Source organism: Hemiscyllium ocellatum, chromosome 39 (genome assembly GCF_020745735.1).
Source record: "Hemiscyllium ocellatum isolate sHemOce1 chromosome 39, sHemOce1.pat.X.cur, whole genome shotgun sequence".
In the NCBI taxonomy this organism is placed as follows: domain Eukaryota; kingdom Metazoa; phylum Chordata; class Chondrichthyes; order Orectolobiformes; family Hemiscylliidae; genus Hemiscyllium; species Hemiscyllium ocellatum.
The window spans coordinates 566326-623954 of NC_083439.1; the positions used below are offsets into that span (position 1 = coordinate 566326).

The window sequence follows — 57629 nt, forward strand, 5'->3', positions numbered from 1 at the left end:
GGAATAACGTGATCAAGGATAGTCAGCATGGTTTTGTGAAGGGCAGATCGTGCCTCACAAACCTTATTGAGTTCTTTGAGCAGTTGACTAAGGAGGTGGACGAGGGTAAAGCAGTAGATGTTGTGTATATGGATTTTAGTAAGGCGTTCAATAAGGTACCCCATGGTAGGCTAATGCAAAAACTACGGAGGTATGGCATTGAGGGTGCATTAGAGGTTTGGATTAGAAATTGGCTGGCTGGAAGGAGACAGAGGGTAGTAGTTGATGGTATAGGTTCATCTTGGAGTGCAGTTACTAGTGGTGTACCTCAAGGATCTGTTTTGGGACCATTGCTTTTTGTTATCTTTATAAATGATCTAGAGGAGGGGCTTGAAAGCTGGGTGAGTAAGTTTGCGGATGACACAAAAGTCGGTGGAGTTGTGGATAGTGAGGAAGGATGTGGCAGGTTACAGTGGGATATAGACAAGTTGCAAAGCTGGGCAGAAAGGTGGCAAATGGAATTCAATGTAGCTAAGTGTGAAGTCATTCACTTTGGTAGGAGTAACAAGAAGATGGATTACTGGGCTAATGGTAGGCTACTTGGTAGTGTGGATGAGCAGAGGGATCTTGGTGTCCATGTACACAGATCTCTGAAAGTTGCCACCCAGGTAAATAGTGCTGTGAGGAAGGCATATGGTGTACTGGGCTTTATTGGCAGAGGAATTGAGTTCCGGAGTCCTGAGGTCATGTTGCAGTTGTATAAGACTCTGGTGCGGCCTCATCTGGAGTATTGTGTGCAGTTTTGGTCGCCATACTATAGGAAGGATGTGGAGGCATTGGAACGAGTGCAGAGGAGGTTTACCAGGATGTTGCCTGGTATGGTAGGAAAATCGTATGAGGAAAGACTGAGGCACTTGGGGCTGTTCTCATTGGAGAAAAGAAGGTTTAGGGGAGATTTGATAGAGGTGTACAAGATGATTAGGGGTTTAGATAGGGTAGACACTGAGAACCTTTTACCGCTAATGGAGTCAGCTGTTACAAGGGGACACAGCTTTAAATTAAGGGGTGGTAGGTATAGGACAGATGTTAGGGGTAGATTCTTTACACAGCGGGTTGTGAGTTCATGGAATGCCCTGCCCGTAGCAGTGGTGAACTCTCCCTCTTTATGGTCATTTAAGCGGGCATTGGATAGGCATTTGGAAGTTATTAGGCTAGTGTAGGTTAGGTAGGATTCGGTCGGCGCAACATTGAGGGCCGAAGGGCCTGTACTGCGCTGTATTTTTCTATGTTCTATGTTCTATTATCCAAATGTCTTTTAAAAGTTGTACAAATAATAATACAGCACAGGAACAAAGTCTTCAGCCCTCAAGCCTGGGCTGCCACATTTTGCCCTTCCATACTAAAGCTGTCGCCACTTACAAGATCTGTATCCCTCTATTCCCTTTCTGTTCATGTATTGTCCAGATGCTTCTTGAATACTGCTATTGTGTCTGCTTCCACCACCATCTCTGGCAGCACTTTCCAGGCACTCACCACCCTTTGTGAGAAAAACTTGCCTCATCATGTTTTCCTCCAAATCATTTATTTAGACCATGAACACCAGAGGTCCCAGCACTGATCCCAATGAAACACTACTAGTCACAACCCTCCATTCTGAAAATCATCCTTCCACCGCTATCCTCTATCTCTTATGACTAAGCCAGTTCTGTATCAATTTTGCCAGCTCACCCCAATATCATGAGATGTCACCTTTTCTACCAGTCTGCTATGAGGGACCTTGGCAAAGACAAGCCATGTAGTTACCATCAACTGCAAATCCCTCATTAATTATCTTCATCATCTTCTCAAAAAAACTTGATCAAGTTAATTAGGCATGACCTCTCTGGCACAAAAAACATTTTTCACTTCTCAGTCCATTTATTTCTAAATGCAATAGATCTTGTTCCTGAGAATCTTTTCCAATAATTTCCCTACCATTGATGTGAGGGTCACAGGCCTGTACTTTCCAGGATTATCCCTGCTACCCTTCTTAAACAATGGGACAAGATTGGTTATTCTCCAGTCCTCTGGGACCTCACCTGTGGCCAAAGAGGATATAAAGATGTTTATCAATGCTCCAGCAATTTGTTCTCTTGTCTCCCTCAATATTCTGGGATAGATCCCATCAGCACCCAGGGACTTATCTACCTTCATACTTTTTAAGATGCTTAACACCTCTTCCTTTTTAATAGCAACTTGGCTTAGAAACTCGACGTTCCCTTCCCTGAAATCATCCTCCACCAATTCCTTCTCTTTGGTGAATACCAGCATTAACTATTTGTTGTCCTCACCTACCTCTTCTGACAATTGTACCCAAATCCACCAATTCCTCAGGCAGTTCATTTCACAAACTACCCTCTGTGTAAAAACTTTTCCCCTCATGTCTAGCCTGAGATGTTGTGTAACTAATAGTTTGTCCATGATGCTAACACTGCTCCCAATTTGAGTGGCTTGTTTATCCTTTAGGGCTAGATTTGTTTTAGGTGAAAAATGTGAAGGGGGAGGGTGGGGATTAAATCAAAACAGAGTTGGAGGGGGAAATCAACCTCCACCCACCCAACCCCACAATGTGCCCACCTCTCCCTAAAGGCAGTGAGAGCATTTGTGGATACTGTGTGCTCTCTGTCCAAGGACAGCCCGGCTCGAACGTAGATGCGAAGAGGGGTCGGCAGGGACCCCTCTCCACGGCCTGCTGCCTGGACCTGTTTATAGCCTGCCTGGCTAGGCCCAGGAGCAGACCCATAAGGAGGCCCACCAGTCTGCCTGTACCCAACTGCACCAGGTCCCCAAAGATCAGGAACATGAGGCTGAAGTGCAACCAAAATCAGAGCAAAAGTCCTTCACGTAACTAAAAAGGGAAGGGCTAGGTTTTCTTTTCTTTTTTCCTTTTTTTTAGGAAACACCCGAGTGGCAAGTGACAAGCAGTGCCCTTAATCCCCGTTTATTTTTTATATTGTTTAAACCCCCCATACTACGGCCAAACTGTGGTAGTGCTTATTTTCCTCAGCACCCATGTTGTGTGTGTGCAGGTGTGAAACACAGTGAGAGACACCAGGTGTACGAATCTTTATTCAATTTCCACCACCAGGAAGAAAGGAAACACCCGAGTGGCCAGTGACAAGCAGTGCCCTTCACATCAAAGGGCAATGCTGTGTGATCAAACAGTGAAGGAGGGCAGGGATTAAATCAAAATAGAGTTGGAGGGTGAAATAATGCACTCCACTCCCTGCAGCGCCCACCTCTCCCTGAACAACTCCAGGGTGTTGATGGACACCGCGTGCTCCTTCTCCAAGGACACCCAGGCTCTAACGTAACCACAGAAGAGGGGCAGGCAGTCGGCCCTAACGACCCCCTCCACGGCCCGCTGCCTGGACCTGTTTATGGCCAGTTTGGCCAGGCCCAGGAGCAGACCCACGAGGAGGTCTTCAGACCTACCCTCCCTCCTCCGTACTGGGTGCCCGAAGATCAGGAGCGTGGGGCTGAAACCAAAAGCAGAGGAGGAGGTTTTTAAGAAAATCAAAAAGGGAGTGCAAATGCCAACACCCAACATACACGTCATCCACGGACTCCACAGCACCACAGAACAAGCAGTTGGGCTGGGAGTCCGTGAACCACCGCAATCTGCGGTTGAAGGGGACTGCTGCGTGCAGCACCCTCCTCCCCAGATCCCCGAGAGAAAGGGGGAGGGCTCCTGTGAAGAGAGCCCTCCACTGGGGATCCCCACTGCCCGGTGGCAAATGGGCACGCCAGGGCGTGTCCGGGCGGTGGATGAGGGAGAAGAGGTGTAGCAGCATTCAATACAGGGCACGCCTTTTTACGTCCTTGAAAGGGACGAAATTAAAATTCCAGAGGCGGCTCAGGTTGTGGGACACAGGCTCCCGCGGGAAGTACGGGACCTTGGGGCCAATGTGAAATTCCGTCCGGGCTGGGGTGAGGGCGGACGGGATCCCACTGCACACCTGAGCGTCCTCCAACTGGTGCACTACGTCGGGTCCGAGCACCGCCGTTTTAAGGCGTCGGATGGTGGTGGCCGTGTACCGGACGTCTACCGCTGCCCTGCTCGCTATGTCCTGTGGCAGCTTCCAGCCCAAGCCCCCGGCACCCAGCACATCCCCGACCCTGGTCACCCTCACTGCCACGGCCCTCCCCTCTGACAGCCACTCGAACCCGCGAGCACGGAGGTGCAGATTCCTGAGCAACGGCTCCCTGATGACAGCCGCTACTCCTGCCGGAGGGTATGCGCGGCGCAATTCAACCATGTTCCAGACAGTGATCAGGTCCTGGTAAAAGACAGGTAGTGTCTTGAGGGCAACCTCCAAACCGTCACGGTCGATGAACAGGAGCTGCGTGTCGTAGTTGGGGTTATGCACCTGGCAGAAAAAATACGTCACCAGGGCACACCACCTAGGAGGAGGCTCGACGTAAAGGTATCGCTGCAAGGTCTGAAGGCGGAACATCGCGACCTGGGTGCGGACACACACCAGCCACTGACCGCCCTCCTCAATGGGGAGACTCAGAACCTGCACAGCGACCCAGTGCATCTTTTTGTCCCAGAAGAAATCGACCAACGTTCTCTGGATGTCAGCGACAAAGTCAGAAGGAGGGACCAAAGTGACCAGCCGGTACCACAGCATGGCGGCCACCAGCTGGTTTATGACCAGCACTCGGCTCCTGTAAGATAGCATTCGGAGCAGTCCTGTCCAGCGGCCTAAGCAAGCCGAGACTTTGGCCTCCAGCTCCAGCCAGTTGGCCGGCCAGGATCCCTCGGTCGGGCTGAGGTAGACACCCAGGTAGAGGAGATGGGTGGTACTCCAGCTGAACCCCCGAAACTCCTCCGGCAGAGAGTCCACCTGCCACGGACCCACCAGTAGCCCAGAACATTTGAAACTGGCGGAGGACGCTGCCGAGTACACGGCCTGGCTCTCGCGCATCCTCCCCAGGTCAGCTGGGTCGGTGAAAGTCAGGAGCATGTCGTCGGCGTAGGCCGAAAGGACCACCCCCGTGCCCGTGCCGCGCAGAACCAGCCCCGACAACCTCCTCCGCAAGAGGCGCAGGAAAGGCTCCACGCACAGGGAATACAGCTGGCCGGACAGGGGGCAGCCTTGACGCACTCCTCTCCCGAAGCGAAGGGGCGTCGTCAGGGACCCGTTAACTTTAACCAGACACTCTGCGGCGGCGTACAAAAGTTGGATCCGGGCGACGAACTGCGTCCCGAACCCGAATGCCCGCAGAGTCCCGAGCAGGTACTCGTGATCGACCCTGTCGAACGCCTTCTCCTGGTCGAGAGACAGGAAGTCGCTCGGCAGACCAGCCCGTCGACAGAAATGGATCAGGTCCCGGACCAGGTGGACGTTGTCGTGTATCCTCCGGCCCGGGACCGTGTAGGACTGGTCCGGGTGAATCATGTGGGCCAGCACGGAAGCCAGGCGAGAAGACAACACCCTGGCGAAGATTTTGTAGTCCGTGCTGAGGAGGGAGACCGGACGCCAGTTCTTCAAAGAACGAAAGTCCCCCTTCTTTGGCAGCAGGACGATGACCGTCCTGCGCCAAGAAAGGGGCAGCTCTCCGGCATTTAGACACTCCCCCAGGACCTGTGCGTAGTCGCTCCCCAGGACGTCCCAGAACGCCCAGAAGAACTCCACAGTCAGCCCGTCCAGCCCCGGGGATTTGCCCCTCGAGAGCCGGTCGAGGGCGCCGGTCAGCTCCTCTAAGGTGACGGGAGCGTCGAGCCTTCCGGCGTCCTCCGGGCTGAGCTGCGGCAGGTCCTCCCACAGAACTCTGCGAGCATCCTCGCTGGACGGATCCGGAGAGAACAGGGCCGTGTAATAGGATCGGACGTGGGCCCTGATACCCTCTGGATCCGAGACGAGGGACCCGTCGTCGGCCAGCAGCACAAGGAGCTGCTGACGGGTGCCACGCCTTTTTTCCAGCAAATAGAAGGGGGAGCCACGGTCCAGCTCCTCCGCTCCGTCCTCCGCTCCCTCCTCCGCTCCCTCCTCCACTCCGTCCTCCACTCCCTCCTCCGCTCCGTCCTCCGCTCCCTCCTCCGCTCCCTCCTCCGCTCCCTCCTCCACTCCGTCCTCCACTCCGTCCTCCGCTCCCTCCTCCGCTCCCTCCTCCGCTCCCTCCTCCGCTCCGTCCTCCGCTCCCTCCTCCACTCCGTCCTCCACTCCGTCCTCCACTCCCTCCTCCTCCCGCGTCGCTCGCCTCCCCCGTGACAAATCCAGTCACAGCCCATGCCTCCCTGGCCCCGCTCCTGACCCCCTCTCCCATGACCCCCTGACCCCGCCCCCATGTCACGTTGGCCCCGCCCCTGACCCCCTCTCCCATGACCCCTTGACCCCGCCCCCATGTCACGTTGGCCCCGCCCCTGATCCCCGCTCCCATGCCTCCCTGGCCCCGCCCATGGCCTCACCCAATGCCTCCCTGGTCCTGCTCCTGACTCCGCCTCCATGCCTCACTGCCCCCCTTCTGACCCCCTCTCCCATGACCCCGCCCCCATGCCACGTAGGCCCCGCCCCTATGACCCTCTGACTCCGCCCCTATGACCCCCTGACCCCGCCCCGGCTCAGGGCTGCAGGGCGAGTAGCGGGCGGAGGTGCTGCCTGAGGGAGCGACCTTGTTCAGGTAAAGGCACAGCCTCACGGCCGGCCCTGATCCGGACTCGGGGTGAACTGTGGCCTTGAGCCTGAGCGGAGTTGGCGAGGCCCGGGCCGGGGAGGGGAGGGGGTGAAAGCAGGGAGTTGTTGGTGAGGCTCGGGGCGATGGGGTCATTTCGGGGTCAGTGTGGAGTCTCTCTCCAGAACATTCTGTGTGTATTACATTCCCATTGCCAGCGGCCGCAGGGTTTTGTTTTCTCAGAGTTTGTATGATTCTGGTTTTAAGAGGGAGGGGGCTGAGGGATTACCTCCAGGGTCAGTCCGGAGCGGGCAGAGGGTCAGGGGTGGGGGGCTGAGGGTCAGGGGTGTGGGGCAGTTGGTGGCGTGGTCAGGGGGTGGGGGTTAGCGGTGTGGGGGTGGGGGAGTTGGCAGTGTGGGGGTGGGGGAGTGTGGGGGTGGGGGAGTGTGGCGGTGTGGGGGTGGGGGAGTTTGGCGGTGAGGGTCAGGGGGGTTTGGCGGTGAGGGTCAGGGGTGTGGGGGGTTTGGCGGTGAGGGTCAGGGGTGTGGGGGGTTTGGTGGAGAGGGGATAGAAAGTGTTTGGATCAGGTGAGGTAGGAGGCGGTCAGGTTTGCTGTGCTCTCTGCTCTGGGTTGTGTTATCATGTTATGTGATGTTGAGTTTGTGCTGAGTCACAGGGTTTTACAACCAGGAAAGAGGACCTTCAGCCTGTCATCTCTGTACTGATCATCCAAGCCCCATTTATCGTCATGCCATTTTCCAGCACTCTAGCTAAAGCCTTGTGTGTGCCGTGTTTAATGACCCCTTTACTGTGTTCATCCTTATCTACTGTGTCAATAGATTGCCCCTCCCTCAGCCTTCTCTGCTCTAAGGAAAACAATCCATGTTTAACTAACCTCTTCATCACTGAATTGCTCCAATGTTGGTAACCTTCTCCTGATTCTCCTCTGCACCCTCCCTAGTGCAATTGCATTCTTCCTATTCTGTGGCAGCCAAAAGGTTTCTCTCAATTCCAGTTGTAGTCTAACTAGTGTCACATACAGTTTCATCAAAACCACCTTTTTCTTGCATTCAGTACCTTGACGAATAAAGACAAGTATCCAACTCAACCATGTTACCAAGCTGTCCTGCTGCTAAATAATTCTTTGTCTTGTTAGTCCTCCCAAAAAGCATCACTTCACACTTTTCAGGATTTCAGTCCATTTACTACTATTCAGTCTATCTCAGAGTCACAGAGATGCACAGCGTGGAAACAGACCCTTTGGTCCAACATGTCCATGCCGACCAGATATCCCAAGCCAATCTAACCCCACCTGTTAACACCCGGCCCATATCCCTCCAAACCCTTCCTATTCATATACCCATCCAAATGCCGTTTAAATGTTGCAATTGTATCAGCCTCCACCACATCCTCTGGCAGCTCATTCCATACACGTGCCACCCTCTGCATGAAAATGTTGCCCTTGCGTCTCTTTTGTATCTTTCCCTTCTCACCCTAAACTTATGCCCTCTAGTCCTGGACTTTCCTACCCCAGCGAAAAGGCTTTACCTATTTATCCTATCCATGCCCCTCATGAATTTATAAACCTCTATAAGGTCACCCCTCAGCCTCCGATGCTCCAGGGAAAACAGCCCTAGCCTATTCAACCTCTTCCCTATAGCAGAAATGCTCAAACTCTGGCAACATCCTTAAATCTTTTCCGAACCCTTTCATATTTCACAACATCCTTCTGATAGGAAGGAGACCAGAATTACATACAATATTCCAACAGTGGCCTAATCGATGTCCTGTACAGCCACAACATGACCTCCCAACTCCTGTACTCAACACTCTGACCAATAAAGGAAAGCATACCAAACACCGCCTTCACTGATCTATCTACCTGTGACTCTACTTGCAAGGAGCTGTGAACCTGCACTCCAAGGTCTTTGTTTAGCAACACTTCCCCAGGATCTTACCTTTAAGTGCATAAGTCCTGCTAAAATTTGCTTTCACAAAATGCAGCACCTCGTCTGACCGGCCTATCTATGTCATCCTGTAGTCTGAGACTTTTTGTCTTTGCTATTTACTATACCACCAATTTTTTTTGTCATCTGAGAACTTACTGGTAAACCTACATTCAGGTCTAGGTCATTAATGTACACAACAAACAGCAAAGGATCCAGCATCAAACACTGTGGTATACCACTAGACACAGGCTCCCAGTTGCAAAAGCATCCTTTAATCATCACCCCTCTTCCTGCCACACCAGTGATGGATCCAATTAGCCAAATTGCCCTGGATCCCATGAGTTCTTAGCTTCTTGCCAGTGTCTCACATATTAAAAGCCTTAGTGAAGTCCACGTAGGCTACATCCACTGCACCACCCTCATCTCCATAGCAAGTAACCTCAAAACAAAAATCAAATTTTAGATTTATCTTTACGAAACCATGCTGACTGTCTTACTATTAACCCATGACCTTCCAAGTGGTAATTAATTCTGTTCTCAGAATTTTCTTCCAAATATTTCCCGCTTATTATGTTAGTTCCTCTGGCCTGGAGTTTGCTATTTTACCCGTATCACCCTTCTTGAATAATGGCACTACATTAGCTATCCTCCAGTCTCTGGCACTTCTGTGTAGACTAACAGGAAGCTGGAAGAACAGTAAGTCAGGCAACATCAGGTGGTGGAGAAATCAATGTTTCACATCAAGACTGTTTCCTGATGAAGGGTCTCGACCTGAACAACTAACTTCTCCACCTCCTGGTGCTGCCTGGCTTGCTGTATTCTTTCAGTGTCCTGGTTGTCCACTTGTATTCTAGCATCTGGAGTTTTGCTTTTGTCTCTGGCACTCCTGTGGCCAGAGAGGATTTGAAAATTAATGTCAGAGCAGTTGCAGTTTCCTCCCTTGTTTCCCACAGCTGCTTCAGAAACATATCATCTGGGTCTGGGGATTCATTCACTTTCAACCTGCCAAAATCACTAATCCCTCCTCCCTCTCAATGATAATTTATTCAGATATGATGGCCCTTCTCCCTGATTTTTGGATCTATATCATCCTTTTCTACAGTGAATACAGATGTAAAGTACTAATTAAAAACCTCAATTATGTCTTACAGCTCCACACGCAGATTGCCACTTGGGTCTCTAAAAGGCCCAGCCTTGATTATTTTAGTCCCTAATATACTTACAAAATACACTTGGAGTTTTCTTAATGCTATCAGTGTATTTTCTGGCTCTTCTTTGCTCTCTTAATTTCTTTTTTAAACAACCCCTTGCCCTTTCTATTCTGTGCCTTCTGCTGTTTTGAGCCTTCACTGTCTACCACAAGCTTCCTTGTTTTTTCTTATTCAATGCTGTACATTCCTTGCCATTCCAGGGCCTCTCGGGAATTATTGGTTACCCCGTACCTTCACCTTTGTAGGAACATGGTGGCCCTGCATATTCGCTGTTTTCCTGTTGAATGATTCCCATTGCTCTGCTGTGGGTCTTTGTGCAAGATACTGCTCAGTCCACTTTGGCCAGATCCTGTCTTATTAAAATCAGCCTTTCCTCAGTTAGAACCATTATTTCTTTTTCTTTATCCATAATTACCTCAAATCGCATCAAGTTATGATCCTTGTCATCAGAATGTTCCCCCACTGACACATCTGTTACTTGCCTGGATTTTTTAACCAAAGATTAGCTTCAGCACCATTCCCCCTCTCGTAGGACTTTCGATGAAATTACTTTAAGAAAGCTTTCCTGGATACAGTTCTGCCCCCTCTAACTCTTTAACACTGTTTATCCCAGTTAATACTGGGAAAGTTGAAATATCTTACTTTTATAGCCCTATTATTTTTACACATAAGATTTACCTACAAATCTCTCTTTATATCCCTTTCTAACTGGGGGTCTATATTTCATCCCACAAATGTGATTGCCCCCTTACATATTGTTTTTAAATTCTACTGATGTGGCTTCAGTGGAGGAATCTTCTAAGATATCATCCCTCCTTACTGCAGTAATTGACTCCTTGGTCAATATTGAACACCACCTCCATAATGTTACACCCGTCCCTGTCTTGCCGAAAAATTCTAAACCCTGGAATATTGAGCTCCCAGTCCTGTCCCTTCCTCAACCATATCACCATGACTACAATGATATCACATCCCTTGTGTTAATCAGTACCCTCCACTCCCCTCCCTTCCTTACAAGACTCCTTGCATTAAAATGAATTCCATCCAACCTTGCCATGCTCCTTTGTGACTTGACTCTGTACTGCCTTCTGAATGTGCTTGCTGCTTCTGTTATATGTGACTGTGCATCAACCCCCACTATCTCCATTCCATATCCCATTCCCCTGTCAAATTGCTTTAAACCCCACTAACCTGCACTAGCAAGACACCCACACCCATCCACACCCACCCCAACCCACGTTTAGGTGCCACCCTTGGATCTGTACATGTCACTTATTTCCCAGAAACAAAACCAGTTATCCAGGAATCTAAAGCACTCCTTCCTGCTGCAACTCTTCAGCCATGCAGTAATCCTTTATATTTGTCTATTCTGATACTCATTAGCCCACAGCACTGGGACTAATGCAGAGATTAAATCCCTAAAGGTCCTGCTTTTTAATCTGCTACCTACATCCCTAGATCCCACATTTTTCTTAAGCTATGTTGTTGCCCTAATGTGAGCTATAATCTCTGGCTGTTTGCTCTGTCCCCTTCACAATGACCTGCAGCCATTCAGTGATGTTCTGGGCCCGGCCCTAGGAAAGTAATAAACTGTCCTGGAATCACATCTGCTACCATAGGAACACTGGTCTGTACCTCTCACTGGGTACCCCTTAATCCTACCTGCGCCAACTGTGCTGTGACTGCGCACTCACTGTTAAAGCGCACACGATCTATTCCTGAGTGAGATGTTCTCTAGGGCTTTCCTGTCTACATACTTGCTTCCCTTTTTACCCATGATGATCACCCATTCCCTTTTGATTACACTTTCTTAACCTGTGGCAGGTCCATGCTCTTCATATAACTCCTAGCATCCTGGGTGCACTGCTGTGCCTTCAACTGACACTCCAGCTTATTAAAGCTGCAGCACTTCCTGCAGAAATGGTCATCCAGGCTGCTGGCAGTGTTAAAGATTTTCCACATACTGTAGTCTGTGCAACAGCCAGGACTGAGCTCCCCTACCTTGTCTTAGTCTTAAACTTAGTTCAGTTACATTAGCTTTACGCTCCTTCCTTTATCCTAAATTAGCTTATTTATATTTCTTTACTATATTGGCACTGTCTCTCCGTTGTTTCTAGTGGCCCTTCTTTCAAAAACAATTTACAGACAACAGTGTAACCTCATGGTAGATGGTCTGACAGATGCTTTATCTCTGGGGCAAATGGGACATTGAGGTTGCAAAGAGACTGGTTTAACTTGAGACTGTTGCCAGAACATTTACAAGGATGTTGTCAGGACTCAAGGGTCTGAGTTATAGGTAGAGGTTGGACAAGCTAGGGCTTTTGTTTTCTTTAGAGCGTAGGATACTGAGAGGGGATCTTAAAGAAGTGTATAAGATCGTGAGAGGCATGGATAAAATGAATACACTTAGTCTTTCTCTAAGGGTTGGGGAATCGAGGATTAGACAGCATCAGTTTAAGGTTAGAGGGGAAAAAATAAAAGGGAACTGAGGGGTAACTTTTTTACAGTGGGTGGAATGCATATGAGGTGAGCTGCCAGTGGAAGTGGTTGAGGCAGGTACGTTAACAGTATTTAAAAGGCATTTGGACAATTATATGGATAGGAAGGATTTAGAAGGCTTTGGGCCAAGGGCAGGGAAATAGGGATAGCATGGATGGACATTTTGGTCGGCCTGGACCCGTTTGGGCCAAAAGGCTTGTCTCTGTGCTGTAGGGCTCTATGACAAGAGACGGATTTTGGAGTAGGAAGTGAAATTTGGTTCTAGTCTTCCTAAGGTTTATTAAGAGGAAATTTCGGCTCTTTGGATTGTGGATGCTCCATAAGCAACCTGCTGATTTGGACCTGGTGGAAGGAGGTGATCATCTCAAGCAGAGTAAGGTTAGTGTCTGTTTGAAAACCAACACTTCACCTTTGACAAAGTTCTTGAGGGACTGTGTATAGCTGATAAATAGGAAGGGTCAAGGATGCATCCCAAGGGGCATCATTGGTAATGGTGAGAAAGAGCACAAAGAGAAGTCATTGCAAGACATTCTGTGGCTACAATTAAACTGGACCTGAGTGAGAGCAGTCCCTGCCAATTGGACAACAGTGGCGAGGTGTTGCGTGGCGAGGTGTTGGAGGAGGATGGTGTTGTCAATCCTGTCGAAGGCAGATGGGTCGAGAAAGATGAGGAGAGAAAGTTTACTCTGTCGCAGTTGTGCAGAATATCATTAGTGACTTTAAGCGCATTCCTACTGCTGTGGAGCAGTTTAAATGTGAAATTCTGGGACCCCCCCCCCCCCAAAAAACAACCTTGTGTATTCTGATTCCCTGTTCCACCGAATTCAGACACGTCAATCCATGTGACTCTAGTGTTATTAATATTAATCCTTAACTTCATCAACTCTAGATTGGACTTGCTGTTGCTTCAGAACCAACCTGCACAAAGGAAGGGCATTTAAACAATAGCCTGATTACTACAAGGCCAAGTATAAAGCAACACAGAATAAGTACAGAGAATGGAGCAAAATACAGGGGCAGTGAACAGAGAGAAATAAATGGGCAGGAAAAAAAGAGACTCCTTGACATTTTGGTGCTCTCATTGACTGTACTAAAAGGGAGCTTGAAACAGGATTTGGTGACATGTTCTCCTAAATCTCCATTTGTTAGCAATGTCAAGGTGATGTGTGGCCTCGATTTGAGAATAATCAATTGGGTTCTGTTCTGTAGTTTAGGTGCAGCAGTTTATGCTGAGCTAGATCCTGGGAGATGTTTATCTAGTTCTAACAGTAAAGAGATCCTAATAACTATAGAAGCCACAAGGTCCATTAAAAATAAAACACTCAATTGTGTGCAGTAACATGGAGGAGTACTTGCAGAATGTTGCATAACCTGAGTCAGTCTGAGCAGTGACAGGAGCACCAACACAGTGAACCCGCGGGTGAACTTGAGGAGTGGGGTCAGTCAGAGTGACCCTGGGGGTGAACAGCAGGATAAATACCTGAGGAACGGGTTCAGTTTGGGGAGAGATAAAATACTTGTAGTCTGCTAGGAATAGAGAGGTGGGGCGAGAGAACTAAGTTTGGTGATGAGTTGCTAAGGTTGTGTAAGCTGTTCCTACATTATTGTCTGTAGGTGATAAAGTTGATTTAGTCAATAAGATTCTCAAAGGAACTAGAACCTGACCCAATGGAATACTCCTCCAGCAATATATCGAAAATCAGGGACACTTGCAGTGTTCACAGTGACTTTGTATACATGAAATGTGTTCAGCTGCAGTTCCTGATTTGTCACATGAAGTACTTGGAGTTGCAGATGGCCTCACTATGGAACACCCATGAGGCTAGAATAGTTGTGGATAGCTCTTTTAGTGAGCTGGTCACACCACCAGTAAGATAAGTGTGGGCAGGCAGTGCAGAAGTCCCCTTGGCCATTTCCCTCCTTAACAGGTATACTTGAGGTGGGAGGGTTTTGAGGGGGAATCTCTAGGGAAAGCAGCCAGGTCAGTGGTAGCACAACTGGCATTATTGTACAGCAAGTGGTAGTGATGGGGATTGTACAGTCAGGGGCATAGATAGTTATTTCTGTGCCTGCAAATGAGACTTCAGGATGAACCCAGGGTCAAGGATGTCTCTGAACAGGCACATGATATTCCAAAGAGGGAGGGTGAGCAGAGGGAGTTGTGGCCCATATGCTAAAGACTTGGCAGACAGAGAGATGAGGTCCTGCAAAGGGAGTTCAGGGAGGAAGTTGAAAAATAGGAGATGCCACCTGTAAGCGCTTGGCCCATATCCCTCCAAACCCTTCCTATTCATATACCCATCCAAATGCCTTTTCAGTATTGTGATTGTGCCAGCCTCGTCCCCATGTCTGGCAGCTCATTCTGTATATGCACCATCTTCTGTGTGAAAAAGCTGTCTCTTAGGTCCTTCTAAATCTTCCCCTTTCACCCTAAGCCTATGCCCTCTAATTCTGGACTCCCCCAACCCAGGGAAAAAAGCTAGTCTATTTACTTTATCCATGCCCCTCATGATTTTATAAACCTCTATAAGGTCACCCCTGACACTAAAGCCTCTGACACTCTGAAGACAGCCCCTGCCTATCCAGCCTCTCTGAATAGCTCAAACCCTCCAATCCTGGCAGCATCCTTGCTGACAATCCAGCTTTTAATCGGACTGTCTGGAGACTATGCCGAGCTGAACTGAAGAAACTTAACACAACACCTCCAAGCTAATTTCTGAAAATGAATCTGCAATGAGCAGGAATGTGTTGCTTGTCACTCACAGTGCTGTCTCCAGAGGATTGCCATGTGAGTAAAGATAGTGACAATTCAAACAGGCAGTTTGTAGAGTATGAGAACAGTACAGCATAGGGACCAGGCCTTTCGGCTCGCCGTGTCTGTGCTGACCATAATCCCATCTGCCTGCCAATGGTCTGTATCCTCTATTCTCTGCCTATTCATGTCTCTGTCTAAATGCCACTTAAATATTGCTACTTTATCTGCTTTATCACCTTCCCTGGCAGCATGTTGCAGGCATTTACCACCCCCTGTGTTTAAAACAAAACTTCCATCGCACACCTCCTTCTCACCTTGAACTGAGGCCCCCCCCCCCCCAATATGTGGTATTTCCATCCTGTGAACTAGACTCCGAATATCCACCCTATCCATGTCTCATAATTTAATAGACTTCCTTTTGATTGGAATCTCAAAGGGCTGAGGCTGGAAAAAACAGCAGAGCAGTTAAGTTTCCAGAGATTTGACCCTTGGCCATTTCTCTCTGAACTAACTCTCATAACCACCTTTACAAGCTCTTTCATAAATATGGCTTTGATTTCAGTTTTTGGTCACATCTCTGACAGTGGTTCAATATTCATCCTTTCATCCCTTTTACTCCAACTTTGCCTTGTGCCTTGGAACGTTTTCTATTCGAAAGGAACTATATCAATGCAAGTCATTGGGCAATGTGGAAAGAATATTATTCCATATCTGGCTGTTCTGCACTATATCTGGGAGTGTGTCAATGTTTCAGAAAAATGCAGCCATTTAAATTTCAGTGAGTCCCACCTTTAATCTCAATAACTGGCATAGGCACTGTCCATTCCTCTGAGCTAGGGGAAGGAGCCTACGTCCTGGAGCAATAGCCAGCATCAAGGTGTTAGCCAATGCTGCAGGTGAGGGTGTTATTCTCTTGCTGTGGAACGGCCACAGTTTGAAGGTTACCTAGATTCTGACTGCCTGACTTCTGAACCTGAATGCTCTCTGGATATTTGCAGGATGCACCAAGTACTCTGTGTACCTGGAGTTGGTACAATTAATTAGACTGAGTGGATCGGGAGGAAAGTGCAATTCTCACAGTGGGAGCAGTGTACCGTTTGAGTGTGGAATGGGTAAATGTGATGAGTATCATCCTGAAATTAATACAGAAATATTCGGTCTTAGGACTCACTGACACACACACACTGCTGCTTCGTATTCGTAATGTCTACCACTGCACATTTTGATGCTCAATCATTTCTAAATGGGTAAACAATAGTTGCAGGAGTAGGCTATTCTGCCCTTCGAGCCTGCACCACCATTCGATACGATCATGGCTGATCATCCTTAATCAGTATCCTGTTCCTGCCTTATCTCCATAATCCTTGATTCCACTATCCTTGAGAGCTCTATCCAACTCTTTTTTTTTAAATGAATCCAGAGACTGGGCCTCCACGGCCCTCTGGAGCAGAGCATTCCACACAGCCACCACTCTCTGGGTGAAGAAGTTTCTCCTCATCTCTGTCCTAAATGGTCTACCCCGTATTTTAAGCTGTTGTCTCTGCTTTGGCACTCACCCATCAGCGGAAACATGTTTCCTGCCTCCAGAGTGTCCAATCCTTTAATAATCTTATATGTCTCAATCATATCCCCTCTCAGTCTTCTAAACTCAAGGGTATACAAGCCCAGTCGCTCCAGTCTTTCAGCGTAAGGTAGTCCCGCCATTCCAGGAATTGACCTCGTGAACCTATGCTGCACATTCTCAATAGCCAGAATGTTTTTCCTCAAATTTGGAGACCAGAACTGCACACAATACTCCAGGTGTGGTCTCACCAGGGCCCTGTACAGCTGCAGAAGAACCTCTTTGCTTCTATACTCAATCCCCCTTGTTATGAAGGTCAGCATGCTATTAGCCTTCTTCACTACCTGCTGTACCTGCATGCTTACCTTCATTGACTGGTGTACAAGAACACCCAGATCTCTCTGTCCTGTCCCTTTACTTAAATTGATTCCATTGAGGTAGTAATCTGCCTTCCTGTTCTTGCCATTAAAGTGGATAACCATACATTTATCCACATTAAACTGCATCTGTTATGCATCTGACCACTCACCTAACTTGTCCAGGTCACTCTGTAATCTCCTAACATCCTCTTCACATTTCACCCTGTCACCCAGCTTAGTATCATCAGCAAATTTGCTAATGTTATTACTAATACCATCTTCTATATCATTAGCATATATTGTAAAAAGCTGAGGTCCCAGCACTGATCCCCACAGTACCACAGTATTTCACTGGTCACTGCCTGCCATTCCGAAATGGAGCTGTTTATCACTACTCTTCGTTTCCTATCAGCCAATCAACTTTCAATCCAAGTTAGTACTTTGCCCCCAATACCATGCACCCTAATTTTGCTCACTAACCTCCTATGTGGGACTTTATCAAAAGCTTTCTGAAAGTCCAGGTACACTACATCTACTGGATCTCCCTCATCCATCTTCAGAGTTACTTCCTCAAAGAAATTCCAGAAGATTAGTCAAGCATGATTTCCCCTTCATAAATCCATGCTGACTCTGACCTATCCTGTTACTACTATCCAGATGTATCGTAATTTCATCCTTTATAATAGACTCCAGCATCTTTCCCATTACTGAGGTCAGACTAACTGGTCTATAATTTCCTGTTTTCTCTCTCCCACCTTTCTTAAAATGTGGTACAACATTAGCCACCCTCCAATCCGCAGGAACTGATCCCGAATCTATCGAACTCTGGAAAATAAATCATCAACGCATCCACGATTTCTCGAGCCACCTCCTTCAGTACCCTGGGATGTAGACCATCAGGCCCCGGGGACTTATCAACCTTCAGACCAGCAGTCTCCTTAAACTCTTTCCAAAGTGGGAAAATGAGGACTGGGAAGCTTTTAAAGAACGACAAAGGATTACTAATAAGGAAATAAGCAGAGAAAAAATGAGGTACGAAGGTAAACTAGCCAAAAATATAAAGGAGAATAGTAAAAGCTTTTTTAGGTATGTGAAAGGCAAAAAAATGGTTAAGACTAAAATTGGGCCTTGAAGACGGAAACAGGGGAGTATATTACGGGGAACAAAGAAATGGCAGAAGAATTGAATTGGTACTTCAGATCTGTGTTCACTGGGGAAGAGAACCATTTGATCTGTTGGTTATAGAATCGCTTAGATTCGTCTATCACTTGCTGTCTGGTAGTTTCCCCAGCTTCACATCTCCTTTATGGATTCATCTGCTCTGACAAAACTTCCAGCAGTATCCATTGAACCAGGGCTAATCCCCTGGCTTGATGGTAGTTGCAGAGTGAAGGATATGCTGGGCAATGAGATTGCTTTGCTGCTGAGAGCCCACAGCACCTCATGGCTGCCCAGTCTTGAGTTGCTAGATCTGATTTGAACAGAAAATACTGCAAATGCACAGCAGGAAAGGCAGATCCTGGAGGGAGAGAAACGTTCATTAGAAAAGTTATTCACTTGACAAGTTTGGATGAGAGGTTATGGACTTGAAATGTTAAGATACCCACACGCACGTGCACACCCCCAACAGATCTCCAGCATCTGCCACAGTTTGATTGTCTGTTTTGCAGTCACTGTGTTTGTTAATGCTGCATCCTGCACTGTCACTGGTAAGCTTATGTACACTCACTGTGATTCATAATCATACCTTCAAGTTCTAGAATTGACAGCTTTTGGAACTCTGTGGTTGATAATCCAGTAAACAGATATTCAAACGGTTTTCCTTTGAGAGATTTGAAGTATGTTTGAGCAGCAAGTATAAGCTGGTAATATTCCTATAACTTTATTGTTTGTGTTCCATGTCTCCGTTTGTGAAAACATTTTGCTGGCCAAAAACCATAAAATTAAATTACTTCAAAAAATTGGTTCAACTTATTGTAAACAAGTTGCTTAGAAGTTCTAAAATACCATAGCAACCGATCTTACATTTGTACAAGAAGGACTGATTGCACCTGAATTGTAAAAGAACTAATACACTGGCAGAGAGATCTGCTAGAGCTGCTTGGGAGGATTGAAACTAGTAAGGTGGGGTGGGGTTGGTGGAGGGAAGGGCGTGTGCAGAGAAATAGTGAGGAAAGTGATCAGTCTGAGACTGCTACAGTTGGGAAAGGGAGCAAGTCAAACAGTCAGGCAGCAACAAAGCAGAGAACAAGGTAGGACTGATAAACTAAACTATTTATTTCAATGCAAGAGGCCTAACAGGGAAGGCAGATGTACTCAGGGCGTGATTAAGAACATGGGACTGGGATATTCTAGCAATTACAGAAACGTGGCTCAGGGATGTACAGGACTGGATTTTCGCTGCACTTTGGATGCTGCCTGAACTGCTGTGCTCTTCCAGCACCACTAATCCAGGACTGGCAGCTTAATGTTCCAGGATACAATTGCTACAGGAAGGATAGAAAGGGAGGCAAGAGAGGAGGGGGAGTGACATTTTTGATAAGGGATAGCATTACAGCTATGCTGAGGGAGGATATTCCTGGGAATACATCCAGGGAAGTTATTTGTGTAAACTGAGAAATAAGAAAAGGATGATCACCTTATTGGGTTTGTATTATAGACCGCAGAATAGTCAGCAGGAAACTGAGAAACAAACTTGTAAGGAGATTTCAGCTATCTGTAAGAATAATAGGGTGGCTATGGGAGGGGATTTTAACTTTCCAAACATAGACTGGGACTCTCATAGTGTTAAGACTTTAGATGGAGAGGAATTTTCTAAGTGTGTACAAGACAATTTTCTGATTCAGTATGTGGATGTACCTACTAGAGAAAGTGCAAAACTTGACTTACTCTTGGGAAATAAGGCAGGGCAGGTGACTGAGGTGTCAGTGGGGGAGCACTTTGGGGCCAGTGACCATAATTCTATTAGATTTAAAATAGTGATGGAAAAGGATAGACCAGATCTAAAAGTTGAAGCTCTAAATTGGAGAAGGCTAATTTTGATGGTGTTAGGCAAGAACTTTCAAAAGCTGACTGGAGGCAGATGTTCGCAGGTAAAGGGACAGCTGGAAAATGGGAAGCCTTCAGAAATGAGATAACAAGAATCCAGAGAAAGTATATTCCTGTCAGGGTGAAAAGAAAGGCTGGTAGATATCAGGAATGTTGGATGGCTAGAGAAGTTGGGGCTTTGGTTAAGAAAAAGAAGGAATCCTATGTCAGGTATAGACAGGATGGATCGAGTGAATCCTTAGAACAGTATAAAGGCAGTAGGAGTATACTTAAGGGGGAAATCAGGAGGGCAAAGAGCAGACATGAAGGGTTAAGGAGAATCCAAATGGTTTTTACAAATGCAATAAGGATAAAAGGGTAACTAGGGGAGATCCAAGATGGCGGGGACTCAGCAAGTCTGAGTTTACAGTGCTCTTCCCAAAACCTGGGTAAAGTGAGTTACTCACCCCCACCACACTTACCAAACCACCCAAAAAAATGTTCTAACCTTAATTAGCTGTTTACTATTATATTTAAGCAGTTTAATATTAAGTGGATAATGAGTAAACCAAAGGGATCCCGCAGCTCTCAGAAAACAAAGACCCCTCCCCCACCCTCCTCTCCTCCTCCGGCTGCAGCTGATGTAAAAACAGGCCTTGAAGAGATGATTGCCAGGCTGGAAACGACACTCGTCAATTTCATCGCAGAATCCAGACAGAGATGGAATGCATTCGAAGAAAAGCTGCAGAAACACAGCCAGGCTCTCGAGGAATTACAGGGCCGAGTGAAGGGGGCGGAGCTAAAGGCCACGACCTCCGAGGCTGCAGCACAAACAGCTGCAGAACAGGTGCGAGCTCTGGAGCAGAGAGTCCGGGCCTTTGAAATCTACATGGATGACCTGGATAATAGAAATCGGAGAAAGAATATCCGTCTTCTGGGCCTCCCTGAACAAGAAGAGAAGGGACAGTTAGCAGTATTTCTGGAGCGATGGTTGCCCCAGCTTTTAAACCTGGGGGCTGAAACTGATCGGGTAAGGGTGGAGTGGGCCTACCGGGTCGCAGTACGCGGATCTGGCCCAAACCAGCGCCCATGCCCGGTCCTGTTCCGGCTGCAGAGTTATAGGGAGAGGCAGATACTCCTGGATGCCTCCAGAAAGCTTGGAAAGGATCCTAAAGCCATGATCCATGAAGGATCCAAGATTATGTTATTTCAGGACTTCTCCCCGGCTTTGGCACGAAGGAGGAAGGCGTTTGATGAGGTGAAAAAATGTCTAAGGAACTTAAATATTCAATACACCTTACGCTACCCAGCGACGTTATGCTTTAACCACGAAGGATCCGAGTATAATTTTAGATCACCAGAAGAGGCTAAGGAACTTTTAGACTCGTTTAAATAAATCGTAAGAGACCATTAATGTTGGCTTGCCTCTTCCACACTCTGTGGGGAGAAGTGGATACTTTACTCTACTTTACTTTTGCTTCTGGGAGCAGGGTTGTCTTCCCTTGCTATTTTAAGTTATTATACTTAACTGTAATTTGTTGGAGTTGTAATTTTATAGTTATGTGTGTTTGTACGTGGCATTGATGCTATCAGATATACTCAGGTATGGGTGGGGAGGTGTGGGGGTGGGGCGCTCACTGTCAACTCTAGCTCGGTATTATATCTAAATCCTATTAAGGAGCGCCCGGGTCAAGGGTGGGACACTGTTTGGGAGAGGATATGGTGGACCTTTAGAAAGGAAGTAAGGCCCCCTGAGAACAAGGGGGAGGATCTCCATTCAAACATGTTTTATTTTTGTTTGTTCTTATTGTTTGGAAATAGTTTCCTTTTTATTATACTGTTATGAGTGTATTAGAGAACATTTTCTCTTGTTTGAAGGATGTAAGTGACCCAACTATACACTCTGGATAATTGTGGATTAGATTAGTAGTTAACTGAGTTTCATTGTTTTTCTTTCTTCTTTAGTATCATTCCTTTGAATTTTGATGATTATATATTTAAGATCTATTTTTATATTAATGTTTGTGCTTGAAAGTTCTGTTTATTTTTGTAAATCTGTCAAAATATTAAATTTCTAATAAAAATATCTTTTTAAAAAAAAAGGGTAACTAGGGAGAGATCAGATCACCAAGGCGGCCTTTTGTGTGGAGCTGCAGGAGATGGGGGACATAGTAAATGAGTTTTGCATAATGGAAAAGGGCATGGAAGATATAGAATGTGGGGGAATAGATAGTGACATCTTGAAAAATGTCTAGATGACAGCGGAGGTGGTGCTATATGTCTTGAAACGCATAAAAGTGGATAAATCCAAGGCCTGATCAGGTGAATCCTAGAACTCTGTGAAGCTAGGGAAGTGATTGCTGGACCCTTTGTTGAGATATCTGGATTATCGGTAGTCACAGGTGAGGTGCAGGAAGACTGGAGGTTGGTTAACGTGCCACTGTTTAAGAAAGGTGGTAAGGACAAGCCAGGGAACTATAGACCAGTGAGCCTGATGACGGTGGTGGGCAAGTGGTGGGAATCCTGAGGGACAGGATTTACATGTATTTGCAAAGGCAGGGACTGATTAGGGATAGTCAATGTGGCTTTGTGTATGGCAAATCATGTTTCACTAACTTGATTGAGTTTTTTGAAGAAATAATGAAGAGGATTCATGAGCGCAGACCGATGGATGTGATATATATGGACTTCAGTAAGGCGTTCGACAAGGTTCCTCATGAGAGACTGTCTAGCAAGATTAGATCTCATGGAATACGGGGGAACTAGCCATTTGGATACAGAACTGGCTCGAAGGTAGAAGACAAGGTAGTGATGGAGGGTTGCTTTTCAAACTGGAGGCCTGTGACCAGTGGAGTGCTGCAAGGATTGGTGCTGGGTCCACTACTTTTTGTCATTTATATAAATGATTTGAATGTGAGCATAAGAAGTAGGGTTAGTAAGTTTGCAGATGACACCAAAATTGGAGGTGTAGTGGACAGCAAAGAGGGTTACCTCAGATTACAACAGGATCTGGACCAGAAGGGCCAATGGGCTGAGAAGTGGCAGATGGAGTTTAATTCAGATAAGTGCGTGGTGCTACATTTTGGGAAAGCAAATCTTAGCAGGACTTATACACTTAATGGTAAGGTCCTAGAGAGTGTTGCTGAACAAAGAGACCTTGAAGTGGAGGTTCATAGCTCCTTGAAAGTAGAGTCGCAGGTAGCCAGGATAGTGAAGACGACGTTTGGTATGTTCTCCTTTATTGGTCAGAGCATTGAATATAGGTCATGTGGCTGTACAGGACAATAGTTAAGCCACTTTTGAAATATCGCGTGTAATTCTGGTAGCCTTCCTATCGAAGGATGTTGTGAAACATGAAAGGGTTCAGCAAAGCTTTACAAAGATATTGCCAGGGTTGGAGGATTTGAGCAATAGGAAGAAGTTGTATAGCCTTGGGCTGTTTTCCTTTGAGCATTGGAGGCTGAGGGGCGACCTCATAAAGGTTTATCAAATCATGAGAGGCATGAATAAGATAGACAGACGTGGTCTTTTCCCTGGGGTGGGGAAGTCCAGAACTAGAGGGCATAGGTTCGTGGTGAGAGGGGAAAGATATAAAAGGGACCTAAGGGTAACTTTTTCCACAGAGGGTGGTACGGGTATGGAATGAGCTGCCAGAAGAAGTGGTAGAGGCTGGTACAATTACAACATTTAAAAGGCAACTAGCTGGGTACATGAGTAGGAAGGCTTTAGAGGGATATGGGTGAAGTGCTAGCAAATGGGACTAGATTAAGTTAGGAAATCTGGTTGGTATGGACAAGTTGGAACAAAGGGTCTGTTTCCATGCTGTACATCTCTGACTATGAAAGTGTACTCGGTGCTTCAAATGAACTTTGTTTTGCCTGAGGAAGTAATTAGCCAACAGCCTAATTGGAGTGTTCGGGTGATTTGTTAGAAGTGATGCATCTTGCCAGGATTGAGGAGAGGAGTGTCAGCTAATTGGCACAGTTCAGAGTGAGTGTCTTGGGTGAAGGTCTATCGAGGAATTGGGGAATGCTGTTAAACCCAGTGATTCCATGTTAATAAAGGCATAGAGTATGAATTAAGAAAGTTTGCTAAGCCTTTATAAACACAAGTCATACTCACCTGGAGTATCCTCCCTGGTTATCACAGTCTAAGGTATGTCATGAGCTTTGAGAAGCTGCTGATGCAATTTACAGAAATTATCCTCAGGATGAAGAACTTCAACTCAGTGAGGAGACTTGAGAAGCTGGGATTCTTCTGCTTAGAGCAGGGAAGGTGCATTTCTCAGAAGTGTTCAGAATTATGAAGGTTTTTTTTAACCAAGAAAATAAGTAGGGTAGAAATTGTTCTATTGATAGAAGGGTCAGAGATTTTTGGAAATTAACAACCAGATTTGAAATGAGAAGTTTATTTTCATGTAAGTCGGCACGGAGACTCGATGGTTAGCTGCTTCAGTGCCATGGACCCAGGTTTGATTCCACTATCAGGCGACTATCTGTGTGGAGTTTGCACATTCTCCCCGTGTCTGCATGGATTTCCTCCGGGTGCTCCACATTCCAACCCCCCCCCCCCACAAACCAAAGATGTGCAGGTTAGGGTGGATTGGCCATGTTAAATTATCCCATAGTGTCCAGGGAAGTGCAGACTTAGTGGATTTGTCATGGGAAATGCAGGGTTACAGGTATAGGGTTGGGGGTTGAGTATGGATGGGTTGCTTTTCAGAGAGTCAGTGCACACTCAATGGGCTGAATGGCCTCTTTCCACACTTGTAGGTATTCTATGAAATTATAATCTGGAATGTGCTGCCTGAAAGAGTGGGGAAGCTGGTTCAGGAAAAACCTTTTAAAAGGAATTGGATTAATACTTTAATTGCTTGGATGGAAATTTGCAGGTGAATTCCCCAGCATATTCCTAGCCTCGGACCTGCTCTTATAACCACAGCATTTTACATGGTTGGTTCAGTTGAGTTTGTCATCAATGGAAACCCCAGGATGTTGATGGTGAGCTATTCAGTGATTTTAAAATCATTGAACGTGAGTGACGATGATTGGATTCTGTCTTTTTGGAGATGGTCAGTATTTGGTGTTAGAGTTGTGAATATTCATTGCCACTTTTTAACCTAAACTTGGATATTGTCCAGAGCTTGTTGCATTTGAACATGAACTGCTTCAGTGGCTGAGCAGTCGTGAATGTTGTTGAACATTGTCCAGTCATCAGAGAATATGCCCACTTCTGGCCTTATGATGGAAGCTGAAACTAGTTGGACCTAAGCAGAAGCAGCAAGAGGCTAATTTTTATTTTAGAGAGCTTAAATGTTAAGGTGGTAATCTCTGGATTGCTACCTGATCCACAAAAAAAAGGCATTGGGTAACTAAGATCAGAGATCTGAATATGTGATTCAAAGATAGACGTAGGGAAAGAGTTTTCAATTCATGGGGTACTGGTGCCATTATTGAGATTATAGGGAGCAGGTCATTATGACCATTTTCACCAGACATTCACTAAATATCCTGGAGAATCTCAGAACCAGTTCTTAGGCATTTGCAAAACTCTTCCAAATTCTTTCCTCTGAATTGTGTTAGAATGAATGTTCCTATCAACTAGCTGCTGGTCATTTTGCTGATGAATCAGTGACCTGAAGGAAGGTGGATTTGTAATTGCTGGAGCTGACTCTTCATAATCAGGTAAGTGCACCTACTGAGTTAATCGTACAATGACACAGCAGCAGCAGGAGGCCATTTGGCCCATTGTCCCTGTGTCCTCTCCCCAGCTATTTGAAAATGCTATTCTCTTGCTCTGTATGTTGTCCTGACCTCCTCAACTTGGTGGTCATGATGTAACTGGGAAGATAGGGCTGATAATTGAGCTCTTTTGTTCTCACAGCTTTCACAAGTTATACAACATCCCCATGAGACACCAAACTAACCAATTTTCCTGATTGACTACTGCTCTGGACAAAATCAATTCACACCGGGTTTCATCAGTAAAGTAAAATAAATGTCTTTATTGTAGCACATTTAACTTTAATAAATAACAGAGAAGAAAGCACTTCTAATCAACTACTATGTAGCTTAAACTATATCCCTTCAAAACTCCAAACGCATGTATGCACTCAATTACAATTGAGGAGTGTTGTCAAACAGAGATCTAGGGTTCTTTGAAATTGACCTCTCAGATATGGTGAAGAATAATCATGAGGGGCATAGATGAGGTAAATAGCCAAGATTTTTACCCCAGGGTAGGGGAGTGCAAAGTTAAAAATGGCATAAGTTTAGGTTTAAGAGCAACCTGGAGGCAGTTTTTTCCCACACACAGTGGTATGTACATGGAATTAGCTGACGAAGAAAATGGTAGAACTGGGTATAATTGCAACATTTAAAAGATGTTTGGACAGGTACATGGATAGGAAGGGTTTAGATAGATATGGGCCAAACACAGGCCCAATTGACTTGATCAGTTTAGGAAACCTGGTTGGTATGGATGAGTTGGGCCAAAGGGCCTGTTTCTGTGGGCTGTATACCTCTGACAGCTGCCCTGGCATTTACAGCTTTTAACCGTCTCCAGCTGCACCAAGCAGTTGTTAGGCAGAATTTCCTTGACTTGAAAAATTCTGTGTTGCTCGGTTTTATTCTGCCTCTTACTGATTCCAAAATAAACAACTTTGCATTGCACAGTTCAGCAAACTGTAACATTTTATTCAATGTTTGGGAGAAGATTTGTAGCTCGGATGCTCGTTGTTGTGGTTCTGTTCGCCGAGCTGGGAATTTGTGTTGCAGACTTTCTAGGTGACATCCTCAGTGCTGGGGACCCTCCTGTGAAGTGCTTCTGTGATCTTTCCTCAGGCATTTGTAGTGGTTTGAATCTGCCGCTTCTGGTTGTCAGTTCCAGCTGTCCGCTGCAGTGGCCGGTATATTGGGTCCAGGTCGATGTGCTTATTGATTGAATCTGTGGATGAGTGCCATGCCTCAAGGAATTCCCTGGCTGTTCTCTGTTTGGCTTGTCCTATAATAGTAGTGTTGTCCCAGTCGAATTCATGTTGCTTGTCATCTGCGTGTGTGGCTACTAAGGATAGCTGGTCGTGACACGACCAAGTACTGAGAAGTTGTACTGTCCTATGATATCCAAACATAGTTAGGATCTGAGATGTGTCATGCATGGAATGTAACTGGGTGATGTTAGATTGGTTATCTTTTGATTTTGTTTATTACTTGATTATCTTTGTTTGAAGGTTTGTTAATCATTTGTGTTATCTCTCCTTGGGAGGTTTAGTGGGTTATGCAATATCAGTGGGAATCTGGTGGGAGAGGTGGCTCTTTATGAATGGAGAGTTATAACAAATGAGTTCTTTAACAGGATTTTACGGCATTTTTAATCAGTTCTTTAATTGTAGAGTCTCACTGCGTCAAGATGACAGCTCTTCAATTTCACTCGAAGCTGAACAGATCTGGGCTGCAGGCTTTCAGTACTGGAGTCAGGAAATTCTCTCTTTCACCAAATGGTGCGTCCCAAAGTCACTTTGATGTATTAGTGGTAGGAGGTGGAACAGGAGGAATTACCATGAGTGCTCGGCTGAAGAGAAAAGTGGGAGCTGGAAATGTAGCCATAATTGAACCAAATGAGGTAAGAACCTTAATTTCCCTTACCAGAGAGCGAAATACCTTGAAGGATGAGTGAAGTTAGGGAGCTGGGGAAGTGCAGAGAAAAAGTGAGAACTCGAGAGCCACCTACTGATGGTGCTGATTAAAAATTGGGGATGCTCAAGAGGCCAGAGTTAAATGAGCACAAAACTGAATCTGGTGCTGTAGGAAAATATAGACAAATGGAGAGACTTTGCTTTAAAACCATAAACCCTAGCCCATCCTTCATGTATTTTTTAAAAATCAACCTGTTCAGATGTTATTACAAATTTCTGGTGCAGGTGGGACTTGAACTTTGACCTTCTGGTCCAGAGGCAAGGACACTACCAGTGCACCACAAGAGCCCCTTTACAAGCTGCCCTTCAGCTCAACAACTAAACCCCTACCCCCCACCCTAATTAACCAACTCCAGGCCCAGTGATGAGATATTTCTGGTTGTTTGGCAGTGCTGGCCACATCAGTGTTAGTGAAGGAGGAGAGAATCCTGTGGGGCAGCAGCAGACTTGCTTATCATCCTGATTCATTTCAGCAGTTTCTGTGTTGGCTACTGCTTTTTACAAAACATCCTGATCCATTTGGCCTCTGTGGAAACAAATATCTCTTAACGTTGGCACTGTTGACTATAACCATCATATTGCAATGTCTCTCATCATTTGTCTGGTCAGTGCAACTGCCCTCACCTCCTAACATTTGTCTATATTTAATCAAAGCCAGTCAACCTCCATTCATAACATCTCTCATATCACCTGCGCTGTGTTATCTCTATTGTCACCAAAGAATCTTTTTTGCAAGATTCTGTCAACTCTCTATCTCCCCACCTTGGCCATTTGCTGCCTGTAAATGATTCCACAATTTGTTCCATATCCAGTACTGGTTGAGTTTCAGTTTTCCCCCACAGTAACATTCTGCAAAGCAGAGTCTGTTGTTTTTGGTACCCATCACAACATCTCTCCCTAACTCTGTGTCTGAGGCTGAATCAGGCTCTTCCTCTGTCCCCTGTTTAACCCTGAGCTGAGTTTCTGACTATAGAAACTCTCCAATCCAAAGACCACCTACTTCCACCTCCACAATGTCACCCATCTCTATCCCTGTCTCAGTTCAACTGCTGCTGAATCCCTCGGCCAAAGCTATTGACTTGCAGCCTTATTTTATATTCCCAGGATCCCCTGACCAGTTCCCCATTTTTTGACCCACAGTAAACATGGTACTTAACAAAATCTCTGTGACCTGTAATTTATCCCAAGCTGCCTTACTTTCTCATCTCTCCCCTTATTCACTGGCCTACATCGACTCCTGTCTACCTGTGCCTCTTCCTTTGTTAGCTTGAGCTCTCATCTGGAACCCCCTCCTACCCTCCAGCTGCGTCCCTTCTTTTCCCCCACAAACTTAGTCCCTCAAAGTTAGACACTTGTGCATTACCTACAACACTCTAATCGTTGCCCCCAGCAGCAACAGCTGTCTGCAGCTACCAAATCCCACTCTATTCCTCCCTCTAATAACTCCTCACCAGTAGTCCCTCCTTTAAACATTCATACTTTTGCATCTCTCCAATTTTTCTTCATCCCTTTGGGTTCCTTTCCAGCTCTATCCTGGTGAATATCTTGACTGCTCTCAACGGTCTCCATGTGCTTTCAGAAACTATGGTCTGGTCATTGTGCTAATTCAGCAAGGCTACTCTTGTTTTAGATTAGACTTTTAGATTAGACTTACAGTGTGGAAACAGGCCCTTCGGCCCAACAAGTCCACACCGACCCGCCGAAGCGCAACCCACCCATACCCTTACATTTACCCCTTACCTAACACTACGGGCAATTTAGCATGGCCAATTCACCTGACCCGCACATCTTTGGACTGTGGGAGGAAACCGGAGCACCCGGAGGAAACCCACGCAGACACGGGGAGAACGTGCAAACTCCACACAGTCAATTGCCTGAGTCGGGAACTGAACCCGGGTCCCAGGTGCTGTGAGGCAGCAGTGCTAACCACTGTGCCACCGTGCCGCCCACTATTCCAACCCTTGTTCTTAAAGTTGCTTTTATGACTTTGGGAGCAGTTGTCATACAATAAAACCCTGGGCTGATTACATACTGTCAGTTTTGTGGAAGGTTATAGGACAGATTTGACTGCTGTCTTTAGAACTTAATAAACCAAGTGGCTCACCCTTTACTGTAAATTTTAGACTGGAGCTTTGCAAACATTGGCATAATGACTTCATTGTTTGGCAGCTATGAGCCGAGTGACTTTGTTCCAATAATGTCTTTGAGAGAAGTGTCTAGGGAGGGTCATTAGACCTGAATCATGTTGCTACAGAGGCCAGGGCTTCACTTTCAGAATCTCTGACAGCTTCACACTGTTTATGCACAGTATGGCAACTTCATTTCAATATTCAATATTTATAATATATTGAAAATGACAGAAATGATCATACTTTCCAAACCACCTCCCACCTCGGTATTTTACTACTGTCAGGATTGGTCATTAGGGGAAGTTTGTGCCAATGGCATCAAAGGGAGGAAGCACTTCCTTTATTCTTTAGTTTTATATTTTCAATCTTCTTTGTTGGATGTATCTTCCAGAAACATTACTATCAGCCCATGTGGACTCTGGTGGGTGCTGGAGCTAAACCACTGAACAAATCAGGGAGATCAACAGCCAGTGTTATCCCATCAGGAGTCACGTGGATCAAGTCCAGTGTTCGGGAGTTTGATCCAGACAAAAGTCTTGTCCGTAATGACGATGGCACACAGGTGAGAAACACTGGGTTCGGTCTGTGGGTCAGCTGGCTCTCGGGTAGGACCTGGCAGCGTGCAAACCTTCTCACTGTCAGAATTGGGATGGTTCATTTTATTAATGCATTATATTTCTTTCAATTTTATTTTAGGTCTCCTACAAATACTTGATTATTGCTTTGGGATTGCAGCTAGAATATGAAAAGGTATTTTTTATACTGTTTTTTCCAGATTTGGTGGGGTGAGTTCCCACAAGTATGTATTTTCAGAGTTTATATTTGAGTTTCTAACTTGGTCTTTTATTAAATCATTGGTTACATTTCTATAGCTGACCAAGCAGTATCCCAGTTCCTGTCACATTCATCAACTGATGAATGCTAAGGGTATGGAATGCTCTGCCTGCAACGGTAGTAGATTCGCCAAGTTTAAGTGCATTTAAGTCGTCATTGGACAGGCATATGGACGTACATGGAATAGTGTAGGTGGGATAGGCTTCTGATCAGTATGACAGGGCAGTGCAACATCGAGGGCTGAAGGGCCTGTACTGCGCTGTAATGTTCTATGTTCTATGACCATTTTATTAAAAAGACATCCCTATTAACAGTTCCTGGACATTTTGGAGTAGGGAGGGGTGTTGGAAGAACAGCGAGGAACAACATTTAATTGTCTCTTTGGAAGCTGAGACGTCAATCTTGTAAATGTTTAATTTCTCAAGGTGGTCTTCACTAATGATTATTTGTTCAAAGCTCAATATTTCTGATTGCACATTTTAATCTGTCACTTTGTACAGTAAGTTAGTGAAGCCTGTGCCACGTCTATTAACACATTGTAACAGTTTGCTATTAGCAATAACCAGTTTCTGTGTGGCTGTCGGAAGTTGTTGCTCATATCACTCTGCAGTCTCATGTACATAGGCAGTGTTCTCCATGTACTCTGCTCCCCCTGCTTTAGGAAGTTTACCATTTCTCCCATGTTGTTCTATCACTGATTATGTCTGAGATGATATAAACCATTTTATTGGCCATTCCTTCCATGGCATTGTTTGATTTGAGAGTTTTTTTTTGTTGATTGGCCATTGGTTGAATAGCATTGCAACTTTGTGAAGTTGCTCCAATCTGTTGTTACATATGAGACTGAATTGTTACATTCGAGCACTTGTACGTTTTGACTGCTGAGGTTCTGTCTATAGGCAAGGCCAGCTCAGCAGCTGTCAGAATAAACAAAGAGTAGGAGTAACCAACAGATAATCCCAACGTACACAGATTTTATCCGAGGAAAGCACATGCCCTAGGAAGTATTGACACATATGCATTTGACAGATTTGAATGTATATCCTGTTCAGTGTTTAACCATGTGCCAGAAGACGTTAAATGTATTGCTTGTGGATTGCAATTATTCAATTCACTGTCACCTGACTGAGGAAAGATACGAGGTGTCTCAATCCCAGCCTCAGCTTCCAGAAGCTGTGCCAAGTACTGTGCCAGAGTAGGTCAGAGGTAGGAATCCTGCAGCAAGTAACTTGTCTCTTCTGTTTCCTGCCAACCCCTTTCCTGTCCACCATATACAAGGCACAAGTCAGGAGTGTGATGGATTACTCCCCACTTGCCCTAGATGGGTGCATCGCTGACAAAACTCAAGAAGCTTGACACCATCCCGGACAAAGCAGCTCCCGCTTGATTGGTACCATATCCTCAAGCATCCACTAAAATGAAATGAAGAACAGATGTAGGAAATCGAAAGCAAAAATGGAAATTACTGGAGAAACTGAACAGGTCCAGCAGCATCCATGGAGAGAGAAACTGAGTTAACGTCAGAACTATTCTGCAAAGGATAACTATGCTCAACTGTTAACTCAGTTTTCTCTCCACAGATGTAGGGAGACCTGCTGAATTTCTCCAGCATCCTCTATTTTTGCTGTGTGCTGCTGGAGGGTCAGGACCGAGGGTGGTGTTGGGGGTGATGGAGTTGGTTGAACTGAGGCCCTGTCTGTGTCCTTGGGTGTATAACAGTAAAAGCTGGTGAATTCATCTCAAGCCCCTGGGCTAACATTTATCTGGGTGACTATTAGCAAATAAATCATTTGTTTCATTGCTGTTTAGGGGACATGGCTGTAGTAAATTGGCAGCAATGTTTCCTATCTGTTTTATAAATAACAATTTCTCTTGAGAAAGAAAGTTTTTCTCTATCAGCATATGAATAAGATTTGTCCACACTCTACCACTGTTCTTCTATCAGATTTGCTGCAAGTTAGATATGGTAACAATGTCTTCAAAGACAGTAATTCCTACAACTTTGCACATTTCTAGCAATGGTAGTGTTCAGTAACTGGAAACCAACCACTTCCTGCTCTAAAATCTATTCCCTTTGTGTAAACAATGACTTCCACTGATTAATAGCAGAAGTAGTACAATGTGGGTGTTCAAGTGACTCAGGGAATGCAAAGACTCTGCATGATCATTTCAATCAAGTTACTCCTAAACCCTATCCATTCACCCAGCTTGTTTCCAGTCAGACAACAATGTGGGTGCCTGCAATGGACATGTATTTTTTGCATTTTATTTTTCAGATTAAGGGACTTCCTGAGGGATTCAATGATGGTAAAATTGGCTCGAACTACTCTGTAAATTTTGTTGAGAAAACATGGAAAGCCTTACAGGATTTTCGTGAGGGAAATGCCATTTTCACCTTTCCCAACACACCTGTTAAATGTGCTGGGGCTCCACAGAAGATCATGTATCTGTCAGAGCACTACTTCAGGAAGGTAACCAACTCATTTGATTGTCTAAATTTGACTTAGCATACATGTTCCAAATCTTTTCTCATGTTTAATGACACCATTTTGAGTAAGAACAGGAACACTGAGCTTGACCAGAAGGGTCACTGTGGAAGCTCAGTGCTAGGTGAATTTTGTACTATCTTGATGATACAAGTAGATAACTTGAGGCTTGTGATTAATAAGCAGTCTGAGATGTAAGGTTCACAATGTCTGTTTCACTAGCCCCCTGCTTTTATCAATCTGAATCATGTGGTGTAAGCAAAAGAAAGTGCTCAATGTAAATGCTATCTTAACATGAAGCACATCTTCCTGTTGGAAACTGGAGATTGGTGTAGTGTGCACCAGGGCTCCTGTCCTCCCGGGGTTTAATTCCTTTCAAAGGGACACAATTCTTTACATCTGTGCATTGATATTAAATATTACAATTACTTTCTGTCACTGCTGAGGTCTTTATCTTTCTGGTCCTAAGTTTGGGAAACGTCCAAAAGCAAATATCATCTACAATACTTCACTGCCAGTGATCTTCGGAGTGAAGAAATATGCTGATGTTCTTCTGGAGATTGTAAAGGCCAGGAACATTGAAGTGAATTACAGATTGAATCTTATTGAAGTTCGCACAGACAAGCAAGAAGCTGTATTTGAAAAGTTGGACCATCCAGGGGAAACCAAGACTTTTCAGGTTAGCTTTGATAATTTAATCTCTGGCATGCTTCTCTTACTTGATGCTCCCCGTGACCTGTTCTCTTCACCCAGGGGCTCTGCCTGATTGAAAGCTGTGGGCATGAAACAGTGAGGGACCCATATTGACTATTTCACAGGTTGAATGTGTGTGTGTGTGTGTGTGTGTGTGTGTGTGTGTGTAGACATCCAAAATGTTGCAAACACTTCATTTATATGATATAGTTTCTCAACTTTGAGGCTCCCTCACTCAGTCATAAAGATATACAGCATAGAAACGGACCCTTCAGTCCGACTTGTCCATGCTGACTCGTCCTATTCGTGTATCCATCCAGATGCCTCTTAAATGTTGCAATTGTGCCAACCTACTCCACTTCCTCTGGCAGCTCATTCCACACACGTACCACGTTCTGTGCAATAAAATTGCGCCTCAGGTGCCTTTTTTAAATCTTTCCCCTCTCACTCTAAACCTATGCCTCTAGTCTATTTAACCCTATCCATATCCCTCATCCAGAGTGACAGGACAGGGGGAGGGATCTTATGGTTTGGCATAATTTGGGGGCAGCTTTGCAAAGCAGTTTACTACTAGACCATTTCCTTTGAATGACGCTCCTGTTGTACAGACATTTCCTGTCTTCCCAGAGACTGTAACCTTTCATTCCTGCTGTGTTCACAGTATGAGATGCTACATGTCACTCCTCCAATGGCACCTCCTGATGTGATTCAAAAAAGTCCATTAGCTGATGCAGGAGGCTGGCTTGATGTAAACAAAGAGAATCTACAACACAGGAGATACTCTAATGTGTTTGGTATTGGAGACTGCACCAACCTGCCAACATCAAAAACTGCAGCAGCAGTCGGTAGGTTGAAACCGTACTAGCATTGGGGGGTATTCTTAATAGAGTGGATAGCCACTTCAAAAAGGAAGGGTCTTTGAGATTGTCAGTGCGATGTCTCAAAGTGCTGGCATTGTACAGAGCTAGGGAAGGAAGAAATGGCTCTGAGAGAGACAGTCACTTGCAAAGGGATCTAAAGGAGGAAATGGGAGTGTGTGTAAAGGTTGTGCACTTACTGGTTACTGAGTGAGTTAGGTATTCTCTTAGGAGCACGGAGCAGGATTAAATTGATGTGTAATTCTTCTCAATCTGTTACTGAAATAAACCAAAACTGCTGTCTTCACAGGGTAAAGGTAAAAATCAGACCAAAAAGTGTGGTGCTGGAAAAGCACAGCCGGTCAGGCATCTCTTCATCCTGATGTTTGAAACGTCGACTCTCCTGCTCCTTGGATGTTGCCTATCCAGCTGTGCTTTTTCAGTACCATACTTTTTGACTCTGATCTCCAGCATCTGCAGTCCTCACTTTCTCAAAGTTAAAAATCATACAACACTCAGTTATAGTCTCAAGTACAGTACTAGCTTTCAGAGCGCTGCTCCTTTGTCAGGTAACTGGTGGGGCTCCAGTCTAACACCAATACCAGCATTTCCACATCTTCACAGGATAAAGGTTACCTGTTATTGTACAGACTCAACATGCTTTCTTTAACAAATGCTAGAAATACTAGCAGCCTGGAACTTCTGCAATATCTGACTTCAGAATCTGCTTTGAGTGAATAGTTAAAAAGCAGAGATTAGTTTTTGTACTCTGTATCAAGTTGCAGTCAATGCAATGAGCTTTGCTGTGTCACAATTTCCTAGGATCTGCTGTAGGTTATGGATTTAATATCTCTTGCGATAAAATTCAAGTATAATCTGCCTTGGGATTGACACCAGTCTGGATGTTTTTTTTAAAGTACAACGAGGGCCAGTGACTGTAGAGGCATTGGTCAGGAAAAGTATCCGAAGTGTTTGAACTATCGGCTGCTCATTCAGATTTATAATCATGTGATCTCAGACAGATTAAGTTGTGGTAGAAATCCGGAGACTCACTGAACTTTGCTGTTTTCCCTTCTCGTGTGTTTCTGGTTAGAGAGTAATTATTAAGTTGAATGTTGACAGATTTTAACCTGGGGAAGAGAGAGTTAAGTCATTTGACTGTGTGTTTTCTGTACATATGTTAGTGACTGTTTCACTGTAAATCTTTCAGTTTACCATATGCTGAGCAATCTAACAGAACATACTGGTTTGTTAAAGTCCTAACACAGTTCTTGCTTCTGCTTGGATGTTCAAGACAGGCTACACAGTAAAGCAATGAGTTGAATGGGCAAGTGGCATTGATAAACCAGGTAATCTCGAGACATGTTCCTGCATCACCTCCACATGTCCAGCCCTTGCTCCAATATTCCACTTTGCACAAAGCAGAGTGCAGATGCCTCCCGCTCCTGTCAGAGATTGAAGAAAGTTTTACCTCCTTTCAGCATAAGGAAATAGAATCAGGTTGAAATTTATCATTACATGAGGGTGTAATTAATTTGAACCTACAAACCTACAAGTGAGCCTGGGGGATCTAAGATGGCGGCGATCTGATAGGTCTGCTCTGTTGGACTCTGCACCAAAACCCAAGTAAGGTGGATTTCACCACCACCTCCACCCCCATCCCCCTCCAGTCATCCATAAGAAAAATTGATAAAACAAAGCCATACAAAATGCCTAGAATCTTTTAAATTCTGATTCTAATATTCTGGGAATAAGATGAGTAAAGGAAAGGGAGTGAGAGGATGTCAGCAAGCGGGGCACTCCCCTACAGTGCTGGGCACACCCACAGCCATGAACCAGACTCCTGTGGCGGCGTCTTTGAACCTATTTAAGCAGCAAAATCTCATCTCAGAATTTTTAAAATTCTGAGAGAAAATCAAATCGGCATTGGAACTGATCTCTGCCATGCTACAAAATCATGAGCAGGAGATCCGAATGCTGAATCGACACGTTGAGGTGGATGAGCAAAGGACTGCGGCGTTGGAGACTGTGGTGTAGAATTCAGAGGGGCGGGTCCCAACACTGGAAGGCCAGGTTCAGGCCCTGCTGGACCACATCAACGATCTTGAGAGTAGAGGTTGAAGGAAAACCTTACGGATAATCGGGCTCCCAGAATGTGAAGAAGAGAGAGCCTGGTCAGCTGCTTGGAGCAGTGGCTCCCGCGGCTTCTGGGGTTGGGAGTTGAGTCGGGCCAGGTGCATGTGGAACAGCCCCACCGGATCGCGATGTGCAGGCCCGAGTCAGATCAGTGTCCCTGTTCAGTCCTAGCTCGACTCCAGTGTTATAAAGAGAAGTAACTGATAATGGAAGCTTCCAGAAGGCTGGGAAAACACTCTCTCAGGCTCTGGTGTGCATAAGTTCGAAAATTATATTTTTTCAAGACTTCTCTGGGGTTATAATCAACAGGAAGAAATCTTTTGATGAAGTCAGGAAGAGATTTCAATATCCAGTACTGAGATACCCAGCAGAACTGCGCTTAAACCATGGACAATCTGTTTACAATTTTGACTCAGCAGAGAAAGCAAGGGATTTTTGGACTCTGAAATAAATGGTCTGGGTCAGAGGGGTGAAAAAAAAGCTACAGATGATAGCATATCCTTTCCTTTCGCGGTCGTTCCTGCCTGCCTGGCCCCTTTTTTTTCTCTCTTTTAGTAATTTTTGTTATTTCTTTGTTTCCTTTGGGTGAGTGGTGGTTATTTCTTATATTGAAGGCAAATGGGGTTGATGTATGGAGGAGATGGGATGGGTGTCCACTTTTTATTCTCACGTGTGTAAATAATAGGTTTTCTTTGTCTCTGTATTGGTTGGGTTTGGGGGCGTGGCCATAGCTGAAAGGAACCATGATGGTTGTCAGGTTTGGGACGAGTGCCCCTATGGGCGAGGTGGGGGAATCTCCAGCAATTTGTTGTTTAAATGTTTGTTTGTTAAATTTGAGTAGTTTTTAAGTTTTGGTAGTATTTGTAGTGGTAGTTTTTAGATTTTAAGTTTGGTGTTTTCTCCACTTGGTGCACCATGAGTAAGCTTCTTCCTCTTGGTGGGGCCATGGGCTGCTCTGGGCGGTCATGGCTAGTGATTCATTTAGCTGGTGCACCAGGAACATAAAAGGAAGCCATTCCCTGATCAAAACAAAGAAGCTGCTCTCAAAACTCAGAAAGGAAAGGGGGCAGGGGGTGGGGGGTGCTAGTTGGGGGGCTGTGCTGCATAATGACCCTAAGGCAGCGGTCCTTACAAACAGTGTAAAATTAGACAATTTTAACATTTGGATGGGAGCGGTCAGGAGTCTCCTCTCTTGCCACTGCTATTTACCTCAGTAACCGAACTGTTGGCGGAGGTTATTTGAGAGGACTCTGAAGTAGTGGTGCCTAAGGCAGGAATGGGAGAGCACAAAATTACTCTCTGCGCTGATGATGATCTCTTTTGGCTAACCCAGAAAAATCTGTACCTTGGCTGACACAAAAGATTGAATTATTCGGTACTTTCTTGGGGTATAAAATTAATTTTTATTTGGGGAGGGGGAGGTGTTGCTGGTCATTGTAAAAGCCTGATCATCATTAAGTCAGTCAAAGTGTGGAGAATGATGTGGCAGGACAAGGGAAATCCACATAACTCCCTTTAGTTGGAGCCCCAGGGTTTAGGCCAGGTCAATGAGCTCTGGCTTTAAGGCATAGGAGGTCAAGGAAATCTCCTGTTTGGGAGGCTTAGTTGAGGGTGAGGTCCTGATGTCTTTTGACCAGGTAAGTTACAAATATGGACTACCTACTAGGGACCTCTTCTGTTATTTTCAGATTAGGGATTATATACAGAGAAGGACCACACTTTTGGCTCACCCCTACAAGTCTAATATGGAGAGGAGAGTCGTCTGGTGTGCAGGCACACTGTCATTTACAGATAGAGGGTGCCCTGGGGAATATGGCAAGATGTTATGGAGTCAGGAACTAGGGGAAGAAATTTCCTTTGAAACATTGAAGGAAATATGGGAGAATGTGAAGAAAATTTCGATATGCAATAAAGCGCAGGCCGTGCTATTGAAGATTCTGCACAGGGCCCTCATGGTCCTGGAGCGATTAGCAAAGTTCAAAAAAGGAGTATCTCCAGAGTTCCCTAAACGTAAAACAACACTGGCACCCTTACACATTGTCTGTGGTTGTATCGCATGATCCATAGTTACTGGGGTGCCATAGCGAGTGAATTGGAGGGGATCCTGGGAATTGAACATAGGGCAGATCTGGTGTCCCTTCTTCTGGGACTGCCGAACCTGCCTTCACGTGATTAACACGGGAAGAGATTATTCAATGTTCTCGCGTATTGTGCAAGGAAAAACATTTTACTGAACTGGATCTCAGAAAACCCCCAGTTCTCATGGGATGGTGTACACTAGTGATGGAGCACGTTCACCAAGATTATCTTCAGAATGTGGTGCGCCAGAATACGGAACTATTTTATAAGACGTGGCAGCCCTTTTTAAATTATATCGACACTGACCTGTCAGCCATATTGACCAGGACCTATATATAGCTGTGAAGGCAAAATTTGGCAGTTCAGAGGCCCTGGCAGGAGGAAGCTTGATAAATACAGGTACTGATGTTCCAGCGAACAGGAGCCACGGTGAGATGTGATGAGTGATGTAATTTAATTTAATTTAATTTCAGCTAAATTGATCCAACGTGATCTTATCTAATTTGATCTAATCTAATTTAGGCTAATCTAGTACAATTTAGGTTAATTTAAACTAATTTGCTAAGTGCAGTCATTTATTGAATCTTAATGTGGAAAAATAGTTTTTCACCTGTGAAAGCTTTGGTTTGTTCTGAAGAGTTGTAGGTAATTTATTAATGTTTTTGTAATATAAGATTGTTATACTCCTTTTTGTATTTTTATAATGTTGTAAAAACAAACTTTTTCAATTTAAAAAAAAAAGTGAATCAGAATATGTAAATTCACCGCAGCTGCAAGAACCACAAAAGGGAGGGTGATTGGCAGGGAGAGGTAGATTTACTGAGAGCAGTTGCTGTTTAATCTCCACTGTACATTAAACCTTGATTTAAAAACCTTGATTTTATTCCTTCAGCTGCACAATCTGCAGTCCTCAGCAAGACTATCTCAATGGTCATGAAGAACGAGAAGCCAACGCATAAGGTAAGAGCTGTTTCACATTAGCATCTCCGCTCTGCCTACGTGCAATATCTATCCTGACCTCCCACCCAACCCCCCCCCCCCCTCCCCTCCCCTCCCCAAATGATATCCACCCTGACGTCCTCCCAAATGATATCCAACCTCACGTCACCTCCCCGGCAATGCCCACCAATCCTGACCACCTCTCTTTTCTCTTTCTCTCTCTTTTCTCTTCCACCACCCCCTCTCTTCCTCCCCCCCCCACCCCCCAAAACACATCAACACATACACACCTCCCCCGGCCCCCCCTCCTCAATGCGGCACTGACCCTCTGACAGTGCGACCCTTCCTTTGTGCTTTCATGGTAACGGATGCCTTGAATAGGTTTTATTAAGAACACAATTTACAGGGCTGTGATGTCATGGACACACAGTCTGTATTTCCTGTTGCTTTTGTATGTTCTGTACATGGTGACTGAGTGAGAGGCTGGGACTTCTCATTCTGGAGTGTCACAGGTCGGGATACCAGGTAACTGTCTTAGACCTGTTCGTTCTGAAATCCATATCGTGATGTAACATTATCTGTCCTTTTATATAAAACATCCCGTGACACTTGTGATTCCAGACTCTCTGATGTGGTTGAATTTTGGCTGCTCTCTCAGCAAATAGGATTGGATAATAAATAATGACCTGACTAGCCACACCCACATCCTGTGGATAAGAGAGGTTCTCACCAATAGACTGGGGCCAATGTTGGTCCTTTAACCAACAGCACAAAAACTGATCATTCATGGCATCACAGTTTGTGGCAGCGTTTCCTATATTACAACAGTGACTACATTTTCAGGAAAACTAATGTTTGGGTGTAAAGGGTTTTCAGATCCTGGGGTTGAATTACTTCACAGTTCCCTATAACAAGGTTATGTGCTGAATGGTGTTTGTTTCAGTATGATGGCTACACCTCGTGTCCGTTGGTTACTGGTTACAATCACTGTGTGTTAGCCGAGTTTGATTATGAAGCCCAGCCACTGGAGACATTCCCTTTTGACCAGGGCAAGGAGAGGAGGAGCATGTTCCACATGAAGGCAGATCTCATGCCTCCTCTTTATTGGTACGCACTGCTCAAGTAAGTCCAATCATTTAATTATTTTTCTTTCTTATTTTCCCTGTTTTTTATAAGATTGAGTCATAGAGTTGTACAGCATGGAAACAGACCCTTCAGTCCAACCTGTCCATGCCAACCAGATATCCCAACCTAATCTAGTCCCACCTGCCAGCACCCAGCCCATATCCCTCCAAACCCTTCCTATTCATATCCCCATCCAGATGCCTTTTAAATGTTGCAATTGTACCAGCCTCCCCCACTCCCTCTGGCAGCTCATTCCATACATGTAACACCCTCTGTGTGAAAAGGTTGCCCTATCGGTCCCTTTTATATTTTTCCCCTCTCACCCTTAACCTATGCCCTTTAGTTCTGGACTCTCCGACCCCAGCTAAAAGACTTTGCCTATTTACCCTATCCATGCCTCTCATAATTTTGTAAACCTCTATAAGGTCACCCCTCAGCCTCCGACGCTCCAGGGAAAACAGCCACAGCCTGTTCAGCCTCTCCCTTTAGCTCAAATCCTCCAACCCTGGCAACATTCTTGTAAATCTTTTCTGAACCCTTTCAAGTTTCACAACATCTTTCCGATAGGAAGGAGACCAGAATTGCACGCAATATTCTAACAGTGGCCTAACCCATGTCCTGTACAACAGCAACATGACCTCCCAACTCCTGTACTCAATACTCTGACTAATAAAGGACAGCATACCAAACGCCGCCTTCACGATCATATCTACCTGAAACTCCACTTTCAAGGAGCTATGAACCTGCGCTCCAAGGTCTCTCTTTTTCAGCAACACTCCCTAGGACCTTACCATTAAGTGTATAAGTCCTGCTAAGATTTGCTTTCCCAAAATGCAGCACCTTGCATTTATCTGAATTAAACTCCATCTGCCACTTCTCAGCCCATTGGCCCATCTGGTCCAGATCCTGTTGTAATCTGAGGTAACCGTCTCGCTTTATTACTAGAGATAAATAATATATAATAACACATTAGCAATGAATGTCAATACTGTCTGGAGATTTTCACTGGAAATGGAAATGGATATGAACCTCTGTGGTGGGTTTTGAATCAACAAAACGGGCAATTGTCACAAGCACTGATCCTGATAATCCTGCACCTTGTGCTGGGGTTGGCACAGCAAGGACTATCTGCTGCTGTGCACACTCTCCTCTGACATCATAAACCCACCCCTCCTATTACTACTTAAAATGTCATTAGCTATGGGGAATAGTCTGATTTTAATGATTCAGGGGGAGGTTTATCAATTGATCTTTTTAACTGCTAATTGGGGAATGTATATTGGGAACATTCCAATGATCAGAAAAGATAAACACTGATCTGAGTCAGTTGAGCCAGCAGATGTGATTCCTCAGCAGGAAATCTGCAATGTCGAGGAGGAAGAGTTTGTTTGTTTTGAATGGCAGTCAGTGAATTACACTTATTCTACAGAAAAACACAGCACAGAACAGGCCCTTCTGCCCATGAAATTGTGCCGAGGCTTATTGCAAATCTAAAGTAAAATGACTTAACCTACGCACTCTTCCGTACACTGCTGTCCATGTACATGTCCAGCAGGCACTTTAATGTCCCTAATGACTCTGCTTCCACCACTAGCGCTGGCAATGTATTCCATATATTCACAACTCTCTGCATAAAGAGCCTACCTCTGACGTCTACTCTATACCTTCCTCCTAATATCTTCAAACTATGACCCCTCGTGCCAGTCAGTCCTGCCCTAGGGAAAAGTCTCTGGCTACTGACTCTATCCATGCCCCTCATTACCTGGTACACCTCGATCAGGTCACCTCTCTTCCAAGGGAAAAGTCCAAGCTTAGTCAACTTCTCTTCGTAAGACCAACCCTCCAGTCCAGACAGCATCCTAGTAAACCTTTGCACCCTCTCCAAAGCCTCCGTATCTTTCCTATAATTCCAAATGTAGTCACACCAGGGTCTTGTAGAGTTGCAGCAAAACCTTGTGGCTCTTAAACTCGATCCCCCTGTTAAGAAAGCATATGGTGTTTTGGCTTTCATTAACAACCCTATCCATTTGAGTGGCAACTTTTGAGGGATCTATGTACCTGCACACCCAGATCCCTCTGTTCCTCCACACTGCCAAGAATCCTGTCTTTAATCCTGTATTCAGCATTCGAGTTCGACCTTCCAAAATGCATCACTTCACATTTATCCAGGTTGAACTCCATCTGCCATTTCTAAGCCCAGCTCTGCATCCTGTCTATGTCGCACTACAGCCTACAATAGCCCTCTATACTATCAACGGTGTCATTGGCAAATTTACTAACCCACTCCTGAACCACCTCATCTGAGTCATTTATAAAAACTACAAAGAGCAGAGGCCTAAGAATAGAGCCCTGTGGGACCCCACTCAACACTGACCTCCAGGCAGAATACTTTCCATCTACAACAACACTCTGCCTTCTGTCAGCCAACCAATTCTGAATCCAGATAGCCAAATCTCACTGTATCCATACTTCCTGACTTAAGGTTCCCCATGGTATCCTCATTCATTATGAAATGCCTTGCTGAAGTCCATATACACCACATCCACTGCTCGACCGTCGTCAACCTGTCTCATCACTTCCTCAAAGAACTCAATAAGATTTGTGAGGCATGACCTCCCCATCTCAAAGCCATGCTGACTGCCTTTAATCACACTGTTTTCCCAAATAGTCATAAATCCTATCCCTCAGAATTCTTTCCAAAACCTTGCTGGCCACATACCCAAGTCTGACTGGTCTGTAATTGCCAGGGATTTCCCTATTACCCTTCTTGAAAAGAAGAACAATATTCACCTCCCTCCAATCCTCCCGTGGAGAGTGAGGAGGCAAAGATCTTCGCCAGTGGCTTAGCAACCTCCTTTCTCGCTTCCCGGAACAGCGTAGGGTAAATCTGGTCTGGTCCTGGGAACTTATCAATCTAGATTAGATTACTTAGTGTGGAAACAGGCCCTTCGGTCCAACAAGTCCACACCGACTCGCTGAAGCGCGACCCACCCATACCCCTACATTTACTCCTTTATCTAACACTATGGGCAATTTCGCATGGCCAATTCACCTGACCCCCACATCTTTGGACTGTGGGAGGAAACCGGAGCACCCGGAGGAAACCCACGCAGACACGGGGAGAATGTGCAAACTCCACACAGTCTGTCGCCTGAGTCGGGAATTGAACCCGGGTCTCTGGCGCTGTGAGGCAGCAGTGCTAACCACTGTGCGACCGCAATGTTTGCCAAAATTTCCAGCACATCAACTTCATCAATCTCGATCTGTTCAAGCCTGTTTCCCAGCTCCTCAAAGTTCTTATTCACAACAAGGTCCCTTTCCCTCGTGAAAACTGAAGTAGAAAACTCGGTTAGCACTTCCCCTATCTGCTCAAACTCCACGTACAAGTTCCCTACGCTATCCCTGACCAGCCCTACCGTCACCCTGATCATTCTCTCTTATTCCTCACGTATAAGTAAAATGCCTTTGGGTTCTCCCTCCTCCTTCTTGCCAAGCCTTCCCATGCCCCATCCTGGCTCTCCTCAGTCCATTTCTGAGCTCCTTTGTAGCAAGTCTGTAATCCTCTGAAGCTGTGCCAGATCCTTGCTTCCTCCACCTTCCATAAGCTGCCGCCTTCCTTTTGACAAGAAGCTCCTCTGTTCTCGTCACCCAAGGCTCCTTAATCTTACCTCTTCTTGCCTGGCTGAGAGGAACAAATTTGTGCATCACTCTCAACAACTGCTCCTTAAACAGTCTCCACATGCCTGTTGTGCCCTTTCTGTAAAACAGTTGCTCCCAGTACTGTACTTCCCAGTTCCTGTTTGATAGTGTCATAATTCCCTTTTCCCCAATTAAATACCTTCCCTTGGTAACCGCTCCTTTCCCTCTCCATGGATATGGTAAATGTGAGGCAGTTGTTATCACTTTCACCGAACTGCTCTCCCACTGTGAGATCTGACACCTGTCCTGCCTCATTGCAGAGCACGAAATCCAAAATGGCGCCTCCCCTCGGCGGTCTGTCTACATACTGAATAAGGAAACCCTCCTGAACACACCTGACAAAAACTGCTCCATCCAAACTATCTGTACTAAGGAGGTTCCAGTCAATGTTGGGAAAGTTGAAGTCACCCATAACAACAACCCTGCTACATCTGCATTTTTCCAACATCTGTCGGTCTAGAGTTCTTCGATCTCCCTACTGCTATTAGGGGCTCAGTAGAAAACTCCCAATGACATGGCTATTCCCTTGCTGTTCCTAACTTCCACCCATACTGACCCAGTGGACAAACCTTCCTCAACAACCTTCGTTTCTGTAGCTGTGATGCACACTCTGATTAGTAATGCTACACCCCCACTCCTTTTTTTTTCCACCCTCTCTGTTCTTTATAAACATTCTAAATCCTGGAACTTCAAGCAATCATCTCTTCTCCTGTGAAACCCATGTCTCTGTTATAGCCACAGCATCATAGTCCCAAGTACTGATCCATGCGGTAAATTCATCACTCTTATTTCTGATACTCCTTATGTTAAAGCAAACACACTTTAACCGATCTCTTTGTTTCATCCTCATGAAAAGCCTTTCTGATAGCTTCACTACATCTGTCACTGCCCCATCTACAACTACCCCTCTCTCAGGTACGTAGCTCTGGTTCTTGCCCCCTTGCCAAACTAGTTTGTTAGTTTAATAGTTTAAATGTAGAAAACGGGAGCTGGCCTTTGAGCCAGCAGTGCCATTGGGTGATGACCATGGCTGTTCCTGCCAACTCCATACCCTTCCATCCCTTTAGCCCCATGAGCTTATCTAACTCCTTTCTTGGAAACATTCAGAGTTTCGGCCTCAACTGCTTTCTGCACATTCCACAGGTTCACCGCTCTCTGGGTGAAGATATTTCTCCTCATCTCGGTCCTAAATAGCCTACCCTGTGTCCTTAGACTGTGACTCCTGCTTCGAGAATCCCTGGTTATTGGGAACATCCTTTGTGCATTTACTCTGTCTAGTTTGTTAGAATTTTAAACGTTTTTATACGAATGCCCCCTCCCAGTTCAATGAACGTAACCGGAACTGATCTAGTCTGTTTCCATTAGTCAGTCCTGTAATCCCCAAGTGAACTTTTCATTACACGAAGCATTGGCCACTACAGGCTCCAATGTTTATGAGTGTGTGATAGTTTCTGGAAAATATGTGATGCTGAATAAGACTGGTGTTTTCACTGGACTGGTCAGTTCAGGGACTTGTCACTCCAGAGCCTGTACAACATGATCCGCACACATCACTCAGCTCCAGCTGTCCCACTAACTTGGCTGAGATGATCTTCTCGACCTTCTAAATTCCCACGCTCGATGTAAACCATTCCTCTTCGTTAGACAGCTCCTCCAACACTTGGATTGGCTGAGTGAACCTTCTCTCGACTACCTCCAATGGGGCACAATATCTTTCTTTAGATAAGAGGTTGCACACCTGTTCACACTTTTTCACCGGTGCCTTTTTTATAGTTTTAGCGAGGCCGCCCTATTTTGTGCTCCATTCCCTTTGACATCAAGACATAAAGGTTGTGGTGGTTGGGGGGGGGGGGGAGAAGATGGACTTTTTCCTGGAGTTGGGAGAATACTCCTCCTGGTCCATTAGAACAACATGAAAATTGAATATGCCTTTGGTTGGGATTACAGACAAACCCCAGAGTAATTTGGGCAATCGATTTGACATGAGTTTCTGTGCAGAAGCGTTCATTGTTACAAAGCAGTAATGGACACGATCAGGAATAATTAGCCTTCCCCACCGAGGAAGAAACTCACTTTCAGTAATTAGCTGAAACAACTTCAAGGCTGAAATTCGATGTAGATAATTGAGGTGATTTATATCAGTTGGAGAGAACGTGGATGGACCGCTACAAAGGAAAGGATGCAGTTCTAAAGGAGGTGAAGGAATAGAGGGATTTGAAGGTTTATCTGAATAGGTCATTAAAGGTAGCAGGACAGGCTGTGAGAGCATGGTTAATAAAACATATAGAACCTTATGCTCTCTGAGTAAGGCCATAGAATGCTGGAGCAAAGAAGTTATATTGATCAGCCTGATCTGGAGTATTGTGTTCAGCTCTGGCCACCCCACTTTAGGGGAAATGTGAAGGCATTAAACTGTAGCAGAGGTTTAGCAAAATGGTTTCAGGGATAAGGAGCTTCACTTCTGAAGTTGAATTCGAGAAACTGAAGTTGTTCTACTTGGAGGACAGGAGGAGGACTTAAAATCTGAGTGAAGCTTTTAAAATTGAGTGTCTAGACTGAATACAAAAGGAGAAGTTGTTCCTGTTCCTGAAAGGATCAAGAACAAGTGGGCAAATATTTAAAGCAAAAGCAGTAAAAGTGATCTAAGGAAACAGTTTCAACATAGTGATTAGGATCTGGAATGTACTGAGTGTGGTGAAAGCAGGTCCTATTTCAGTAGAGTAGCTTTGTATTTGTCATTTCTCCCATATACAACTGATACTGTAAAAACAAGACAACATTCTTCCAGGTGAGATGGTATTAAGGTGAGATGCTCATTTGAGAGGCTGGTGCAAACAGAGTGGGCTGAACGCCCCCCTGTGGCCAGACCATGTTCTGACGTTGATTCCTGTATGAGTTGTGTTTTAAGATTTATGAAGAGTAAATTATGAATAAAGCTAATGCCTAATCCTAATTTAAAACTAAGCTGTTTAATGTAACATCAGGATGTAGGTAGTATAAACAGGACTGTGTGTAGCATTAATGATTGTTGAGCATTGACTACATTCTCCAATGCTTTTCTGTTTTTCAAGGGGACGTTGGGGAGGTCCAAAACCTCTGAGAACGTTGATGCACCTCGGTATGAAGTAAAGGATGTTCTTCAGTTGGACTGACTGTTCACCAATCACTAATGTCTCTCTCATGCACTGACACTCTCTAAACTGAACTGCGATAACATATGGGTATTCTGGCATTTCTTTTGTCAGCTCAAAATGAAATTACTAAATAGCTATCCAAAATAATAAAACTCCTTCATCTTACTGGGGCAAGACACAGGAAATATTTTTGTAATTGTGCTTCTCATCAATAAGGTTTGTTACTTTTTTCAGCATTGACTCTAATTCATGCTCTCATTTAATGAGCAAACACTCCATCATTAACAAAACCATCACCCGTTCTTCCGAAAGTGCTCCTTATCTTCATTTTTAAAAGTAAATCAACATACAAAAACATACAAAACCTACCTGCTGTTCCAGATCATTGCCCTGAAAGTTTCTGCTGAAAATTTAAACTTTGATATTAAAGCTGCATCATTCGGAATGAGAACAGTCAAGAAACTGCAATTGTTCAGATGTTTATTATAGTCAGAATTCATTACAATAAAGTTTTTCTACCATTACCTGACATGACTGGTTGGTTTCATAATGATATTTGAGTGGTTAGCACTGCTGCCTCAGTGCCAAGGACCCAGGTTCGATTTCAGCCTTGGGTGATTCTCTGTATGGAGTTTGCATGTTCTCCCCGTGTCTGTGTGGGTTTCTGCTGGGTGTTCCAATTTCCTCCTGCAGTCCAAAAAAGTGCAGGTACGGTGGATTGGCTGATAGTGTTCAGGGAGGTTCAGATTAGGTGCATTAGCTGTGGGATATGCAGGGTTACAGGGATAAGGTAAGGAGATGGATCTGTTTGGGATACTGTCTGGAGAGTTGATGTGGACTTGATGGGCTGAATGGCCTGTTTCCACACTGGAGATTCTATTCACTTATTCACTGAATAGCCAGTTGTGAATGTTTAAGGAGACAGTTGTTCTGTTATAGGTTCACACCTGAAGCAAGTGACATGTGATGTGGTGCGAGGTTTGTGATATGATGATTGAACTAACACTGTATTAGGAACATTTACAGGGGAGAAATGTCAATATCTTGGGACATAAATTTAAGGTAAAAGGTGGATCAGTTTAAACAAGGTGAAGCAAATCTTTTTCAAGTGTGATAAGTGCCTGGAATACACTGCGAGAGGAGGTGGTGGAAGTGGATACAACAGCAACATTTAAGAGAGATCTTGAGATATGAATAGGCAGGAGAAAGTGAGGACTGCAGATGCTGGAGACCAGAGTTGAGAAATGTGCTGGAAAAACGCAGCAGGCCAGGTAGCATGCGAGGAGCAGGAGAATTGACGTTTCGGGAAGAAGGGCTTATGCCCGAAACATCGATTCTCCTGCTCCTCGGATTCTGCAGGCCTGCTGTGTTTTTCCAGCACCACGTATGAATAGACAGCGAATTTAGGTATACAGACTATGTAGAGGCAAAAGGGTTTTTGTTTAGAAAGATATCATGAATCAGTGCAGTTTAGGTTTGCTCACTGAGCTGTAGGTTTGATATCCAGACATTTCATTACCTGGCTAGGTAACATCAGTGGCGACCCCCAAGTGAAACGAAGCTATTGTCTTCTGCTTTCTATTTATATCTTTCTCCTGGATGGGGTTCCTGGGGTTTGTGGTGATGTCATTTCCTGTTCATTTTGAGGGGTTGATAGATGGCATCTAGATCTATTAGTTTGTTTGTGGTGTTGTGGTTGGAGTGCCAGGCCTCTAGGAATTCTCTGGCATGTCTTTGCTTAGCCTGTCCCAGGATAGTTGTGTTGTCCCAGTTGAAATGGTGTTTTTTTTTCATCTGTGTGTAGGGCTACGAGGGAGAGAGGGTCATGTCTTTTTGTGGCTATCTGGTGTTCGTGTATTCTGGTGGCTAACCTTCTTCCTGTTTGTCCTACGTAGTGTTTGTGGCAGTCCTTGCATGGAATTTTGTAGAGGACATTGGTTTTGTCCATGGGATGTACTGAGTCTTTTAGGTTTGTTAGTTTTTGTTTGAGTGTGTTGGTGGGTTTGTGTGCTACTAGGATTCCGAGGGGTCTCAGTAGTCTGGCTGTCATTTCTGAAACTTCTTTGATGTATGGTAAGGTGGTTAGGGTTTCTGGCTGTGTTTGGTCTGCTTGTCGTGATTTGTTCTTGAGGAATCTGCGCACTGTATTTTTTGAGTATCCGTTATTTTTGAATACGTTGTGTAGGTGGTTCTCCTCTGTTTTCCGAAGTTCGTCTGTGCTGCAGTGTGTGGTGGCTCGTTTGCATAGTGTTCTGATACAGCTTTGTTTGTGTGTGTTGGGATGGTTGCTGGTGTAGTTAAGTATTTGGTCAGTGTTTGATGCAGGTATACAGAAAACCAACAAATACTGACCAAATACTTAACTACACCAGCAACCATCCCAACACACACACAAAGCTGTATCAGAACACTATGCAAACGAGCCACCACACACTGCAGCACAGACGAACTTCGGAAAACAGAGGAGAACCACCTACACAACGTATTCAAAAATAACGGATACTCAAACAATACAGTGCGCAGATTCCTCAAGAACAAATCACGACAAGCAGACCAAACACAGCCAGAAACCCTAACCACCTTACCATACATCAAAGAAGTTTCAGAAATGACAGCCAGACTACTAAGACCCCTCGGAATCCTAGTAGCACACAAACCCACCAACACTCTCAAACAAAAACTAACAAACCTAAAAGACTCAGTACATCCCATGGACAAAACCAATGTCCTCTACAAAATTCCATGCAAGGACGGTCACAAACACTACTTAGGACAAACAGGAAGAAGGTTAGCCACCAGGATGCACGAACACCAGCTAGCCACAAAAAGACACGACCCTCTCTCCCTCGTAGCCCTACACACGGATGAAAAAAACCCACCATTTTCGACTGGGGCAACATATCTATCCTGGGACAGGCTAAGCAAAGACATGCTAGAGAATTCCTAGAGGCCTGGCACTCCAACCACAACACCACAAACAAACACAGATCTAGATGCCATCTATCAACCCCTTGGAAAATGAACTGGAAATGACATCACCACAAACCCCAGGAACCCCATCCAGGAGAAAGATATAAATAGAAAGCAGGAGACAACAGCTTCACTTCACTTGGGGGTCACCACTGATGATGTTACCTAGCCAGGTAATGAAATGTCTGGATATCAAACCTACAGCTCAGCGAGCAAAGCTACACCCTAAACCTCAACCTGAGCTACGAACCTTCACAAACCTTGCAAAAATCAGTGCAGTCTTGGTGGGTCAAAGAGTCTGTTCATGGGCTGTACTGTTCTTTGTATTAATTAAAGCTATTGTCAGATGTTTGTTCAGTTGTGACTGGTTATGCAGAGTTTGTTTTTGGGATCAGTGTTTTACAGTCAATATATTGACACAATGTCAGAGTTTTTGTTTGAAACCACCTCCCTCTGCAGCTTTTGAGTCTGTACACAATTCCCAGCCAGCACACTTGTTGAAAGGAGTTTAATTAGTATTTGGTTTCTTTGAACCCCCAAGTTTGGAATATACTGAGAATTATAGATTCCTTTTTAATAAACATGATGGTCATTGAACAGTGATTGCCACTAGCATACGATACTTCTTAAAATCTTTAATAGAACTGAAATGTTAGGGTGAATGCTGATTGGCTTCATCCCAGTGACTTCCATTAACTATAAGAGACTGGTCACAGTTAAAATAAACCACTGTTTCTTGACTGGAGTGTGGTGGAAATAAGCAAATATCACATGGTTGAAACAAGGGACCTATTGTGATGAAGGGCACCAGTTTGTAATCAGTAAGTGGTGAAGGTAATGATAGAGAATAAAGAAATCCCTGTTGTGTTGAGGACTGCAGATGCTGGAGAGTCCGAGTTAGAAAGGGTGGCACTGGAAAAGCACAGCAGGTCAGACAGCATCCCAGAAGCAGGAGAGTCGTGTTGTGTTGAATTGACAGTCTTTGTGAAAGAGCAGAGTGGGCACAGCGCAGCCTCTTCTCCAGTGAGATTATCATTGTGAATCATCATTCTCCTCCAACATTTCAGCAATTGATTTTTGAAATAACCTGATTAGCTGCTCACCCAAATGTTTACTGTCCAGCTGGGAATCCACACTGGAGATATCAGGAGCTGACTCTTTAACGTGGGGCAGCTGGCCCCTGATGTAACTGTACATTCTCGTGCTGTAGCTTATTGGGTATAGGCAGAAATGTGGATTTGAGATTACAGTCTGATCAGCCAGGAACCCCATTTCTTGTTTGTATGTTTGGAAGATAGGGAAGGCTTGTGGACAGACGGCAAGTGAAAGGATTAAAATATCTCGCATTGGAAGTTTATAGGATATGCTCATTTGTAAATCAAGTATGAAGGAGAAGATTTTTTGCAGACGCAACACTTCTGTCAAGATACTCCACAGGATTTTTACAATTCATTTGTGGGACTTGGGCAATGCTGGCTGGCCAGCATTGATAGGCCATCCCTATTTTCCCTTGAGAAAGTGGTGTTGAGCTGCCTTGAATCACTGCAGTTCATTTGCTGTGGGTTGATCCATAATGCCAGTAAGGAGGGAATTCCACGATTTAGACCCAATGACTCTGAAGGAATGCCAGTATATTCCCAAGTCAGGGTGATGAGTGGCTTGGAGGGGAACTTGCAGGTGGTGGTATTCCCAAGTACATGTGCTCTTGTCCTTCTAGATGGAAGTGGTTATGGGTTTGGAAGGTGCTGTCTAAGGTGTTTTGGTGAATTTCTGTCATGCATCTTGTAGATAGTACACACTGCTGCTACTGAGCGTCGGTGGTGGAGGGATTGAATGTTTATGGGTTGCTTTGTCTGGATAGTGTCAAGCTTCTTGAGTGTTGTTGGAGCTGCACCCATCCAGGCAGGTCCTAGTATTCCATCACACTCCTGTCTTGTGCCTTGTAGATGATAGATCGATTTTGGGGTGTCAAGTGGTGAGTTACTTGCCACAGTATCCCTAACCTCTCACCTGCTCTTGTAGCCACTGTGTTTATGTGGTGAGTCCAGTTGAGTTTCTGATCAATGGTAACCCCAAGGATGTTGACAGTGATGGTAATACCATTGAATGTCATGGGGCAGTGGTTAGTGCCTCATTAGTGATGTAACTTTGCTGGAAGACAAATGGGGATTCCCTACAGAAAGTCTGTCCCTAGATTGTAAATTTGGAAAGACCAGCATTGATGACAAAATACTGAGAATCCACATAAGGGCTTGCATCTCCTAACTGCAGATACTGGTGCTATTGTTGAATTGCATTTACAAGAGCAGAGAATGGCTGTGCATTCATAATGCTCAAATGTTCCTCAACTGAGACCAAAGGGAGTGTGTGAAAGCATGGAACAAGACAAGTGGCAACAATACTAGCCCACACACAAGGATTTATCGACGTTTACCTGAAAAACCATCTGACGTAATTGAGTAACTGATCTCACTCAATATCATTGGGTTTCCTTGAAGATGTCACAGCAGTTTTAAAAGAGAGAGGAACAGACAAAGGAAGTACATGGTGAGGTCACTGAAGGAGAGAGAGAAAGAAACCACATTGTTGACTGACACAGCAGTGAACTTGCATAGTTACTGCTTTTGCAATTTGAATTCCTGTATCGCTGGATGTTGGGAGTGCACCTGGGAAAACTAACCAACAGTGAAATCCACAATTAATCTTGGAGGAACCTGTTTGGGAGGTCACAGCACAGAAACAATGGATATTTTAAGAGTGGCCTTTTACAGTAAGTCTGCAGTAGTGAGTAGAGTGGATTCTTTCTCAATTATGTTTTATTGAGATATATCTCTTGATTAAACTTAAAATATATAAGCCATAACTATTAATTTAGCCTGAAGCAGTGGTTTGTAGAGGAATAAGACAGTCCTATTTACTGGATCTGTAGATTGAAAGAAGCAAAAATGGCCTTTAATACAGTGATATGCTCCTCTTGTCAGATGTGAGTGTTTAGGGAGAGTTTACGGGTTACTGAGGATTATATCGCAAATAAATGCCATTGGTTGCGAATGCTATCAAATCAAATGGATCGGTTGGAGAGACTACTGGAGGCAATGAGGAATTTACAAGAGCAAGGGGGATGTGATGGATAGCAGTTATAGGAAGGGGGTAAAGTCACAGATACAGTCACATAGATGGGGTTAACTCCAGGAAAGGTAAGAGAGGTAGGCACCTAGTGCAGGAGTCTTCTGTGGCTTTATCCATTTCAAACAAGTATGCTGTTTTGGAAAATGTAGGGGGTGATGGATTCTCAGGGGAACATAGCACGAACAGCCAAGTTTCTGGTAATAAGACGGACTCTAATGCAATGAGGGGTAAGTCAGGTTCCAAGAGTGTGATTGTTTTGGGGACTCTAGTCTGAGGTACAGACAGACATTTCTGTGGCCAGCAGTGAAAAATCAGAATGGTCTGTTGCTTCCCTGGTGCCAGGATCAAGGATGTCTCTGAGAGGGTGTAGAGTGTTCTTAAGGGGGGAGAGGAGCCAGTAGAATGTCATTGTATACATTGGAACTAATGACGTAGAGTCATAGAGATGTACAGTATGGAAAAATACACCTCGGTCCAACCCATCCATGCTGACCAGATATCCCAACCCGATCTAGTCCCACCTGCCAGCACCCAGCCCATATCCTTCTAAACCCTTCCTATTCATATTCCCATCCAAATGCCTTTTAAATGTTACAATTGTACCAGCCTTCTCCACATCCTCTGGCAGCTCATTCCATACACGTACCACCCTCTGTGTGAAAAGGTTGCCCCTTAGGTCTCTTTTGTATCTTTCTCCTCTCACCCTAAACCTAAACCCTGTGGTTCTGAACACCCTGACTCCAGGGAAGAGACTTTGTCTACTTATCCTATCCATGTCCATTATAATTTTATAAACCTCTATAAGATCACCCCTCAGCCTCTGAGGCTTCAGGGAAAACAGCCCCAGCCTGTTCAGCCTCTCCCAATATCTCAAATCCTCCAACCCTGGCAATATCCTTGTAAATCTTTTCTGAACCCTTTCAAGACATCGTGGGCCGAAGGGCCCGTTCTGTGCTGTATTGTTCTAAGTTTCACAACACCTTTCCAATAGGAAGGAGACCAGAATTGCATGCAATATTCCAACGGTGGCCTAACCAATGTCCTGTACAGCTGCAACATGACCTCCCAACTCCTGTAATTAATACTGTTAACAATAAAGGAAACCATACCAAGCGCCTTCTTCACTATCCTATCTACCTGCGACTCTACTTTCAAGGAGCTATGAACCTGCACTCCAAGGTCTCTTTGTTCAGCAACACTCCCTATGACCTTACCATTAAGTGTATAAGTCCTGCTAAGATTTGCTATCCCAAAATGCAACACTTCACATTTATCTGAATTAATCTCAGCCCATTGGCCCATCTAGTCCAGATCCTGTTATAATCTGAGGTAACTCTCTTCGCTGTCCACTACACCTCCAATTGTGGTGTCATCTACGGACTTACTAACTATACCTCTTATGCTCGCTTCCAATCATGTACATAAAAGACAAAAAATTGAGGAACCAGCACTGATCCTTTTGGCACTCCACTGGTCACAGGCCTCCAGTCTGAAAAACAACTCTCCACTACACCCTCTGTCTTCCACCTTTGAGCCAGTTCTGTATCCAAATGGCTAGTTCTCCCTGTATTCCATGAGATCTCATGTTGCTAATCAGTCTCCCATGGGGAACCTTGTCAAATGCCTTGCTGAAGTCCATATATTTCACATCTACCACTCTGCCCTCATCAATCCTCTTTGTTACTTCCTCAAAAAACTCAATCAAGTTTGTGACACAAGATTTCCCACGCACAAAGCCATGTTGACTATCCCGAATCAGTCCTTGCCTTTCCAAATACATGTACATCCTGTCCCTCAGGATTCCCTCCAACAACTTGCCCACCACTGACATCAAGCTCACTGACCTGTAGTTCCCTGACTTGTCCTCACCACCCTTCTTAAACAGTGGCACCACGTTTGCCAACCTCAAGTCTTCTGGCACCTCACCTGTGACTATCGATGATACAAATATCTCAGCAAGAGGCCCAGCAATCATTTCCCAAGCTTCCCACAGAGTCCTCGGATACACCTGATCAGGTCCTGGGGATTTATCCACCTTTACGCATTTCAAGACATCCACCTCTGTAATATGGACATTTTCCCTACAGTCTATATCTTCCATGTCCTTTTCACAGTAAATACTGATGCAAAATACTCTATTAGTATCTCCCCCATTTTCTGTGGCTCCACACAAAGTCCGCCTTGCTGATCTTTGAGGGGCCCTATTCTCTCCCTAGTCACCCTTTTGTCCTTAATATATTGTAAAGATCCTTTAGATTCTCCTTAATTCTATTTGCCAAAGCTATCTCATGTCCCCTTTTTGCCCTCCTGATATCTTTTTAAGTATACTCCTATTGCCTTTATACTCTTCTAAGGATTCACTCGATCTATCCTGTCTATACGTGACATATGCTTCCTTCTTTTGCTTAACTGAATTCTCAATTTCTTCAGTCATCCAGCATTCCCTACACCTACCAGCCGTTCCTTTCACCCTGACAGGAATATACTTTCTCTGGATCCTCGTTATCTCATTCCTGAAGGCTTCCCATTTTCCAGCCGTCCCTTTACCTGCGAACATCTGCCCCCAATCAGCTTTCGAAAGTTCTTGCCTTATACCATCAAAATTGGCCTTTCTCCAGTTTAGAACTTCAACATTTAGATCTGGTCTATCCTTTTCCATCACTAGATTCTCTCGAACTCAGCACCGCCCTCCTAACCTGCAATTTTCTTCCTGACCTCTCCGCCCCCACCCCACTCCGGCCTATCACCCTCACCTTGACCTCCTTCCACCTATCACATCTCCATCGTCCCTCCCCCAAGTCCCTCCTCCCTACCTTTTATCTTAGCCTGCTAGACACACTTTCCTCATTTCTGATGAAGGGGTTGTGCCCGAAACGTCGAATTTCCTGTTCCTTGGATGCTGCCTGACCTGCTGCGCTTTAACCAGCAACACATTTTCAGCTATCATCCCTTTCTTATTTGTCAGTTCCATCCAAAAAACTTCCCTGGATGTATTTCCAGGAATATTCTCTGTCAGTACCTCTGCAATGCTATCCTTTATGAAAAACACTACTCCCCCTCATCTTTTGCCTCCCTTTCTGTCCTTCCTGAGGCACTTCCGCCACCTCCACTCCCACCTTACTAATATAAGTCCTCCCTAACAGCTCAGCAAATCTCACTTTCAGTAAGTTAGTCCCTTTCTAGGAGCAATCTGTCTTTCTTATACAGGTCGCTTCTACCCCAGAAGAGCTTCCACTGATTCAAAAATGTGATACCTTCGCCCATCCACCCGAGAGCTCTGTGGGAAGCCGGGAAGTGATTGCTGGCCCTCTTGCTGAGATATTTGTATCATCGATAGTCACAGGTGAGGTGCTGGAAGACTGGAGGTTGGCAAACGTGGTGCCACTGTTTAAGAAGGGTGGTGAGGTCAAGCCAGGGAACTATAGACCAGTGAGCTTGATGTCAGTGGTGGGCAAGTTGTTGGAGGGAATCCTGAGGGACAGGATGTACATGTATTTGGAAAGGCAAGGACTGATTCGGGATAGTCAACATGGCTTTGTGCGTGGGAAATCATGTCTCACAAATTTGATTGAGTTTTTTGAAGAAGTAACAAAGAGGATTGATGAGGACAGAGCAGTAGATGTGATCTATTTGGACTTCAGTAAGGCGTTCGACAAGATTCTTTATGGGAGACTGATTAGCATGGTTAGATCCCATGGAATAGAGGGAGAACTAGCCATTTGGATACAG

General features: G+C 45.0%; 1 protein-coding gene across 4 annotated transcripts; it reads left to right on the forward strand.

Annotated features, from left to right (window-relative positions):
• Nucleotides 1–6566: 6566 nt before the first annotated feature.
• On the forward strand, nt 6567–48330 carry sqor (sulfide quinone oxidoreductase). 4 transcript variants are annotated; one of them, XM_060852964.1, is made up of 11 exons: nt 6586–6645; nt 17753–18002; nt 27388–27617; nt 30211–30381; nt 30516–30569; nt 32930–33124; nt 33609–33818; nt 34494–34677; nt 39797–39864; nt 40787–40965; nt 47739–48330. In XM_060852964.1, the coding sequence occupies exons 3-11, from the start codon at nt 27405–27407 to the stop codon at nt 47794–47796; spliced, it is 1332 nt and encodes a 443-aa protein (XP_060708947.1). In that variant the 5' UTR covers nt 6586–6645; nt 17753–18002; nt 27388–27404; the 3' UTR covers nt 47797–48330. The 4 variants fall into 4 exon arrangements, with proteins under 4 accessions (XP_060708949.1, XP_060708947.1, XP_060708950.1 ...); XM_060852966.1 differs by lacking the exon at nt 17753–18002 and having other exon boundaries at nt 6567–6645; XM_060852967.1 differs by lacking the exon at nt 40787–40965.
• Nucleotides 48331–57629: the final 9299 nt, after the last annotated feature.

What these genes read in the sequence shown, in the direction of transcription:
- sqor (XM_060852966.1), top strand. Translation starts at nt 27,405, where the DNA reads ATGACAGCTCTTCAATTTCACTCGAAGCTGAACAGATCTGGGCTGCAG. An exon ending in CAGAGCACTACTTCAGGAAG is followed by an intron (nt 33,125 to 33,608) that starts GTAACCAACTCA and finishes TCTGGTCCTAAG; the next exon opens with TTTGGGAAACGTCCAAAAGC. An exon ending in GGGAAACCAAGACTTTTCAG is followed by an intron (nt 33,819 to 34,493) that starts GTTAGCTTTGAT and finishes CTGTGTTCACAG; the next exon opens with TATGAGATGCTACATGTCAC.